Source organism: Biomphalaria glabrata, chromosome 1 (assembly GCF_947242115.1).
Source record: "Biomphalaria glabrata chromosome 1, xgBioGlab47.1, whole genome shotgun sequence".
Lineage (NCBI taxonomy): Eukaryota > Metazoa > Mollusca > Gastropoda > Planorbidae > Biomphalaria > Biomphalaria glabrata.
This window is the reverse complement of record NC_074711.1, coordinates 23826310-23898398: the sequence shown is the minus strand read 5'-3', so window position 1 is coordinate 23898398 and position 72089 is coordinate 23826310. Positions and strand designations below refer to the sequence as shown.

The window sequence follows — 72089 nt, the reverse complement described above, 5'->3', positions numbered from 1 at the left end:
AGAAAGAAGGTTGACAGATCTTGTGTAGTGCCCCAACGGTACAGCAGATCAAAGGATAGGTGCAAAGTGAATGCAAAGTTAGATGTGAACCTGGCCTAACTAGTTCCCCTTTCAGACCTTGTGGTCTATAGGGCAGATGATGTAAAGTTCATCTGTTTTTGTGGCCTACGGTTAACGAGGTTGTCATGTAGCCAGCACAACGACCAACCGCCTTTACTTTTCCCCAACTAATATCAGGTACCCATTGGAGCTGGGTGGACTCAGAGGCACCTAAGGATTCCGAAGTTGAAAATCCCAGTCTTCACCAGGATTCGAACTCGGGGCCCCCGTTCGGAAGCCAAGCTCTTTACCGCGCCTCTCCTGGCCTAACTGAAGTGTTATAATTTGATATTATTGTTTTGAAAAGGCTCAATCTCTTATTCGAATGCTCAAAAAAAAAAAAGAAAACATTTTCGCAATAAAAAATTTGCACGAAAATGATGTTTTCAAGATTACTATTCGTGTTAATTTAGGTCTAACTTATAATGCATACTAATTAGCTTTTTCTCTTTAAAAAAACTGCTTGCATAACTGATTTTAAAAATTAGATTTTTCGCTTTCAGAAAAAAAAAAGTAGCCGTTGCATCAGAACTTTGAATGGTCTAAAATATTGTGATGTCGGATTTTCAATATCTTTTCTAGTTTACGAGATCTAAACGGGACGGACAGACGGACAGACATTTCGCACAAAACTAATAGCGTCTTTTCCCCTTTCGGGGGCCGCTTAAAAGCAAATTACACACTCAAAATTCAGCCAAAGGGGTTTTGATACCCCCCCCCTTTAGTAGGGTTTGAAGCTAAAAAAATACCTCTTCAATATTAAAAAAAAGCAAATTACGCACTCAAGATGTTATGAGCGTAGCTAAATGGGTTTTGAGTTTAAACCCCCCTTCAGAGGGGTTTGATGCTAAAAAAATATCTCTTCAATATAAGAAAAGCAAATTACACATTAAAATTCTTTGAGCGTAGCCAAGCCAATTGGGGGTTTTGAGTTTAAACCCCTCTCGTACAGATGTTTTTTTTTAAAGTTTAAAACCCCTCCAGATGGTTTTGAGTTTAAAAATCCTTCTACAGAGCGTTTTGAGCTCCTAGCGCTCCCCCAGACCCCTTTGCTGGCAATAACGTGGAGTCTAAAATTGTTCCCCTAAATCCAGGAAGAACCTATTCTAGGGCACAATAAACGTCTTCCGAAAGAATGAAGGGTCAGAATGTAATAAAGATTATGTACACACACACACATACATACATATAAATATTTTTTTCGCGGGGGGGAGGGGGGGAGAGAAAAAAAATCCCCCCCCCGAAAAAAAATACTGGCTACGCCTATGTCTAGGAGTGTTCCTTAAGGTCTGCATGTCACTGTAAAGGGCGAGACCCCTGTTTTGTTCTAGTTCTTTCGTTTTCAAGACGTCTCGTTTTCTCCAAACCTGCTTGTTCTGATTGAGTTCCCTGCACTCGTAAAGTATGTGATCCGCCATTTAAGTGTCATCTTAGCAGTGTTGACTTTTTGAATGAATGTTTTCACGTATCTTAGGATTGTGAAATCGTGTTAATATATCTTGTTGCCTCCTGTCCATCCGCCACCACTCGTCTGAGATGCTTGGCAGTTTGAGAGACTTCCAGATTTCTTGGCCTGTGCTGCTTGGCAGTTTGAGATACTTCCAGATTTCTTGGTCTGAGCTGCTTGGCAGTTTGAGATACTTCCAGATTTCTTGGCCTGTGCTGCTTGGCAGTTTGAGATACTTCCAGATTTCTTGGTCTGAGCTGCTTGGCAGTTTGAGATACTTCCAGATTTAGACGTGTACTACTCAAGGATTCTTGTGAAGGCTCCTACAATTCTTCGAAAGCTTTAATGATTAAATACTTCTATCTAAAAGCATGAATCTCACTTTCTTTTTAAACAAATATTTAATATGCATATTTTAATTTTAAAAAGTGTTGTTGTTTTTTTTTTACTTTGTGGAGGGTAAGACATTGTCGTAAATCGGAGCTGTATTGACTTATGAGGGTAAGACATTGTCGTAAATCGGAGCTGTATTGACTTATGAGGGTAAGACATTGTCGTAAATCGGAGCTGTATTGACTTATTTCAAGCATGCCACAAGGGAACACATTAGCCAGCCGTAAAAATGCGAAAAATTATTGTTAGTTAACAAAAGTTTCTGACCCGTCGAAATTCCGATATATTTTTCTTTTGAGGCCCCTTTCTTGTGGATTTCACGGGGCTGTAGCTCCGCCTGCCTTCCTTTAAGTCAGCCCTGGCCAAACGAACGGCTCTTTCGTCTTCTGTGATTCCACAATGGATGAGTATCCACTGCATCTCTATAGGTCGCTGATGCCTTCTTTGAGGCTCTCAAGGCCCGCTAAAGTTCGTCATCACTGAACATTTAAATACAAACTATTGCAATGTTCTTCTTGTTATTATTGGATTGGAAGAATTATTTCCTGTAGTCTTTTTTTTTATATTGGTTATAACATTTACATATTCCTACTTACTGATTTAAAATGTGAACTCTTGACTTCCCTGCGATTTTCATGTGACAATTGGACTCTTATAATATTATGAATTATTAATAATTGAGATTAATAGTTGTATAGTGTAGTATGCTATATGTAGATTTTTTTTCATGCTTTATGATCGTTTTTTTGTTTGTTTAATTCTAGGTGTAGGACTCAATCATGGGAGATGTTTAAGTACAAAAATACAAATAAACAAAAAAGAACTTAATGAACGCAACTGACGGCTCGGGAAACAATGGGAATGAAAGATGAATTGTGGAGGCAAACAAGAAGTTAGTTCGTTCCAAAAGAAACAACAATAATATAAGAGCAGTTATTACCCCTTAAAAAAAAAAGCTGAGAGTCGAACTGTTATCTTAGAGTTATCTATAAATAGATACAATTTTAGAACCTAAGAAAAACCTTCAATTGTTCAACAGACAAGGATATATCAGAGTTCGAATCAGAGATTTGTGACACCCCCCTCCCCCCCCCCCCCCCCCAAAAAAAAAAAGTTAAGTCATTTAAGACATTGCAATTTATCATCGAGTAGTAAAGGGCAGCAATCAAGGCTCCATCGCTACTAATTCTTAGCTATTTATATATGTGGAACTCACGACAAATTTTTAACAGGGATCGTTGTTTAGATTTCGATTTTTAAGAGTCAGCCTACATTATCTGAGCAATGGAAACACAATTAAATAGAAACAAAAGAAAAGAATATGAAGAAATATGAGGGCGATATAAGGTAATAGAAAAACATCGAACAATGAAATAGAAAGGTTGATTAAAAATAATTCACTGTGAAATCAAATAATTAGATCTATTTTTTTTTTTAGAGCAAAGGTTATCCATGATCACGCGCTTGTGTGTCTAGCACTTTCTAGCATTGAAAAATAAAAGAATTTGCTCCTATCATGACTAGATCTAGGGTGCCACTGGTGATCCAATGAAGCGTGTGCTTTGTAAAACTGGCATTTTGATTGAAGGAAGCAAAAAAAAAAAGGGGGGGGGGACATAAAGTTCGTTGTTGGGTGAGCTTTCTATTGAAGAATGCCAAAAACTGTAGGCGATGTCATTGTAAGGCTGGCTTTTCATCTGAATAATAATAATAAAGACTCAGGTCAAAGCAACCAGAAATGTGTTATTTGGAATTCAAGGGCCTAACAAGTGTGCGGTTTGTTTGTGTCTGTGTAGGTTTGTATCTTTGTAGCTGTTTAGGTTTGTATCTTTGTGTCTGTGTAGGTTTGTATCTTTGTGTCTGTGTAGGTTTGTATCTTTGTGTCTGTGTAGGTTTGTATCTTTGAGTCTGTGTAGGTTTGTATCTTTGTGTCTGTGTAGGTTTGTATCTGTAGGTTTGTATCTTTGTGTCTGTGTAGGTTTGTATCTTTGTGTCTGTGTAGGTTCAGCTGTTCCATTAGAAGATACGAGGACCACAATGTATGTCCATGAGGGAGAGAAAGAGACTTTCTTTTAATAATGTTCTGTGTAGTTTCTGTTTGTGGGTGTCAGTGCCGGATTCAAGGGAGGGCAGGCGGGGCTACAGCCCATAGGGACTCCACAAGAAAGGGGACTCCACAAGAAAGGGGACTCCACAAGAAAGGGGACTCCACAAGAAAGGGGACTCCACTAAAGAGATATAAATATTTTCAAATTTCGACGTGTCCGAAACTTTCAAGTTTTTGTTTGTTTGTTTTTTGCTTACAATATTGTTTACGCATTCTTTTCGCTATCACTTGAAATCTCACGTCTGCTGGCAACACTGTTTTGGTTAAGAAGTGAATGAATCCACGACATTGGCGGTAGTATTATTTGTATTAGTCCGACGCTCTATCCACTAACCAGGCATAGGCCTACTACCATGTGTCATTTTTTACTAGTACTTTAAACCAAGCTCCAACCTTTGACATCCTCCCCCGCTTTTTGATTAGGAAGAAATTTTGAGTCAATAGAAGAAATTGAAACAGCAAATTTCTGGGAAAAAAATGTCAACAAAATGTATGTATACATGTATGGTGTAGGCATTGAATATATGAGCCAAGTTCTTTTATCAATACATATTAACAAACGATCCATTTCAAACCCGAGAAAATGAAAGATTTTGTAAAGGCTGTACGCAGAGACACCAAGTACTTCTCGGGTTCAAGCTATCAATACAGTTCATTTCATATTGATTCTTTTAATCTCTCTAGAAAAAAAATTGGATATAGGTCTGGATCATGGTCTGGATCTATATTGTTTGTTGCTTTAGTTTTCATAGGTAGTCAATATCTGAACCTGTGCATTGATGGAATGAGTGTGTGCGCGCGTGTGTGAGAGAGAGTGGCTGTGTGTGAGACAGAAAGAAAGAAATGAAAAAAAAAAGAAGTTTTAATATGATCCTGAAGAAGTTTGTACAGTGTTAGATTACATTCAATATGTTGATCTCCCCAGGAATTGAAGGCTGTGCCAATATCGCTTGCATTGTTACGTATCTGTTGAGACAAGGCTGTGTACAGTTTCTTTTATTCTCACGAAGATGCTAAACAAACATTGCTCTGGGGCGCATGGGAATAAATGACTGGAGATAAATGTGGACTACTAGTGACAGAAACAACTCTATTGAGTTATGAAACTGAGCTCTTTATGACGTTAGAACTAAGTTAGAATAAAACAAAAATGTCTGCCTAATCAGACCCCACAAAATAGCGCAGACAAAATAGCGTTGACAAAAAAGCGCAAGACAAAATAGCGCGGACTTCTCTATGATGTGTATACAAGTGCCGGATTTATGTAAGTGAACCTCCTGGGCAGCATATTTGTTGAGATCTCTATCTTCTTGAAGTTTAATAGATCTAGAAGTATGCCATATTTGAAGAGAAAGAGAGTACATACAATTTTATCTCATTCTCCTAAACATAACGATTTTAAAATGTGGTAACCCTATTCAAGGGTTAGGTATGAGGATGTGTGTTACACATGTGTGTCATAGTCTAATTAGAAATTTTTAGTATCTGCGGAATCTCTCTTTGATCAAACCAGGGTAAACTTAGGTGTGTCAGGATTAGTTAAGCTGGCGATAACTTATCTCGCCAAATGTTTGTTTAATCTCACTTGTTCCACCTGCTGCCGATGTAAATACTGCGAAGATCTAGAAGATGAACCTTGGACAGGTGTTCTAGGGAATTTGTATGACTATTAGGAGGACAACTCTATTGGTCGTCAGAGACGAAACCACAGAGTGACTCCAAGATTTCCGCTAGCACTATGGAATGTTAGAGATCGAGTACAGGACAATCTACCACGAACAAAATAATTCAGTGGAGGGATGGCGCCATGCATTGCAACTGTCTATTGACGGTCATCACCCAAATGTGTACAAGTTAATCTGTCACTTCCTCAGAGAACAGGAGAACGCTGAGAACACGATTCTGAGCTACAATACTGGAGAACGAAGTAAAGCTGCAAGCAAGACAAAGTACAGCTCCAACTTAACAGAAGTCTTGCAGCTATATTGTCAATGTACGGAAACAAGTCAGTTTTGGAATTTCCACGTGACATTTCCTACAATTAAACTTTGTGAAAGTTTGTGTGTGTGTATATATATAAATCTGACAAGTTGGCTATCTTTGCCTGTTTTCAAAGTACACTTTTGGAATATAAATCAATGATATATTTTGAAATTATTCATTTTATCTTATTTTAATTTTTGCTTACTGTTTGCATATTTATGTTTTAAGATATCTAAAGTATTTCTAAATTGTTTCCTGCGAAACGAATGAAAAACAACGATAACATTAAAACAAAAAAATATTGTCTCTATTCATTTTAACAGAGTGAAACGAACAAATTTTACTATTTTCCCACTAAATAGTTTTTTTTTTTAATGTAATCAAGCATTGCGCTTGGCGGAAATGAAAAATCAACAACCTCGTGTCATGGAGCCCCACTGCTGTGAAGGTATATAGAACGAAACTGAGAATGTCTCCATGGGATGTTCGGCCATCAGCCTCGTTCTCTAGTCCAGAATGACAGAGCATCAGTGCCCTCGCGAAAACAAAAAACCAAGTGAGACAAAGTTGCATTTGAATCACCTCTGACAGAAAGACTGACTTCATTCAGGTCATTATATAAATAGTATCACAAAAACATTTTACAAGAAATGCATTAATTCGATCTTTGTAATATAAAAAAAAACATTCTTTGGAAATACAAAGGTAGAGATTCTTTTTTTTTCTTTATTTCTTTGATGTATATACAAAAATGTTTCAAGCACTTCCAAACCTCTGCAGATTTTTTTTTCTGTCTTTACTCATGAAACCAGGTTGAATATGATGAGAACCATAAGGTTGTGCAATGCTTGTATCCCTGTCATGGCGAGTCCAGGCAGTAGAAACTGCATATCGCTGCATGGGTCTAGCGCTCGTCCAATCGAGTTTGTCCACTTCCAATGTTTGGACAAGAACGAGACTCAAATGATTTTTTCCCCGCTCTCCCCCTCGTATATACGCTCATCGGTGGTAGAACCTCCTCCCCCCCTTCTCAACACTCATCTCTTTAAAAGAAGGGTTTGGTTCAGCAGGGCAAATCAAATCGACTCGGGCTGAAGACTTCGTCCAGGCTTGTGTTCCATTAGGGCCTGGATCCATCCAAAGACCCCCCCTCCCTCCTCTCCAGCGGTCCAAGTTTGTTTGACCAAGGCCGCAGGCGTCCGAAAAAGATTGGAAAGAAAAGGGAAGCGAATGAAAAAAAAAAGAAATTAGAATTTCAAAGTACAATGGAAAAAGGCTCATACATGACGCAAAAGAGCAACAGATAAGATAAGCATAGGTAAGCTAACAGATAAGATACGCATAGGTAGGCTAACAGATAAGATAAGCATATGTAGGCTAACAGATAAGATAAACATAGGTAGGTTAACAGATAAGATAAGCATAGGTAGGCTAACAGATAAGATAAGCATAGGTAGGCTAACAGATAAGATAAGCATAGGTAGGCTAACAGATAAGATAAGCATAGGTAGGCTAACAGATCAGATAAGCATAGGTAGGCTAACAGATCAGATAAGCATAGGTAGGCTAACAATTAAGATAAGCATAGGTAGGCTAACAGATAAGATAAGCATAGGTAGGCTAACAGATAAGATAAGTATAGGTAGGCTAACAGATAACAAAAACATCACAGATATAGGCTATAACTTCTAGTAATTGCAAATATCAAGGAGCAAAGTATGTGTGATTGTCTCATGCAGAAAGAAAAAAGTTTTTGTTTTATAAACTTGAATTAAACTAAATGATTCAAATGTGAGCTTGCGCTCCCAGAGCTTGTTTAATATGCAATTTTAGCTATTTTTTAAATGTATTTTTGTTGTATAGGTTAGAGCTATTTTTATATATTTTATTTTTATAGGTTAGTGTCAGATTTTATAATTGTACTTCCGCATATTTATATAGGTTAGTGCGGGATAGTATAAAAGTGATGTACTACATGCTGTCTTAAAACAGTTGAGTGTACATTTGACCAGTGGTCAGTACCATATCTGTCTGTGTGACAGCTGAAGATCTTTGTGGTCTGTCGTCTAATTATATTTTTATTCCGGTATCTGGGACGGCCTGCTATTATTACTGCTGTGTTACTGATGAATATTACTGCTTTTAGCTGCTGCAATTACTCTGCTGAAATAGCTGCTGCTTATAACTGCTGTTGTAGATCTATTCTAATTCTAGGGAATCTAGTGTTATTTTCTAATTTTGTTTCTGCTATAAACAGCTATTGATAGATCTAATATTGTTATTGTTGCTGTAGATCTAGACTAGTGTATTTTGTTTCTTTATTATAGCCTTAGTAAACTTAGTTATAGGCTTAGTGGCTTAGATATAGTCTGTTTCTTGCTTTAGCTAGTTAGTAATTAGTTTAGTCTAGTTAGTAAGGTACTAAGACTAAGGTGTTCTTGTTTTGGTTATAGTTATGGGTTGGTTGTAGTAGTAGATATTGTAGACTAGACTAGTTTATTGTAGTTTGTTTGTCGATCTAGGTCCAGGGTAGTAGTTGTAGTGATTTAGTTAGATAGTTGGTTTGGTTAGTTTGTTAGTGTTTGTAGTGGTGTAGATTTAGAGGGTTTTAGTTAGTTGCTGAGTTCAGTTGTAGTGTTAGTGTATATATTATATTTTATTATTGATTTATTTTTGTATGTAAATAAAGTTTCTTTTTGTTTTATTTATCGTAAACTAAAGTTTGTTATCTTGTTTTCACTTAGTTAAGTTAGTATAGTTAGTATGTCTGGTTACTTAGGCGACTCTAGCCCCTTGGTCGAAGACTGAGGTGTCACAGATTGAGCCCACCCAGTAGCGCAAACATCTGCCTACTGTTGGTAAATTTTAATGTTGAGCAGCAGAGAATAGGTCTCTCCCACTCTCGCCTGCCTGACCTGCTCACACAAACATAGACTTGTATAAATCAACAAACTAAATAAAATCATCATTTGTCTATAAAAACATACAATCATTAAAATACCAAATCAAATCCGAGACATTGTTTTTGATTCAGATACAAACTAGAGATAATATCCTGTTTTAATTAATTTTTTTTTTACAATCTATCATTATCGAATTTTTAGTTTTTATCTTTTACAATCATTTTCGACTGTACTTAGGTCATTAAGTCTAAGATTAAACAAACAAGTTAATAGCCTTTTGTAGATTGAAATATCTTTTGTGAAAATGGTAATTAAGAAAATCTTCATTACCAAATCCATCACAAAGTTTACATTACAATAGATTATAATACTCATACTCATAATACCTTTACATTAACATCTAATTATTGTATTTGACTCTAGCTATCTGTATATGGGAGCAGATTTCGGTGCTGCCTTTTCAAAAGTATTACTTTTTAAAAAGTGAATTGAGTCAGTATTTGAATTCAGCCAAGCGGATGGAAGGCCGACATGTTAGCCACTGAGCTATACAAATCGTAGGTTTATAGTCTAGTGGTAGTTTGAGATTTTTTTTTATAATCAGTGGCTCAATATTTTATTCTTATAGGCAGTCTTTCCTAAACTGTTTTACGAGGAACCCTTCCGCGAGGCCTGAACAGTTGTTCCACGAACTATTGGAAGAATTAACTAGTAAGCCACCACGTGATATAACCTCTCTAAAAAATAAGCAAAGTGTTCCGCTAAATACTCAGAATAAGCGAAGTGTTCCGTTAAGAAAAAAGTTTGGGAACCCCTGACATAGAGCATAAGCTTTTATGCATACTTTTGTGACGATGAGTAGAATTGGTAAAAAATCGATTTCAAACTCCAAACATATTAGCAAGGTACAAATGTACCAGAAAGATACATATATGAGCGTCGTAAAAAAGACTCAACTACATGTCTTAAAACCACATCAATCTCAATGTTTAAAATGAAAGAAATCGCCGAAAGAAAATTTTCAGAGTAATGACTATATGAAAAGCTAAATACTAAAAGACACCATTCGAGTACTTTTTCTAAGTAAGTTACAAGTTTCAAATTTCCGATTCGTTTTTTGCTCGGTAAGCTCACTAACGCGCACACACATACACACACAAACACGCTTACGTTTATATTATATATATAAAAATCGTATAAATTTTCACCCACACTCTTACATCCCTTACACACCCATACACACACACACACACACACTTTTAGACCTATGATATTTTTGGCTGGCAGAAAGGAAGAAAGGGAAATACTGAACAAACACCAGGTCTCCCTCTTTCTGAAGCCGTCAAAAGTTCTCAGTTTAAAATTCTGTTTGTCGATCTTCACATTTCTTGTACACGTCTTCTGAAGACATTGGACTAAAGAAAAAAAAAAGAAACAACTGTATGCCCTAGTGGAGATATATATAACTTTTTTTTTTACAATTTTTTTTTATTCTGTGCCATGTCTTTATGAAGTTGTAAGTTTCGATTAACCCCATGGACATTGCCCTCTGCCTCCTGGTTCTTCATTTCTAGAAGGTCATGTCCACCCTGTTGAAGCCCATGTTGAAAGTGTCTATTTTAGACATCACAAACTGAAGACATTCGAGCCGGAGCAGTCGATTATTTTAGGAAATAAAAGGGCCTTTGAGTGGCGCTTCAATGGGCTAGGGGGAAATTTGTGTCCGGTAAGATATAGGATAAAGTGCTTGGAGAATGAGGAGGGGGTAGAGGTTGGGAGGGGGGGGGTGATGCGAGTTTGGGCCAGTCTCAGTAGGGGAGGTAACATTGTCCAGCCTCAGTAGTCCAATATGGAGGATTGTTTAGTTTTGGTGAAAAGGGGGAGGGGTGGAGAAGCTGTTGTTCAATTTCACTACAAATTGCATTCCAACAGTCTCGGTAAGTCGACGGTAAGTGGTCTTTCGTATAGCAAATGTAGAACTTAAGAAGCAGAACAGCACAATTGATGTCGAAATATTTGTTTCCGTGTCGTTATAAAAGTTTTAATAAAAAGTGAATTTGTTTAAAGACATTTTATAATTATTATTTTATAATTTAAAAAAAAATATGAATTGATATCAAATTAGAGCGTGGAAACTTTTGTGCCTTGTTTTTAGACTAAGTTTGAATGGAGTTAAATTTGGACCATACATTCTGAACACAGTAGGCCTAATCGCTTCAATGTGTCCATTTTGATTTTTTAAGATCTGGTTTTTTTATGCAGTCAAATAAATACAGAAACAGGAACAAAAAGTGTATGAGGAACTAGGGTTGAGGGGGCGATGACCTAAATGAATTAAAATGAAAAGAGACTGAGAGAGATTTTGAAATACAAACTAAACTAGGTCGAAGACGCCATGTTAAATCATGTTAAATGATCTCTGTTGCCAACTAAATAATACGCTAAATATTTTGTCCTAGATGCGAAAGTGCGAGAATTTTATCGAACACCTTTTAAAATCCATAGATTATCAGCTAATGTTCTCTAAACCAGAAACACCAAAATAGCTTGCTATTTAGGCCTATAGTTTTCCCCCTTCGATACCTCTTCTAGACAGCTTCTATGTGCTGAGCTGTAAGCTCTTCTGTAGTCTGTGCCAAGGAAAATAAGCATGCTGTTCCATTCCATACAGGGTTCCCAATGACTATCAATGATGGAGGTGAAAGCTGACACTTTCCGAGAAATGTTCCCAAGGCTTTGAGTCTCTAAATGCCTCTGACAGTCAAAATGCAGCGCCTGGCCATCACGTGTGATTTTCTCATAAATCCGTAGGAACCTGTTCTTACAAACTGGTAGGAGAATTTAAGGGATGAAAGGCGGAACACGGGTGCATCAAAACCAGTTTGCTTCGTGCAAATGGAGCACTTCAGCTTTCATAATGTAGCGGAAGGAAAACTCTGACTCCAATAAAACCTCCACCTTCGATATAAAATCTCCAACATGATAGTATCTACGTATTAAGAAGTGTATTGCAAGCTGCATCAAAAAAAAAAAAAAAAACGGACAAAAATCTAACGTCTTAAATAGTTGTTTTTTTAGGATAGATTGATCTATGTCTGATATCTTACTTTGTAAAAATCTGAGAGGCTTCACTGTTTTCAGAAATAGACAACGATCTAAACAAACAAAAAGTGTGTGTGTAAGGAGGTGGCTATTGACCCTCTTGTTGTTTTTGTTTTATTTCTTTAGAATAAAAATTCATTATTTAATCTACTACAGATTAAATTGGACAATAAAATCTGAACTTTCCTTAGAGACCAGTATGTCATCTTGGTAACAAAAAATTTGAATGGCCTCTAGCTTCGCTACTAAGTATCACATCGGTTGGATGGCTGCCTGGTCGTGCGGTTTGCGTGCTGGACTGTCTTTCAGATTTATCGATGGTCCAGGGTTCAAACCCTGCCCGCTCCCATCCCCCGTCGTCCTGCGGGAGGTTTGGACTAGGAAGTAATTATCTTCAACTCTGAAGGAACATCCGAAACATGTAAAACATTTTACAAAACAAACAAACATTTTCACTTTTTCATTGTTAAGACTTAGAACTGCAAAGTGTTATTATCTAGCCCTATGTAAGATCGACAAACAAAAGTGAATATTCGAATTCAACTATTGGATCCCCCCCCCACACACACACACTAATTATTGGAATTTTTTTTTATTTACTTCGATGTTTGTTTCCTAGAGGTCTCCGCTTCATTTTTTTTAAAGGGCGGAGGTAAAGGAGGGGAGCATGTTTCCATAGAAACAGGTGGGGTTGGGTTTGGGAGGGGTCGATCGGTTGATGTAAAGTAAAGTATGCAATTCCTTTAAGTAAGTGTCTGCACGTTTGAGATTTTGCTCTCTATTTAGGTATAGACATATATTTATTTACTAAATTAACCTTGGTAAAGTTTTTTTATGAATTTATTTTTTTTATTTTCCTGAACATTTCCAGACAGTAATAAAACATATCAGAAGTTTTTTGGTTAAACGTCTACAGTGCGGTATTGGTTGCCCCTGACGACCACTAAAGTAAACCTTTACAGTTGACACAGCGAACGCAAACAGCTCTCACTCAACCAAATAAAAATCATTAAATTATTGCAACATCTCCTGATGTTCTAGAATACTGACTTCCTGAACACCCTGCCTCCTTTCTCTTGGAACAGAAAGTACAAGATTGTTACAATATAGTCCAACATTTGAAAGCGTTTTTGATGTTTCATGAATGTAATATTCAGCAAAAGTGCAACAGGTCTGTCGTGTGTACTTTACTTAGCTATGTAGATATATGCAAGCGTGATATGAATAATTTTGACATCAATATCAAGCATTATCAACAGCTGTGGAAAAAAAAGTGTCTAAAGAATATATATATACTTTACATTCGGTATTTATGAACACTAAAAAAAAAAAATAGCGTGAGTTGGATAATTGCTCAACTGTTAACACATTTAGAGGCAGTAAAAAAATGGATCAAATGTAGGTTGGGTTTAGCATCAGCACTACGTTACGTCTTTGAAAGCCTCTTTCACATAGATGTATAGACTATTGTGTAAACATGAGAGAAAAAAACAACTAGTTGAAACAAAGAGAGTATGATTATTGTGTATTGGTTACTTAGCCTATACGAATTTTCCATTTAACCCCTTTAGGGATTATTAGCAGACCCCTGCTATCAGTTTTATCACATCGTGTTATAGGCTTAATCCCTTCTCGCTGAGTTCGGCAGATCATTCGACGTCACTGTTAGTTCAATGTATTTATATTTCTTTTTTTTTTTTTAATTATAACGGTCAAACTAGAGTTTTCCCAGTGTGGCCAATGAGCTAGTAATTATTTTCCCAACGATATACAGTAACTGTCACATATCTAGGAAATTTTCTAGAGCCGTTTTCCACCCAGATTGTTTTTCCCATCCAAAAGTTTCCACGAAGTTACGAGTTCTATAGAGGTTTTGGTAAACAATCAGCTTCCGTTCTTCTGTTCGAGATCTAAAGTCATAAACTTATGCTCTAAGTTACTTACTCATCAATGTTTTCTATAAAGACACCGTTTCTTTATCGCTAGATTAATATTCCTTTCCTAAGCGTATTTTGAGTTAGTCTATAATTAGAATAACGACTAAAACTTGAGTCCACCAAGAATAACTGGTCTGACATTAATTAGTTGTTGTGGGTTGTTCATGACAATGTAATGCTAATTGTTGTGTGACACTTGACCTTACTGCAGTTATAATTAATAATCTTTTTTTTTTTACTTTGTATTCCTCCCTAACACCATCTAAGTTAATCTTTGAATCTTTCAGTAATAGTAATTTCAGCCAAAATGGCATAGTTCCATAATATTTTTACCAAGACTCCATGTACTGGCATAGTTCAATAATAGTTTTACCAACACTCCATGTCTTGACTGCCAAGCTTCACTTCAAAGAATGGTGAAAACTAATTAGTGATGCCGACCTACTTAACAACCCCACTCTGTGTTACTTTTACAACATGTCAAGTACAGATTTGGGTGACATGACAGTATCACACTCTGTGTTACTTTTACAACATGTCAAGTACAGATTTGGGTGACATGACAGTATCAATAGCGAGCATATTCATGTTTCTCATACAACGTCAATATTGAGGCCTGATATATATTATCGAGGATGAATTGTTATTAATCTAGGGTTGACGCTTTAGTATAGACTTTATTATTTGGTATCATTAGTTTGGTCCTCGGCAGGCGTTCTCCACGGACGAAATAGAAGTACCACTGTCCCTAGTAGAATTCAGCAAACATTGCCCAATAAGAATATATGGGAATAAATGGAGGTTTGATTTTGATCGACATTAGTGAGGTTAAGACCCTATTGCGACACGTGGACTGAACATTTATAGTCTCCTTAGCGAGTGCAGTCTTTTGAGTGTTCTGGCGACTATAAACAAAAGTATGCCTCATATAATATAATAAATAAAAAAAATCATACTCAGTTTATGGCCTCAACCGGGCCCCTCGTAAAAAGAGGAATTTATAGCAGAAAAATAGTTTCATGAACAAGGGCAGTAACTCGCCCACACATTAATTCCCACTATGGTGAAGGAGGTAAGCGATAAATGATGCAAGATAGGTGGCATTGTCGTCAGCAGTTTTAGGTAGGACAGGCTACTCCAGTAGGACAGGCGACTCCAGTAGGACAGGCTACTCCAGTAGGACCTACTCCAGTAGGACAGGCGACTCCAGTAGGACAGGCTACTCCAGTAGGACAGGCTACTCCAGTAGGACAGGCGACTCCAGTAGGACAGGCTACTCCAGTAGGACAGGCGACTCCAGTAGGACAGGCGACTCCAGTAGGACAGACTGAAAAGACGACTTTTTGTAGTGAGCTAGGTTTTGTCCAGAATTTTTTTAATTATTAGTCTACTACATTTATTTCATTTTACCTCAAGCTGAATTTGTTTCTATTGTAATAAAAGTTTATTCAAGTGATTTCAAGTTTTATAAATTAAGATATAATACACTTACATTGGTTTAGTTGTCTACCGGCAGTTTGGTGCTACAAGTCAAAGCCGGTAACTACATGCCTGCTATTTGGTGAAAGTAAGAGGGAAGTTGAGTGGGCCTACAGTAAAAGACATTTTTTTTCTACACTATATATGGGGTTGACATGATCCTTAGAGACACCTCTGTTCTTAATTTGTTTGTTTAATGAGTCTCAGTTGTCTTTGTAATTCCTTTATAAATGAATATTATTAGATTCTTAGATCCAAGTAAAAAACATCAGCTATCTAAGTTTGAACTTTACATGCAATCCTGGCACCGGTAGACCTACAGCACTTTTTCAATATATTTTTACATTTTAATTTTAAATAATAGGCTATCATCAAATATAACACTTATGTATTAATTTCACATAATTATCTATGCACTATCGTAAAAAATAAAACAGAAACAGAGGATCACAATCACAAAATAAGTTCACACATTTTAAAACTATCTAAAAAAAAAATGTTACTGTCATAAGAGTCGATACTTAGCCTTAAATAATTTATGTAAACTGGACATCCTGGGTAATAACTTTTTTTTTGGGAGGGCTACTGTAGATGTCAAAAGAAGTTCACACTTTCTTAGTGTATTGAACAACTTATGAAATAGTATTGATGGTAGGCCTACTTGGGCTACCCAAAAACATTGCCAAAAGTAGCTAGTATCGTATCCTAAGAGTTATTGGTATTTAGCAATGTTTCACTTGAAGAAATGATCTAAACGAGTGGACAAAGTCTTTAGAAAATTATATCGTCTAGGTTGAACTTAAGTTTTTAGGTATCATCTCATAGCCTCATAGAACTAAGTAATCCTATAAGGAAACTTGCCAGAGACAATCAAAGATATTTTAAAGACTTTAATTTGCAACTAAAAATGAGATGTCACATTCATTTGATAAAACTTCCTGTTTCTGATGCAGCGTCAAAGGAAGATGGTCAGTGTTCAATGATTGAAAGACAAAAACAAGTGGGGATTGTAAAGAAACAAGATCTAGATCATATTTCATGCATTAAAACATCAAGCAACTTTTCTTCACAAAAATTTAATAAATCTTTTCATGAATATAAATCTATCACCAAGCATAAGGAGAAAGTATTAAATTATTACAATAAACATATAATGAAAGCATTCTAGACATCAAAATGTAAGCAGGTTTAAATACTTTCCCAAAATTAAATGTACAAGATTTTAGCGGCTCACTGAAAAATAACCAAAATTGCTCCATCAATATTGCAATTAGAGACCAATTAATGCAACTAGACAAACCATTCAGTTACAATGACTTCAAGGTATTATACTATTTCTGTATCTAATAGAAAATAAACAATTAATATTAATGTATCTCATTAAACAATGCCAGTTCAATCTTAAACATATAGAGATAAAAAACTAAGTATTACAATATTACAGCCAATACAACAAACTATATAGTTCACAGCTCGACCTATATAACCATGTTACATAATGCAAGCTTTCTTATCTTCAGACTCAGTGATATCTTTTTATTATTATAATAACTAATACAATAATACACCACTATTGCTTTGTTGACTAGAATAATGACTAATGTAGATAGTACAATTTAAAACTATTCATTTTTTTTAAATCAGATGCCATGCATAGGATACAAAAAAAAAGGAGTTGGGGGGAGGGGGGGGGGGACTATACATTTTTAAGTAACTTATTTGTACAATATTACAGTACAATTAAATCTAAGTTAAGAGATACCAAAAAAAAAAGTGAAATACAAAATCAATTTCTAGAACAGAGGATTGGACACAGAAAATTTTATAGATTGACATTACAGCATGATATAACTAAATCAATCAATAAATAAAAATTCTTCATTTTTACATTAGTTTTGCTTGTAGCTAGATTGATTTGTAGATTTTGAAATATAGTGTATGGTATTTAAAACTTTTTTTATTGAACAACAACAGTTTAGCTTTTAAATGTATATGTATAAAGACAAATGTTACTGAATTAACCAATGAGCCAAAACTGAGGTAGTAGCCATATCTTTTTGTAGGGAAACAAATCAAACAAACAAACAAATATTCATACATATCAACTATCAATTTATTTAGGGCATATTAGACAAACTAAATAAGGCAAATGCATAATAAACTACATTAAAAGAAACTAGATTCTAGAACAAGGAGAAATAGAAGATAAAACCTTTTAGGTATGGAAACTTAATTCAACTACTATTGATTCATTGATCCATTTTGAAACAAAATTACACTATTTACTTTTACAATTGGATGGACAACCAAGAAAAAAAAAATAAATAGTATGTCAAAATTACAGCACATAAAAACATTATTTTAAAATAACCATAAAAAGAACATATGCATGAAGTTATAATTAACTTGTACATGTTACTACTACATACGAAAATTATAATAATAGTCATCAATTTTTTAAATCTTTTATAGTGCTTTCTGTGACTAGTTCATTTAGTAAGAGTGGATTCTGTAAACAAATTGCATTTAATTTTGTACCCTAAATCAGGGTAAGCATATCTCATGGAAAACCCATAAATGATCACCAAATAACATAAATAGTAAATCATCAAACATAGAATGACTAATTACAATAGCAATAGACTCAGTTGAGGTAGTTGAAACAAAAATACAGGTTCATCATCTCACTGAGAGCTTGTGAGGGAAAATGGTGAAAGATAAAAGAGTCATACTATTAGTATTCCATTATGCTAACAAATAGAAAATATTGAGTTAAAAAGAAACTTAGCATAATACTGATTTCCTTAAATAGACTAATTTTTTTATTTGTCTATATTTTACTTAATTTTAATAGATTAAATTATATTTTTTAAATTTCTGACTTAAATGTATAAACTATTTTCTGTAGAGAAACTTTCTGTAGAGATAGTACTATTAGTACCTTTTTAGCATATACAATTATATAGTTGAAACTATTTAAATATTTGGAAATAAAGTTAAATCACGAAAAACATTATAAGAAGGAAAAAAATAACAAGAGCACTGTAAACAGCTGCAATACAATATTTCTTAATTAGTTGATTGATGCAGTTACTCAAATTGGAATGTAACAATTCAATCTAAAATAAAGTTAAAATTAATTCTCTAGACCTAAAATTTCTGGTAGTGAATTCAAATTTCGTCATAATAATCTATATGAGCACCATTCTCAAATGTGTTTTTCTGTAGGATGGAAACAAGTTTTAGAGCAGATGAATCACATTCTACCAAAGATTTCTTTCGTACTTGTTCTGCGGAAAAAAAATTTGTATGAGTTCAGATAAAATGATCTATAAGAATAATTGACTAACAAAAATGCTTTTAAAAAAATCTTGGGTCTACAAAGTAATTACAAAGGAGAAATATAAGTTATTATTGTAAAAATCCTAAAAAAAAAAATTGACTAAATATTTTATTAAATAAATATTTTGGTCCAACTACATTGCTTTACAAAAGAGTTTCATAAACTTTTTTGGCAATGTAAAACTTTCTACATTCAGAAAATGAAGTGTTAGTGATACACTTATTTTTTAAGTTTAATAATCACCTAGTACCGGTACCAGGTGATCAAGCCTGCTTAGTTGAATAATCATGAAAGTTCATTTTAGAAATTTTTTTTAACAATGAAAAAGAGCTATTGGAAAATGACTATCAATCGGAAGAGTTACTTTTACGTTCTATTAGTTTTAAATATCATTGTACATAGCAATTTTAATAAAAAGTATCTTAAGTGGTCACTCCAGTTTAGAAAAAAGGTTGTTCACGTTGAGTCATTTTACATTGCAGGGTCTTTAGCATGAAACTATTGGTTCATTATTACTTTGGAAGAAAGTCTTTGCAGCACAGCTTCTCAAATAATAAGGTTCAGATGTTTAACATTGTTCTTGTATGAAATCTAGAAATATTTAAACAGAACATTTTGCATTATGCGCGGGATAAGTTAAAGCCTTAGTGTGAAACGTCTTAGTTTCATCTACAACAAATGTTGCAAACATCTTCAGGTTATACGGTAAAGCTTGGATTTTGAAACTAATAAAATGCTGCACTCTTCCAAAAATTTAACTTGAAGACATTATCTTAGCATTCTGATGAAGGGTTTTCTTGAATCAATCGTCAAACATAAATGACAAAGCAGTCAATTCTAAATATACATGTGAAATGTATTTTAAAGTTTGGATTTACACAGCATAATTGGGCTATGCTAATTATACTAAGCTTTCTAAACTGGGATGGTCAAGTAGAAAAGAATACTTGACCATACTTGACTGATTAAATTTATAATGGACATCAATTTACTATATCATTTCAAATGCCAGGAAAACCAGTGACTTAGCAGAATTTAGGTCATTGGTTAATATGCATGACTAAATGCATTATGCGTAGGACGTAATCATCTTCTTTTTTGAAGTAACGTCTGTATTATATAAGACAAGATAAATGGAGATTATCAATTTACAAGGTGTCAATGAATTGTGATGAGGGTACAAAGAGTACACAAATATAAAGGGTTTCTCAGCTTTGGGTATAGAAATGAAACCAGTCTTCCCAGCATCTTTACCCTCCTCAGAGAACACCAACTGCTTGGCTATGTCCTCAGGATGGAAGATAAATGTAGCCCATTACAATTATTAACACTACAAATTGCGTTATGTTGCAAATGTTTATTTAGGCCTATAGATTCATTATAACTTGCTCATGTTTAGAAAAATGTTTCAGTCTAGTGCTGTAAGCCATTTGACATAAGCAGAAAGATGCATACATATTTATATTTTAATTTTATTTTGAAAGGACTATCGTTTTGTGGAATTTCTTAATTTCAGGTATTATTCATTGAAGAGTTTAATAAATTAAAGAATAATTGTCTGCTAACGAACATCCAGTTTTGATGACACTACAAACTTCTAAAAGAAACAAAGAATATTTTATCAATTTTGAGGTTCTAAAAGTTGCACATTTATCTTCGTTTTTGAAGCCAAGCCTTTTTATAGGTTGCCTAAAGGAGGTATTGTATTTTTTTTTAAATATTTTTTATGCTTTTCTTGTTTTTTTAAAAATGTTAGAAAAATTAACTTAGAGCTGTGAACACTAATAAACTAATTACATGTTGGGACAGCTTTGATATTTTGTAGGAAACCATAATACAAGCATAACGTGTCACACAGCTTACGTTTAGCCAGACAAGAAAAAAACATCATAAGTTATTAGTTAATGTTGTAGATGTAGGCTAATGTGAGACAATAAAATCAAATATAATATTTTACATTTAATTTTAAAGAATTCATTCACATGTAATAGTAAATTACTAAATTTTTTTTGTAGAACACCTATAAAGTTTAGGAACCCCAGCTTCACAACATTTTTTAACAAAATATTGCCCATCATAATAACAAAGGTTATGTTTATAAACTATGATCTTAAATTTTTTTTTTTTTTTGATAAGCAAAGAGCAACACATAATATTTTCATAACACATAAATTATGAATATTTATTTAATCATGTATTTCTAAAGCTGTATAAAATACAGATGTTCCTTTCAGCCTGTACCAAATAAAAAGGGTTAAGCATACCTTCAAACCAGTTTCTCAGTTCCATATCTTTAGTATTTTGACAAGCAATGTTAGTCATGTCTGTAACAAGAGGTCCAGGGGCATAGTTCAATGTTCTAATGTTTTCCTCCTCTTCTGAAATGACTTTGATCATCATGTCACGAGCTGATTTAGCTGAAGTAAAATAATTGGTGGTGGTTATTTACTATTGAATTATTAATAATTGACTTACTCGCTGGATATGTCACTCAGAAATGATGTGAAATGTCAATTTCCAAAACCTTCAAATATCAATCTTCTTGATTAGCTTGGAGAAACAAAAACTCATTGTAATCTATATAAAGTGTGGAGGATGTTTATAAAAGGCTTTGGCGTTTATGTTCTACTCCAAAATAGAAAGTTAAAAGTTCCCCTTTCAGACCTTGCAATCTATAGGGCAGGTGATGATAAGGTCCTATGTTTCTTTGGCCAAAGGTTAATGAGCAGGGCGCCCCTTAAAAATCCAGAAATTCGAAATCCCAGTCTTTTCCAAGATTCGAACCTAAGACCCCAAATTCAGAAGCCAAGCACTTAAGCCCTAACCCCCCTCTCCCCCGATCAGTTAACTTAAACAAATGCAATATTATTACATTGAATCATTGTACTTGGAGAAGCTATCTCTAGACCCCCTCCTTTTAAACCCCTGCATTTTTGAGAAAGCCAGGTTGTATTCCTGGCATCAAAACTATCCATCAAACATTAAGCAACTTCAATTCTGGTTGGTGGTCTATGCTATTTCACACAAATTAAAATATATTTATTAAGGGTAGGCAGAAATTAAGAGAGTAAGGCCAATTTCAAAAAATGTTATGAATATATTATAAATATTAAAAGTTATTTTTTACCCATGCAATACAACGCCCAACTCTTCATCGGCTGAACTGCTGATAATGATGAAATATTGACAATGATTTTAGATTTTATTGAAGGTGAATTAAACAGCTGCATAAACTTTGATGTTAGAGCAACACATCCTGCCAAGTTTGTATTGAAAAAGTTTGATATGGTACATACATCATCAAGATTTCTAACAAAATCTAGAGGCTCCAGAGTTCCTGAGTTATTAATAAGAATGGCTTGTTGAAATTCTGTTACGTCTGCTTCTGCATTTTTTAAGCAATCTTCTAGAATGTTGTCATACAGATTCTGATCACAGCTTCCTTGGTCAAATATACCAGTGACAGTCCTGATCCCATCTTTCAAAAGGATCAATTCTGAAATGCTATCAAGCAATATCTGGTTTCTTGAAAGAAGTATAAACAAAGAACCTTTGGGTAATTTATTTGCGAATTGTTGAGCAATACTTCTACCTAGACCTCTTGTAGGACCCGTAATAACACACACACTAACTTTGTCTAAAAGTGGTTCTGACATGATTTTCTTGAACTTGATCCTCTAGCGTGGTCGTCTTATAAGTTTACTAATTGCTGAGATCTACTAGATATAAATATTTATAGATCTAGATCTTGTCTAGGTGTAGTGCTTTCTAGTGTAGTCCTTAAATGAAAATGATAGAAAAAAAGAAAATTGAAGATAATAACATTTTTAAATACAAATAACTATGATGTGTTGTTAGCACACTTAGAGTGTTCGTCAAGTTACAAGGCAGGGAATGAAGAATTACTTTAGTTCAACAATTCTCATAGATAGATTAAAACATTAGGTAATTCTTGCTATTAAGCGTGATCTATGCAGGAAATAGAATTTTTATGATATACTGTATGACTTCGCGTCACGCAAGGATCGTAAAGTAATTCTGTACGTAGTAAAGGATGAATAAAATGCAAAGACGAATGTATTTTCTAATATAAACTCTTAATTTTCATGTATAATCTGTATCCCTAAACAAACTTGGCCCCGGGAAATCCGTTTCGCATAGAGCCCTACAATAGTTGAGTCCGGCCCTGCTTTATAGTGACAGGTGAATACAGAATAGATTACTTGTTCTCCCCCCCCTTTCTTCACCACTATGTGAGGTAGAAATAAAAAAAGGAGATATCTTTCTTGGTCACAACGGTCCGGCCCTGCTATTTAGTGACGGGTGAATACTACTTGTTCTCCCCACCCCATCTTTTATTTTTCCTGGCGTAACTAGTTCGTCCGACTTGCAGAAATAAAAGAGTGATCTTTTCTTTACTTCTTGCTTGCGTGTCCAAACTCTTGAGCCATGAAGAGAATTATATATATAGATTAAATCTAATTGTCTATTCTAGATCTATAAGTTCATCTATAAGATGATTATCATTACAAGTATTTAGATTGAACAATCATTTAAATCAGGGTTGGGCAAATTACGTCCCGTGGGCCACATGCAGCCTGCTGATACCTACAGAAATTAGGTATGCCATAAGATTAAATATATAAAAAATACTAATATATTTAAATTAAATAATTTTAATTATCTTCTCATGACTTATGATGAAGAGGCTAAAGAAACATTGTCTTTAATTGGCATTCTAAAAAGTCTAAAGCAAATGAAGATTATGCTTATTGACAATATTTTGAAACATTCAGTCAAAGACACAAACTCAGGCCAGTATTCTACTGTGTAGAAAGCGTTATGTATGTTGGCTTGGAACAAGATGGCAAGTGTAACAACTGATGGAGCCCGTGCTTGACTGAGTAAAACAGTTTTTGTTTTTTTTAATAAATTGAAGAACAATATCCCAACTGTACACTCTACACGGGAAAGTATGCACAAAGCTGCATTGAATAACAAATATGTTTATTGACCCAATTATCACAGTGATCAAACTTATCAGAGCTAGAGGTCTTAACCATACATAGGCAGTTCCGAGAAGTACTTGAAGATGTGAAAACATATCATTCCGATGTTCGGTACCACAGTTTTCTCAGACAAGCAAGCAAAAATTTTTTTAATCACTTTCCTTTGCTGAAAGTGAAAGGTGAAACTATTTATCGTAAAATGGCAGAAAAGTAGAAAACTTGTGAAATTTGAAAGCAAATTTTAAGAAGTCAAGAACTTGAAACCAGTTTTCAATACCCTCTGTTCACGATCTAGTACAGCAGCTGATTCAACTCCAGAGGAAATACCTCCAAGCAAATTATGACCTGAAAGAAAAGTTCCAGTTAGTTCTTCCGCTGGAGTTTTATGGGTACCAGAAGCTGTATTTCCACACTTAAAAAAAACCCCTGATGCTTAACTTTTTAAATTATTTGGGTCTGCATACATCTCTGTGAACAAGCATAATTTTTCTTTTGTTTGAAAATAAACAAGTCTAAGAACAGGTCGATGCTTACTGGCTGTAATTTGACAGCAGATCTATATATAATATAGATCTAATAATCATATATAGAATATACTTAATTTTATAGAATAACTAAGACAGATATTACCCGCTGCCCGCGGGTCTTAACTTGTGTATTGCTGATGTAGTGACTGATATAGTGCAGTAGAAACAATTAAAGAAAATAATAATGTTATTTAAGTAAAGCAAATGCATGACTAAAAAAATATTATGTATAGTACCATATGGAGCTAAAAATAGCTAATTGACCTGAATTCACGCGATATTAAGAATAGAGTTGCACTCATGTAAACATGCTTTAGAAAAACAAATTTGAATGTTAATTTGATTAAAATATGAATGAATGGACTATAATTATATAATGTTCATATGTGTTAAAGTATAAAACTATGTTAGCGAAGAGAAGTTCTATCATTTTAAGAGTTGTATTATAGAGTTTTAGACCTAGGAATAGAGAACTGTGTAACCTTTTGAGTAGGCTTAATGTCAAATGAAAGAATGTACGTCAGGACTTCTAAATTCGCAGATATAAGGAAGGAATTTATGTAAAAATGCTTTTGAAACACAAATTTTGAGACTTAATTTTATTAAATAATGAAATCAATCTTTATAGACTATATAAAATATATATATATATATATAATTTTGTATTTTCATGTGTCAAAGTAAAAGACTATCTGCGCAAAGTGTAGTTCTTAAAATTAGAGCTAGATCCTTTCAATCTTTTCATGTAACCATGGTAAACATAGCCTAGATCGATGAAGTTATAATGCTTTCATAGAGTTGGTCAACTTTTTTTTTGTTGAGGGTCTTAAGTTAGTTTTAGGGCTACAATTAGATCTACAATACATAGCATACACAGTAATTTCGCATACACTACGGCACGGCCTAAGTTAGTATCCAAGGATTTTAATTTGTGTCGAGTTTTATCAAGATTCTTAGATTCAGTCTAAGATTGGTCAAATGGTTTTTATTTCTATTCAGCACAACAGCATATACATGTAGATTCTACATACATAAGCCTTACTAATTACTTTCTACTCTATAATTATAGTATAGAAGATAGATCTAGAAAATTAGATTATTCTAGATCTATAGGCAGGCCTATATAATATATTGAGTATAACTGAATAATTCCAACACTTGACACTAGTAGTGACTAACATTACAGTCTGTAACTGTAATATAAATATTCTAAATATGAGTATGTATACTATTATTATGAGTGCAATCTAACATACAATAATTCACAATAGTAATAGATAATAGATAGATTGAGATTCTAGATCTACACATCTTATCATCGACTTGACAATAATGATTATGTCTTACATCTAGAGACTCTAGATGTAGATCTAGATTAGATCATTATATTACTAGATCTATATATTTAGAGACTATATTATCAAATCTAGTGTCTATGCAAGTTGACAACTTTGAAACTTGGTCAGTGGTGGCAGATGTTTATATTTTGTATTTTGAAAACAGACCAGGAAAACGCCAATTGAAAAATATCTAGGCCACATCTAGATACTTTCATAATACTATGAATGGATGAGAAAATGTGAACAGCTTATTTGGCAAACCTGAACTGAATAAGTGAGTCAAATAGCAGGCTCATATACATTTCATTGTTGCCAAGTATAAAAAAAATATATATACAAAAAATTGAGCTCTTAACAATATCTCAATGTGTGGCAGTTGTTCTTCGTATAAAATCTCCTACTTTATTACAACTTCGTTGCCCATTTGTTTTTACAGAGCTTAAATCTATATCAACCCACACTGTGTTTGTCTGTCTGGTAAAAAATTTGTACACGTTATTGCTCCTACACCCAATCTCTGATCAAACTGAAATTTCGCACAATAATTTCTTTTACCCGAGAACACAAGAATCAATATTTAAAAACAACCTATTTAGTTCACTATTGGTAATTATTTTTATTGTTATCTCGAACAAGGCAAAGAAATTGTACTTGACTGAAGTGATGGTATAGGCCTAAGTTGAATTAATCCATTTTATATAGGTCGCCGTAAAGCCAAGAGTTTGAATTCACCCTTTTAAAAAAAAAAAAAACGCTTTTAAAGGCCATATTACTGTAATATTCACCCAGATATTTCTTTCTTTCTCCCCACGCCCTTTACTCAACTGGTCCAGATAAGTGATAGGATCAAAGCTAATAAGAAAGCAAGAAGCATGAAATATTGCAAAACAAAATTAAAAACAATTGGTAAAAATATTTCTAATTGCAGATTTATTGTTGTTGGTCTACATCTAACACGAATTTTAATACATGACTGATCCAAATTAATTATAACACTTCATATAAGCTTTGTTAATTTTTATAAAAGTACTTTTATGTTTTTCTTGTTTAATATTTAATGTCATACAGTGAACGTCTAATAATGGTTGAATTATTTTGTGCTACAAACAAAAGATAAGAAAAGTTGATTCTGCAGTGCACTTATATACTGTACCGGTACCTTAAAATTAAATTACAATCGAAATGTAGATCTAGGCTAGGCAACACGTCTATATATAATCTTCTGTCTTCCCAATTCTTTTTGGATTCTAGTGTTCAGATGACTATATAATAGACCAATATATGAGATAAATTGTGCAGTGGTTTCCAAATCAGGGAGCTCTCCATATAGTTTTCTTTCAATAGGAGTGTATCGGGGCCATTGTGTCTTGTTCAGGACTCTTGATAAAGAACATATATTTAATCAATTTATATATATAAAAAAAGAATCAAATTGATTTTTTTTTACTATTATTATAAGTACCAGTAATAATAAAAAGGCTTGTTTTAGAGTCCTAAGAATGAGGAATGCAGTATTTCCCGTGGCTACGCAGCCCCAGCTGTGACCAACATATTTTGACACATCAAGAGCAAGCATAACCATTGTCCACTGGCGGTCGATTAAGATTTTCTTTTTGGTCTCAAATATGTAATAATTATAAGTATAAAATGCAATTTAAGGCCTATGCTTGTTAAATAACACAACATTCTTAGTCTGCTAAATGAGGATATTTGCAATGGCCAGAAGCATAAAAAAATATCCATAAAAAATAGACTTGATGTATTTGTACGGGTAGCAAATGTTTTATTTTTAATTATGATAACTAATATTACTTTTTTTTTCATTCAGTTTTGAGACATTTTTAAACATTATATATTAGTCAATATATTTAAATATATAGATTTTGATTTAATGGTGTGTAGCATTAAGTATAACAAAATGGAAACAACAGGAGTAGCACCATTAAAAGGAGAAGATAACACATAATGTTAATGAAACTAAAGCTAACATACTAAATAAATACTTTGCATCAGCATTCTCAGAAACACCTCCCATTGAGTGGAAAAAGGGCTTGCTAATAAAACTACTAAAGAGTACAGCTCAATCGCAATGTGAGAAATGGCGTGGCATCCTTTTGTTGTCAGTACCAAGCAAGATTTTCAGAAGAATCTTGCTTAACAGAATAAAGGGAGCATATGATGAGCACCTAAGGGAAGAACAGGCCGGATCAGAAAAAAGGAAATCTTGTGAGGACCAAAAGCAACACTCAGAATAATTTTAGAACAATGTGTCAAATGGCAAGCTCCTCTTATGCAACATGTCAACTTTGAAAAGGCATTTGATAGTATTGACAGAGAATCTATCTGGACACTAATTAGACATTACATGATCCCAAATAAAGTAATACAATAATTAAAAATCTTTATGATGGTTTCACCTCTCAAGTACTCCTCATTGGTCAGAGGAATTTCCCACAACAGGAGTCAAACAAGGATTGCTTTCACCACTCCTGTTCTATATTAGATTGGGACACAAAAGAAGCCTACCCAGTACTCTAATTCAGGAAAAGGAATTCAATGAACTTTCACACAAAAGCTGGAAGATCTGGAAGTTGCTGATGACATAGCCTTATTTTACACAAACTACAGGATATGCAAGAAAGGTCACAGCTTTAAGTGAAGTAGGAAAAAAGAGTAGGCCTCAAAATAAACCACCAAAAAAAAAACAACAAAAGTACTTAAAGTAAACAACAAACAACAGAGATAGACAGGCCTTAGAGTGGAACCCCCAGGGCACAAAATGTAGAGGAAGACCAAAAAGAATGTGGTGACGCAGTGTACTAGATAAAACCAAGAGGACAGGAAAAAACTGGGTAGCCTTTAAAAAAACTAGCAAGAGACAGCAGATTGGCATGTTTTTACTGAGGCCCTACGTTCCATGAGGAACGCAAAGGAAAGATGACGATCAGCATTCTCACCCCTAGGAGACAAAGACATTATTTAATTTGAACCAAGCAGACAACATAGGATAGGAGACTTAGAAGTACTGGTACTGTACAAGAAAAAAGGATCCAAAAACTATTAGCAAACATTAAACCGTATAAAACAGGACCTGATGGTATTCCGGCTAGAGATTACTCAAAGAACTAAGCAATGAGCTATCACCAGTGTTAAAAATAAGCGGGGCAGAGTACCAAAGGACTGGAAAGAAGCTAATGTCACTACCCTATTTAAAAAAGGAGAAAATCTGACCCAGGAAACTACAGACGTATCATGTACATATCTAGTATAATTTATGTAATGTATTAAATGTTTATGATAATAACATCATCCATATGTGCCTTACAAACTTTTATTGCACTGATCAGGTACAGGTGCAGTGACACTACAAACAAGAACTGTATTTGCTTTTGAACTTTCAAAACTTAACTTCCATCCAATCCATCATAGCATTGAAACTGGCCGATTGATTACCTGGACCTGTTTTGAATCTGCTCTAAATGACCATGTGTAACTTCTTTTTCTTTCTCACATTTTTGGTTAGATTAAGCATAATTTTGGTTCTCAGCCAATTACATTACATCTATATATATAGTAGTATTCATTTAGGTATATATTTTAGGATTCAGATTCTTTCCGAATAAATTGTTGGTTAGATTAAGTGGTGGTCCATTTAATCAAATTAGTTTGAACTGGTACTTCTAATGATTGATATATTTTACAAATACTGGTAGTACAATAGCATAACAGAAATGTTTGATAGCTTTCAATACGTTTCTTAAAAGTAGTATTACCCCAGGAGCATTTTTATGCCAAAATGTTTAAATTGAACTGAAGTACATTAGATTTTGATACATCTAATTAATTGGGTGACAGCCTAACAATGAGATACTTGTATGCCCCTCTGATTGGCATCACAATTGTTCCGAGTTCAAACCCTGCCCACTGACAATATAAAATATTTGTGGCTACTTCCACTTAGTAGACTTCAAAATTATATTAAATTAAATTAACTAAAGAAAATTACAGACCACATTGAAGTGTTTTTTTTCTATTGACAGTTTCATTTTTAGTATAGATCAACATTCTAATATGACCAATCTGTATCATATATATAATATTTAAACATAGTCTTTTTTAAGTCAGAATTTAGTTACAGTACACTTGTGGTCATGACACTAGTTAATTTGCTTACCATAGGTTAGGTACCTATATATGCTCATGGACCACTGCATCTAAAGGAAACTTTTTTACTATTATTGTTTTGACAATCTAATATTTCTTAAAGCCATCAAGATGAAAAAAATGATTTGATTGATAATATTTTCTCATTTGTCTAAACCAGTGATGCCCAAAAAACGGCCCACCGAAAGGTCGGCACTAAGTGTAGAAAATCTTCTCACCAAAAGAATAATAAATTGAAAAACATATCTACCTTTGATAGGGGATTCACTTTTTATCTGATTAATTGGTACCATGACCTTTAACATTTGTACTTTTGAGACATGGGACTCAGAATGAAGAATCTACCAGGAAATGTGAATGGATCTTTATCTTTTTGTGGAACATGATGATAAGCCAATATGTTTGTTTTATTAAAGAAAATGTAGATAGTTGAAAAGCAACATAAAAACCGAATTATGAAACAAATATGGCGGTATTCTTGGTTTCAGCCGCAAATAAAAGCTTGTTAAACTATGCTTAGAGATTGAAGGATCTATGAAAATATTTACCAAAAAGAGACCAGAAAATGAGTCGGTGGTAATGCTGGCTACAATGTTGCTCACATGTGAAGTAAAGAAATGAAGCCATTTTCCCACGCGTAAAAAAAAGAAGATAATCTTTAAATATTCAATTAATTAATGTAAGTACTAGATCCCCATGGGTTTCTAATAAAATAATTTTGAGTCAATTTTATTTCATTTTTGTACCTTTTCTTGATGTGGCCCGCGACACTAGTGCTAGAAATTAAAATGGCCCACAAGCTGAAATTAGGTTGGGCATCACTGGTCTAAGCCATTAAAATTGAAGAAAGTACTGAGTTTATAAAAATTGTTAATTTGTATGAAGAAAATTAGTGCTCTTTACAATCTGTCCTATCCATAAAGCAAAATACACTTTTTTCATTTCTTCTCTCTAAGAAATAAGCAGTTTCTCTTAATAATTGAAGAAGTAAACATGTGAAAGATGCATGAAACAATGAATTTAGTAAATTTAAACATTAATTAAACATGATTGCATTAAAGCCAATCAAATAAACTGGAGTGATGTTAAGTTGTATTTATTTATCACTTATATTGTAAAAATTCAGTGGTGTCCAGCATGTTTCCATGTGTTCTATTGTGTACATTACAATTCTTAATCTGTGCAGTAATCAAGTCAAGCGTCAGAATCTGTGGCATTCACCATCTAGCTGGTTGAGTTCCTTCACTGAAATAACAATAAAGGCTTTTACATAAATTTTCAAAAACCTAAAATTGATATCATTGCTAATGTATTAATATAAGGCTATGTATTTCTAATGTACTGGTACCGCTACTTTTAAAAACTGAGACTCATGAATAAAATAATTTGGTCCTATAATTGATATACTTGATCTTTGAACTTATTATCCAAAAGTCTTTGGATGTTGCTGCCATTATTCAGTCACCTGTTGAGAAGACATAATTATGATCATTTGAAAAATACTAACAATGAATACATCAGATCAGCAATACTATGTGCATGTTTCATGGTACAAACACTATAACAAATTATTGTAAGCATTCACTAAAGATACAGCCATCTTGAAGACTCCTCAGATAATACCTATAAAACCTAGCTGGGAAATATGTAAAGATTGGAGGAGTTAAAAACCAAAAAAAAACCCTAGTTAAATGAAACATTACCGTATCTGTACAAAAGACATACTTCAATTATACTCAATAATATGTTAAGTTAATGAAGAATTAAATGTAACTATGAATAAATCTTACTATGGTATTATATAATCTCAAGGATTAATTTACAAAGAAATAAATATTGTCATTTTTATATTCAATTTTATTGTTTTTATATTACAAGTAGCATCCAACTTGCAGCGCATTTAGAGGAAAGCTTTTAAGTTTCTCAAAAATTGCTCCATTTGGGCATACAATGACAACACTACAGTGTTCAGGCACCTCTTATTGTTTGACAGTTGCACTGGGTAAGCAGCTATCCCATATGGTAGATAGATGCCAAAGAAAAGATTTTTGATGAGCTTAGAGGACTACAGTAACAGAGGAACCTGACATGCTTAAAAGACTAGGGCATGCATTAATTGACAGGAGCAATAGACAGAAATTAAAAAAATCAATGTCTGGCAAAGAATGTTAAACTTTATTTTCCTACTCAGACAATAATATTAAGTAACACTTTTAAGAAAACCTTAGTGAATGGTTTAATTATGAATCATTTAATTGGCTTATTCAAAATTGAAAAAAAAAAAAGTTATTATCTTTCAAAATTACGCTAAATAAAATTAATACAGAACTTACAAGTTTACAGGCCACTTAAAATTTAGTGTAAAAATAAATTCCTTCTTCTTCAGCAGTTACTGAAACAAAATTGTAAGATATTATAAATATAAATTAAAGTAGAGTATAGAAAGAAAAATATAAAATATTAAAAAATGAAGTGCAAAATGAAAAAAAAAATTATAATTGTGAATATAAACTGTTTCTATGATTGCACACATATATAAATGATTTCATAGTCTTACCTCTGTCATTAGTCTAGAGTCTGGTCATGTAACAGGAGTCTTTAATGGGCAGAAGTGGGGACCAATTCATGTCAACACTTCAGTCTTCAGTGTTAGTCGCTTTAGATGCCTTTTGTCATTTATGTGTTCAGTTTTATGGTACCATTAGTACAATATACAGGTACCATTAGTAAAGTGTACGGGTACCATTAGTATAATCTACATTTTTAGATGTTACATACATGCTATAAAGCAAATAGAAATTATTTATGATTGAGGGAGAAGAAAGTAACATTCATAATTAATCATCAAAATTTTGAACTAAGTTAAATTTTGTGCCTCTATATTTACATTTGTGCATTGAGTTATGTGAAAGAGTCAAAGTTATCTTGTTGCTTCCCACAAATATTAATAAATTTAACAATGTACGGTATTCAAATAAAATAGCAGTGCAGCGAAAATATATAAAAACTGAAGGGTCCTCGTAATATTGATTATTTTACAACATTTGAGTGTTAATTAAAATTTTGGCTAAACTGTTGTGTGATATCAAATTGGAGTCACCAAAAGCTTTTTAAGTTTTTATGTTAGTTTTGTGCATTTTTAATGGAGAGAAAAAAAAAAACTAGATTTAATTCAATTTTTTTATTACAACTAAAAACAATGTGAAATATAATTTTACAATTCAACTAAAAATAAAAATTTGTCAAATACAACAAAACATTCAGCAATGTTCCAAAGATTATTTCATTGGAAATTCTTTATATTTAAAAAAAAAAAACTTTCTACAGTTTAACAAAATTAAGATCTGCGATAAATTAATCTGACAGGATTACGTTCATATTTTGTTCTTAAAAATTCACAAACTGAAAAAACATCAAATGATGAAATCTAAACAAACAAAAAACAACAAAAACACCAAGTGCAAGTAATGATAGTATGGAGCACACATTTTGAATGATAAGAGACAACAGATATTTATTTTAGGAGTCTTTTAAGAATCAATCTGCTGTCGGTGACAAAAAGTCTTTCCAAAAAGTGAATGACTGAACAGCCAGTAAATACTTATGTCTTTATGGCTGTCAAGTTGCAGGTCTTTGTAAAAAACGTCCTCTTTGGTCGGTTCATAATGTCCTGTTAAAAATTTGTCTCTTGTCACCTGTGTGTTGAAGGAAAGAGTAAACTGATGTGATCATGATTCAAGTCTATTTGTTGGCAAATACTAGAATATGGAATAGATTATAGTCTTTACTGACTCATTTGATTCAGAGAAATGTTTATTATTGAAAATACAAGTCACAAGGCGAAAATTTGTACTACTAGGAAAACTGGTCAAAATCTAAATGATGTCACAGAATATTCTAATTGAATGTAAACTTTATAGAAGTGAGCTTTTTTTTCCTTCAAATTCTGAAGTCTAAAGCTAAGCTATAAACTATGTTTGATTCTAATCTAAAATTGTTTTTTAAATGGTTAGGAATTTTTGAAATACGTTCTATTTAAATTCTAAATATTTTATATAAAATAATATTTGAATTTTTTAAAAAGTATAAAAGTATATAATAAGAGAAAGGCATCGAGATCTATTTTCTGTTAATTTTAAGATTATTTCAAAGCTTTTGGGGAAAAAAAAATTGTTGGTAAGCTAAAAGCATTCTATCTATCAAAAAGCTAATACAATTATATTTATGCAATACAATGGAGAAAACTTTGTCATCTTGGGAAAAAAACAAACAAATAAATTATTGAAACTAGTGTTAAGTATTTCATTTGTAAATTGAATACATAGTTAAATTTAGTGAAGGTACTTGGCTTTTGTTTAAACACTTAGAAAATATCTTACTCTTCAGTTACTAGTAATCATGCCTTTTATATTCTACCACTATGGTCATTACGTAGCAGTAAAAAAAAAAAATGTAAAACAACCCCTCCCCTCACAATTTTATTAGTAGTAACTAAGTTTAATCAATTTTATACTGGTAGTTAAAAATGTCAAAAGAAAAATACCTCCACGTACCAGAACAGCAAAAAAGAATAAATAAAACCAAGAAAAAAAAGAATACCCCTGATAGCAAAAGAGAATATTTGAATTACCTTAAAGTCTCTGTTTCTTTGAAGGACCTTCATCTCCTTGCATACCTCCATGGACAGGATGAGTTTTGGGAGGCTCAGCTTCAAGTACTTTAAGTTTCTGACCAGCAAGAGTTTGGCCATGAAGTGTTTCAATAGCTTTCATGGCACAATCTTTAGAAGCAAACTTTGCATACCCATAGTTTCGACCTAAAGTGAAAGATTTAAAAAAAAAAAAAATTTGAGCAAAACTATATTTCCTAAAATAAATAATAAAAAAAAAAAAGAAATATTAAACTGATTATCCATAAATAATATTGATAATATTTACCAGATAATAAATAGACATCAATCAGGTTCCCAAATCGACAAAACGCATCCTTCAAAACTCTTTCTGACACTCCTGATGGCTGACAAACAATAAATAACCTTTGAGCTAGGTTTTTGCCATCTTCTGCAACTGTGGGTTGTGGAGGAGGAAGAGGGATATTGCAGTAAGGTACCCGTTCTTTGCGACCATCACCAACAGAGCCAACGCCAGCAGCAGCAAAACTAAACAGATTGTGGGGATTAATGCCAGCCTTTTCTAATATCATTGCAGCCTGCACAAATAAAGAAAACTATGATCACCAAGCAATTATTAAAAAGTATGTAAATGAAACTGTTTTAAATATATATTATAATATGATTACAATCAATAATATAGATTATATTACTTTTTGTCGGATATCTATTGCTTCCATGGGGCTTGCACCAGGAGCAGGAAATGATCCAAACTGACTGTTGAAAAACAAAAAAAAAGTTGTATTAGGAAATGAAAACTTCCAAATAGAGAAAAAAAACATAAATTATTCTGTTAACCCTGAAATTTGTAAACAATATGGAAATAAGAGAGTAACATAAGATTCAACTAGATACTCAAACTTTCTGATTTCTTTCCGTCTATAGTTAATACTAAAATTTAAAAAAAAAAAAGAAAAAAAAAAAGAAAAAAAAAAGAAAAATGGTGACAGATAAGTAATAGCTAAAATATCATTTAAATTATATTATTATTTTAAGATAATGACTATTGACAAAAAAATCACTATATAATACAACATACTTTCCGAAGTGTGAAAAGTTATTGTTATCTACATTCATGGGAAACTCTTGTCTCACGTTTTCATCAGCCATCTGCACATGTATAGGACTTCCCAGAGGATATTCAAACCCATTTAATTTATCTCTTGCATAGGCTGCACATTGTGGACTGCTATATCTAGCATAAGCCACGCCTACATTTAAAAAAAAAAAGAGGGAAGTATTGCTTAGAAAAATATATCATAATTAATTATTAAAATCTAAACATAGAAGACACACACAAAATTAATAAATCACCTGTTGTCTCATTAAGGTCACAATATTCCATACCAGGAATGATATTGAAGAGTTTGCTTAAATACCCTTGGGTCAAACCAATGGGAGCTTGGATGATTAAACGAGAACCTGTGTTGGTGGCTGGATATTCTGAGAGGATTTCCATAGGCCCAGTACCTAAATGAAAATCTGATAGAAAACACACTGTTTACAAATGTAATAGGAAAATGTAAACGATTAATTCACATAATCATATATTCCCAAATGTAAATAGCACATGACACAGAATCGAAGCTGCAAAGCAATGTGTAATGCTATTATTGCTCTCCTAAATAAATTCCCGTCTTCACATGCATGCAAGGTTTATTTACAAGAAGTACCCACTTAGTCATCAAGGCATCTTTAATGATGAATAGTATTCCTAATTTAGTGAGTTGATTATTGTACATGTTCTCTGGCAGATATCCCTGTGCTCCACAGTCTCATTTTTTTAGTTGTGCTGCAAAGTACTGTCTTCTCAATACATGGACCAACAGTTTAGAATTAACTCTCCATTGAGCTTAGACTACAAGCATTATTAGTTGAAACAAAACATTAAGACGTACATGTTCAAAGCCTTTTCAGATGAGTTTGTCTTTTAAGCTGTCTTATGTCTTTAATATTTTCAAAGCAGCTTGAGCCTACACTGTTTTTGCTATAGATGCTATATAAATCAAATTATCAGACTAATTTTTAAATAATTATAACTAATTTTAATTAATAATAATGCTTACTCCTTGATGGAAATGCTTGAACTTCAGTGTTAAAAAACCCAGGAGGGTGAAGCTCATCTTCATACATTCTTTTCTGACCTAATGGATACACAAAGTCTACATATTAAAGCAAAATATCAGAATCTGTCAACATAAATTATAGAATCTATAAAACACTTTAGAACTGAACCAGGTGCTAATTTTATATCAGATAATTAACAACTCCGTAAGTCGAAATATTGCTTCAAATGCTCCAACAGTAAGTTTTCCAAGCCTGGCTCAGACCTAATATATTTAAGGCAAGAAAACATGCTAATACTTCTGCATATTTTACTGTAAAAAAACTACAAGGAAAAAAAAAAGCTACCAATTATTTTTGAATTTTTAAAAATATAGGCTGTTTAATATAGATCATGTTCAATTTTTTAAATTTATTTCCACAGGAAAGAACAAAATCCCTTTAAAAATCTTGAGCTTAGAAATACAAGTGCTCTTAAAAAATATTATTTTGATGTATAAAGTTACCCAGAATAACTAACAATTCAAATGGATTTCAGTATTGGTATTTAAAAAAAATGTTTATATATTTAATTCATATATATAAAATTGAATGCTTACCAGCACCAGAGTGGTGTGTAAATCCATGGTTTTCTATTTCATCTCTCTCATCTCTTGAACGCTGGGGCTCTGCAAACTTTGGTCGGAATGCTATCAAAAAGCAATAAACATTGTTTATTTAAATAAGTAATTAGTATGTGCTAACCATGTTATAGATAGATTTTTTAAATATTTTTTTAAAATAATAGACCTAATATGTTTATAGCAGGACAACAACTGTTTATATTTTAGAAGAATTTTTTTTTTCTATCACAACTTCTCTAAGTCATTTTCTTCCTTTCTGTTATTAATAAACAACAGAAATTGTTGTGCCTACACTCAAAGCAAAACTTTCAATTTTTTACCGTATACTGAGTATACGGTACCTGTCATTTATTATATAAGGTAACAGTACTTGATAGAAATTCAATAAACCATCCCCTTTTCTTTATCTATTTCAAATGTAATAATAAAACTAATAGCAACATCAAAGTTGAATGCATAGAAAGTATTTTGAGTGTTTCTCCAGTACTGGTATCAAAAAGTGTCATAGTAATCTAAAAATTAAAGTTGATTTTTGGCTTCATTTTAAGTGTATTCCTTCAGCAATTGTTCTTTAAGAATCTATAAATAGAAAATCAAAAATGAAATGGAATATGTAAATTTCCATATCAGTGCTGGTTTAAGAGGTAGTACCCACTTTTGCTTTTCAGGTGCATCACTGGGACATCATTGATGATTATAGTACACCTAAATGTTAGTTTTCTTTTTTTAGCATAATTTGAATGTCTTAATTGTATTAAGCAGCATAGTTATAGAACTGAAGCTTTTGTTCACTTAAGTAATTTTTCGGCTCAGTTTAAAAAACTAAATAAATGAGTGTTTCTCCTGTACTGGTGACCAAAAGGTGTTAGTTCAATAGAAAGCCTATAACTCAAAAAATTCTTATTAAAATGTCAGTTGTCGTTGTATTTAGAAATAGTTAAAGTATAAATTGTGGTATTTTGTCCTTGAAAGGTTTAGAGTGTAATTTTTAAATTGTAGAAATGTGTTAAATAGTACACAAAATGTGCCTTTTGATGTAACACAAACACCTGGGTAGGGTTGAAGTAATATTCTGCTAATACCAAGGATTTTTTAACAGACATTTTTGCTGAAATGGGTCGATCATATTATCTTTTTGAATTATCTATATTTTGTTATATATTATATTTATTTTAATGCTACTTAGATGTTGTCATAAAAAATGTGTCACATGTGCAACTAAACTTGTTTAAACCTCAATCAATTGTTAACTAAGTAAAAGCTGTCTGCTCCCTGTTTCTGTTACTAAAAGCATCAATAATTTACACAGTGTAGTTTTCTTTAAAACTAAAAATTTATATAACTTAAGTAAAAAAAAGGGCGTGTCCCAGATGAAGCACATTAAAAAGGCCATTTTTTTATGCAAAGTAATTAATGCTTAAAGTAGTAGTACCATTTTTTTAGGGGGGGGGGGGGGGCCTACATAATGGTTAATAGGAGATAATAATAGACATGGTGTCCCACATTTTTTCGTTGTAGCACCTGAAACACTGTAGTAGAAAAAATATTGAGTTGTACCAGAAAATCTGAGATCTAGATATAAGTCATTTTCTCACCAAAGTTTTGAAATACAATATGAATAAAGCTTATTAATCTCAAGTTTGATTTAAAATACTTAGAATACATTTTCTTAATCTAATTGATGTATGTCTAATTGCTTTATCATTGTTTGTAGTGCTTAACGGGACACTGAACTGAACAAGCCTTGATCTAGATTATTATAGATCTAGGTCTAGTATAAATTTAAATCTACTTCTCTACATTTAAATTTATATATAAATCAAGTTCTAAATCTTATTCTTGGTGCACAAAGTTGCAACCTTAAGTCTATGATTAGGTCCTGTTCTAAGGCAATTAAATGTCTACTAGATTTTAAAGGATTTCTGAATACACACAAAGACCTTTATATTTTTGATTAAAGAAAACTATTATGTCAATCACTAATAAAAGAATAATTGATAATGTATTTACACACAATAAAAAGTTATATTTCAACATGTATATAAAAAAAAAAGCTTTATATTTAAAATCGGTGTCCCTATATGACGCCTCCAACATCTTGAGCTATAATAGTCATGTTATAATATAACCTTTGTATTTGATTATAATGCAAATCTAGGATGAATTCTATTATCTTACAATAACTTATATCAAAAACTTTTACCAGTAGTATTATAGATATAGGCTTTTTATTGAACTAACACCTTTTGGTCACCAGAACAGGAGAAACACTCATTTAGGCCCCTTTTTACTACTTACAACTGTCGCAGTTTTCATAAGCCATAGCTGCATGTAAAGGTTTAAAGTAGCGAACATAGCCAAAGCCTTTGCTCTCTCCAGTATTTCGATCTTTCAAGACTGTCACAGACTCAACATCGCCATATTTCTAGAGAAAAAAACAATGACAATTGAATGTCATGAAAATTATTCTTTTTAAAATTAGAAACAAAAATATAAATAGAAAAAAAAAACTTACTGAAAATTCTTCTCGAAGAGTTTGCTCAGAGAAATGCTTAGGAATAATAACAAACAAGCGCACAAGTCTTTCATCTTCTCTTGGATCACGAGTAGAACCGTCACGTTTGCTATTTGCAACAACAACCTGTTTTACAAAAACAAATTTACAGGATGATAAAATTAAAAATTAGATGGACTTTTATTATGTGATTATTGGTGATATTTTAAAGGCAATGATTATAAAAGCCTTTCTTAAATTTATTAACAACAACAAAAAATTGTTTTTTTCTTTTTACTTTTAAGCCTTTATTGGTTCCTGGCAATGCCCTGCCATTCATCTCCTCCATGGCTTGCATAGCTTCAGAAGTCTTTGAAAACTTGATGTACACAATCCCTGAAAAAAAAAAAAAAAAATGATAAGAGCTCTAGGAAAACAAATTCGAGGCTTAATGCAATTTTTTTTTTTTTTTTTTGTAAAGCTTTTAAATGTTACTTAATGTCAGGTTACAAATTTATTTCTGATACCTTATTCAATACCATAGGTAAAGAATGTAAATGATTTTTATATTCATAAAAAAAAAATTATTTTAGAAAATTCAATATAATATAATATAATAAAATTGCCCTAAAACCCACTGATCCAATCAAATCAATAAATCAGTGCAAAAGCAATATCCATGATTATCTATTACTAGTCTACAGTGCCACTGACTGTTCACAAAGTTAAACATTTGTGTTGCATTTATTTTTTTCTAAATATTTACTGGAATGAAACTCCATATACTACATGTGTTTGACTTTATTAAAAATTATTATATGTACCAAGATAACTTTAATTCTATCACATTAAATCTAATACAGGGTTTAATATTTAACTTTATCTAGGCTAAGTTGGCCGTATGACATGCTGAGTGGATATGTATACATAGTGAACAGTACTGGGCCTAGAACTGATCCTTGGGGTACTCAGTACTTCAAGAGTAAGCTTGTTGATTCTGTCCCGTTAACAACGACACTTTGGGTGTGTTCAGTCAGGTAGGATCCAAGCCACTTTAGGACGATTCCTGCTAAACCAAAAAGGCAGAGAATCTGGCAATCATAATTTCATGGTCTAGTGTATCAAAGGCTGCAGACAAGTCCAGCATGGAAAGATTTGATATATGGCCTATGTCGGATTAGTGAAGTAAGTCGTTTAGTACCCTGACCACTGCTGTCTCTGTGCTACGGCACTTCCTATATATGCAGATTGAAATTCTTCCAAGAGACAGTACTGTTCAAGATGAGAAAGAATTTGCGCTAACAAGATGCGCTCCAGAAGCTTTGACAGGAAGGGAAGATTTGATACAGGGCAATAATTTTTTTTAGACATTCCGGGTCAAGACTGGATTTTTTTAATAAGGGCCTGACAAGTGCATGCTTAAATTGCCGTGGTACAATGCCTAAAGTCAGTGAAGAGTTCACAATGTTAGTAATTGTGGGTACAAGTTCATCTAAACATTCAAGGAGCAAGTAGGTTGGAATGGGATCAAGGTCACATGACTTATTTGGCATCTTTAAAATAGTTCTTTTGACATAATCTTCAGATACACAATACAATACAATAAAATTCTAAAGGTCATAGAGTTTATTTGAAAACAAAATGGTGGTGGAAAAGTGGTTAGGGCAAACAATGGCAAAAAAAAATAATTTTTTACAAACTAAGATGAAACTGTCCAGGTGACTAAAGTAAATATCCTCATTTCAAAGAGGCTTCTATTAAAAAAATACACATATATAAAAAAAAAACATTATATATTACATTATATTTAAAGGTAGATGGAATGTTCAATACAAACACAGATAATAATATCTAGAATGAATCATTACTTAGTTTTAAAATTAAAATGGCTTGCCACTTTAAAATTTGATATTTCTCATTCAAGATATATTTCTATCATCATCATCATCAAACTCCATATCAGTGAAGGCTTGAGAGGCTCAAATCCTCTCTTGCAAAAGCCCTGGACAGAAACCCTGGTGTCTTGCGTAGTGCATAAATGTCACCATACAGGTCGAGAATTTTTGGTTTTCCAGACCTGTCGAGACGGAGATCAGCAAGTCTGGGGCAGTCAAACAGAATATGAGGCACGGTTTCCTCTTCTTCAGCGGGGGCACCATGAATCGAAATTTGGCCATAGCTGTAAGAAATATGAGCCAACAGGACAATGGCCTGCCCTGCACTGTGCTATAATAGCTTGCTCAGGCCTGGACAGTCTCCACCATGGGAAGTGCGGTCAGGGCGCCTCATGCGCTCCCAGACTCCACAGGCTTTTGGGACTTGTCCGAGCACTCTTTTTCTGTTTTTTGAATATATTTATATAGAGATAGAGATCTGTGAGCTTTAGTTTTCTACATGTATCTTTTTAACACACCTAACACACCTACAGTGCAAGTCAAAGATGCAATGAGAGTGAACATGCTGGCTAGTTTCGAAAAACCCTGCATGATACTTTCAAGCTATCTCTTTTACATGAGAAACTTATTTTATCCAAAATCAATCTAACAAACTGATGAATATAAACTTTACATGTGATAGTGATTTTTCTACCTCAACTTAAAATATTTCTGTAAATAATGTTTCATACTGACTTAAAAGACTCCTAATTCTCAAAAATTACAATTAAAAAGTTATTTAAAATTCAAAGCACCTTAAAATATATCCAAATCTGCAATGAATGAAAAAAATATATTGAACCTTAGCATACTTTAAAAACTAAATTATGAACTTATCAACAAAATGTGCACTTGGCATCAAAAGAAATATTTTTATAAATCAAAACTTATTGAAATTTTGAAGTACATGATCATATTTTTCAAATCTAAGCTGCATGATTTTTCTTTTTTTTTTTCTAAGCCTAAGTTGAGGGATGGGGGAAGCAAATATAGGCTACAGCTCTTCCAAGACGTTTGTTTTTAATAAATTTAAATATATTGCCACCATTGTCCCACATATTTGTTTTGCTAGATTGCTGCAAAGGTCTCTTTTGTAATCAATATTTACATAGCAGTGTTATCAGTAACATGGGTGGTGAAGGATAAGGAAGTGGAAAATATAAAAAGTGTGTCGAATACTACAAAATAATTCAATTGCTAAAGAATAATGTTTGCCAGACAGGAATGCTTGCAAGAGAAAAGCTAAGGTGAGATAAGATTTCACCAATCCCTTATCAAACAAAGTCAAAAACACAAGGCAACCTTGATTTCAATCAAATGATGAATTATTATGTTATTTATTAAATGATATTTCTAGAGAGCACTGTCAGTATGGAATCTTGTATGTATTTATAAAATCTTATCTTACTCAACATATATATTTTAAGAGCAGTCACTCATCCTCACATTGTTGTGGACAAAAAAAGTTTAACCTGTTATCATTTACTTTTGGTTTACAACAACAAAGATTTTCATGATGAAAATAACTAATGACTAATTTGTCTGATTTAATTTTAATAATTTGATCTAATAACGTTGAAATGGGATTTATTATGTCAATCCTGATAGAGCTAAGATGATTGTAATTTTTAACGATTAAAAAGTTTATGGTGTACTGGTAATCAAATTCAGCAGGGCAAAAATTATGCGTTTGGGGAGGGTTAGCGTTATAAAGTGTGCCAAAAAGCCAAATGGATGTAATAGAAACAAAAATTAAAGATTTTTAAGGGACAGGGGGAGGGCAAAAAGGGTGAGGAAGAGAAAAGTAATATATATATATATATATATGGCGGAAAACAGATTGAGCTTTCAACATTCTACTTTTAGGACCATTTTTTTGACTAATTTCAAATTAGCTATTATTGACATATTATATATCAATTTTATTGCCCAAGAATAGAGGAATTCAAAAAAAATAAAATCAGAAGCAACAGACAATTATTTAACTTGAAAAAATGAGGTCAAACACACTTACCCCTAATAATGAAAAATTCATCACTCACAGAAGATATGTCTAAAAATCCATGAATTTCACAAATTCACAGTATTATTAACAGAAAAATGTGTCACAAAGTAAAATATTTTTATAGAACATTTGAAAAAAACAATAAAAACTAGTTTCTTAAAACATTTATGCCTATTAATTAGCCTCCCCAGACCCCACCCCCTCCGTAAAAAAAAATGGTTGCAAATGATACTTTATAATCATCCTGAAAAACAAAACCAGTATCAGTTTTGACATATTATATATCAGTTTTAATGCCCAAGAACAGAGGAATCCAAATATGGTTCATTCATTATCATCAGACAAGTATTAGACCATAAAAAATGAGATCAAACACACTTACCCCTAATAATGAAAAATCCATCATTCACAGAGGGTATGTCCAATATTCCATGAATTTTACAAATTCACAATATTATTAGCAGAAAACTATGTCACAAAGTAAAGTATATTTATAGACCATTTGAAAAAACAAACAAACAATTTTTAAAAATTTTTATAACTAATAAATTAGCCCTCCCCCCTCGCCCCACCCTACCATAAAAAGTCTTTTTTTTTTCTTATATCTTCATGTTTTAACAAACTAATATATATATATCAATTTTAGATAAAGTTTATAGATGTATAATTTTAGACTAGAAAAGATCTTATATTAAATGAAATATTATCAAGATTTAGATCTCTTCTAGTTCTTGATCAATTTTTAGATCTAGGTCTAGACTCTAGACTACTATACTCTGACTCTAGTCTAGGCTTATAGATATTAGTCCTAATAATAGGTTTTGCATAGTACATGATGTATTCTGTTTACTATCTCATATGATCTCAATTTTTGTATTTGTTGTAATTGTTGCTGAGAAAAGAAATAAAAACAACTTTTATTTGGTTTATAGATTCTATGTGTTTGTTGTTATTTTTAACTATGTCCATAAACCATAAGTAGATCTATATTTAGTCTCTATCCTACACAGCTAATAGTTTTTAAAAATTATTTAATCTTTCTAGATCTAGTAATCTATTAGATTTATGCCTAGATTTAGATCTTTAAAATCTTTAAAAGGAAAAAAAAGTGTTTTTGCAGATATATCTACATTCTAGCTCTATCATCTAGATCTATTAATCTAGAACTACCAAGTATCCTACCTACTTGAATCTCTTCTCTATAGTATAATTGACTAGATCTAGATTTTTTCCACTTTAAGTAGTTTAAGATGTAGATCTAGAATTCTAGATTTAGAGATCTAATTAAGCCCTAAGTTTATAAGCTCCTATGAATTATATTTAGATATAAAATCTTAGATTTAATCTACATTTAGACTTAGACAAGATTCTAGATCTACACGTGTACATCGCAGTTACTAGATCTAGAAATGACTAGATTTAGAATAAATTAGATCTCATATTTTTTCAATGTTAAAATCTAGTTTTAAGTCTATGAATAATATTTAGACGTAGAGATATATTTAGACTTAGGCTAGGGTCTTGATCCAAGCGTGTGGCCCGTGTACATCGCTACTTGACTATCTACTTAAATCTACTAGAAATGACTTGATTTAGATATAAATCATCTAAGAATTTTTCCACGTTAAAATCTACTGATATAGTCCTAATTCTATAAGTTACTATGAATTATATTTAGACATAGAATCTATTATGAAATCTTAGATTTAATCTACATTTAGACTTAGATCTAGCTAGTCTAGATGCTAGATCCACGCGTCTGTGCATCGCCACTTGACTATCTACTAGAAATGACTAGATTTAGCTCTAAATCATCTCAGATTTCCTAAATCTATAAGTTATTATGAATTATATTATTATATTTAGACACAGATATATACAATTTTATATCTACATTTAGTGAATTTAGTCTAGAGAGTGTACATCGCTACTTCACTATCTACTACTTAGTCTTAGCTACGACTAGTACTACTACTAGAACTAGAAGTGACTATATTTAGATCTCTAGACCTTTTCACGTTAAGATGTAGATCTAAGTCTATAACAAATTACTATGAATTATATTTAAACAAAGATCCAGATCTAAAATCTTTATCTTAGTCTACATCTAGTCTAGATCTGCGCATGTTTATTTCCATCGCACGCTGGCAGCGCAAAAAAAAGGACTCATTTCCCGAGTCATGATGTTATTTGAAATGAAAACAAACGACACTCGTAGTGAAATGTAAAATATTTACCTAAGCAGTTGATATTATTTAAAAAAATGGTCTGTTATAGTTTCAGTCTATGATAAGGCTTAATAGATGTTGTCGGTTCCACTTATTCCGCGAGAATGAATAAAAAATTAAGCACGATGAAAAAAATTGATGAGGTCAAACTGTCCCGACACACTTCCGATGGGCTTTAAAAAAAACATGTTTTTTTTTAAAACTTTATTTTTTTTATACACCAAAAAAATAAAAAATAAAACACTATGATTGCTGAAATAAAAATAAACGTGTTTTGAAACTAAAATTGGTACCATTTAAATGATATTTTTATAAAATTGTATGCATAGTTTCACGATGCACAAATTATGAAATGGCATCGAGGCTATTTTTTTTTTATTTTTAAGATAAACTAACAACTTAATTTCTTTTCTTTTTTCTCTATCATTTAGAACAATCATTTCTAAACAGTAAGCATGCATTATTTCATAGTAATGATATAGGTTTATATGTTTCTTACCTTTTCAAAGGGGAGCACATAAATCCAAAAGTAAATCCTGTGTGTCTTTTTTTGCATACTTCATGACATTCACAAATGCACAAATTTCTTATAAAAACGAATTTCAAAAAAATATTGCTAATGAAGCTTCCACAAACATAGGTCTACCCATCAGTAAAAGGAAATATACCACAGATGTTGTATATATGGAGAAAATGAACAATGAACTTCAAAAATGCATTTTCAATAGAAAATCTGTTTTCCGCCATATATATATATATAATAGAATTCAGAAGCGAGTGTGTTTGACAGTGCGTTTATAATATTATTAGAAAATATTTAAGAAAAAAAAGGAAGGGGGTCCATGGCAAAATAATATCTAGTTTGTTATAGCCTGGAAACCCATCAATGCCCAGGCCTAGCCAAAGAGTAATGTTAGTCGTCAAATGACGTCATCTAGATCTCTATATCAGTATGCCTTGATTAGTCTACAATGTTCGAGTAAGTAGATCTAGAGCTACATTCTAGAATGTAGACTAGGTCACTAGATTGTCACTAAATAGATCTAGGTATTCTTCTCAGACTTGTATCTCTCATTGCTATCAGTGATGATCAGTATCAATATATTTAAAAAAAAATGCCAGAGCTCTAGATCAAGTCTAGATATAAGATATAACTGACGTTAAAATGACGTTTCTTCAGACTATTGTATAGAGTATAGATCTAGTTTGCAAGATGAGAAGTGCCGAGCCCCCCAAAAAAAGAGCCTTGATTATAATGATTCTGAAACTAGATCTACTTGACTTGAATGACTTGAAAAAATAGAAAGGGAAAAGGTCTTCACACTCGTCTCTTGTTGCTATCATTATCAGTGATTTGAGTGATGATCAGTACTGACAGTATATCTAGAATAATCTAGAATCTAATCTATCAATTGTCTCAATTGACATTGTCAATACGTAAAAAAAAATAAAAATTGCCAGAGTCAGAGATCAAGGACAAGTCTAGGTCTAGAGTAGACAGTCTAGATTACTCTAGGCTTCTAGGTCTAGATCTATCTAAAAGTAAGTAAGTAAATCTAGATTCTAGAGTCTAGACTAACTACTAACTCAGTAACACTAGCTCACTAGAGTCGAGTGTAGTAACAGACGTTAACCGTTAAAAATGACGTTTCCCAGTACCAATCTTCAGACTTATACTACTTATAGGCCAGTGTATCTAGACTAATAGATCTATTTTGCATGATTATGGTGCTAAAGAATCTAGATGATATAAAATAATATAAATATAAAGATTGGTTATGTACACTTGTAAATTAAATTTTATGCCGATGCGATATTGAATTGTGAGTTAGTTCCCCTAGTTTTATCGACTGTTAGATCTACTTTACTCAAATTTACTGTTAGAATCTTCAATCTACCTCTGTCTTCGTTGGTTCTTTTGTCTTTAATAATCCAAATATCTTCAATAGTTCCGAATTTGTCAAATGCGTCTCTGAATTCTTGCTCTGTTGTTCCTTTCTGGCACAAAATAAACAATCTACTATTCGGTGGATCGTCAAGACCACGGCTATCTCTGCCATCACGGCCATCCCTGTTGTCACGGCCTGCCATTTTGTTCAAGAGTTGGCCCACAGATATTGGTCTTCCGGTAGCAGAAATTAACATTTTGTGGCACGATTACATCAATAAGTAGTCGACTGCGTAAAAAACAACAGAAAGCTATTGTGAATTTCTATTTGAAAAAGGTCTACTACGTTACTAGAATCTAGATTAAATTTAAGATACATATCCAAATCGAATTAGAAATAAAATTGAAACGCTAAAACATTTTTAAGAATGAAACATATTCAATGTTTCCTTAAGTCATATTTAGTTTAAAATAGGTGATAGAGCTACAAAAGATCTAAATTATAATGTAAGATAATCCATCGAACGTACGTATTACAACGTAGAAGCCAGCTACAATAGACAGTTGTTTATTGATCGAAGACTTACTAATAAAGTCATTATAGGTCTTGCGTTACGCGTATGGTAAACAATCCACGAATAGTAGGCTTATATTATAGTTCCTTTTCGTAGCATTTGCAACAAGAAAAACAAGAAACAGGATACAAATATATTTTATATAGCCTAAAATACAAGCCTATATAGCCTATTTATAGTGTTGTGTTTTATAAATCTAAACAGGACTGGTCTACTAGACCGATCACAAGTTCTGCTGACAGCTCGGGTAACGTGAACCCATGTGCACGTTCCACATATAGCTTATATATTAATTGCACCCACCCGCCACAAGTCGTACGTGTCGCACCACCAACCTTTTTTGAAGGATCATCCATATATAACGTCCGCATGACTGAAATGACATTTAAAAGACGCTTAAGCATCAATAGCCTAAACGTATGCGCAAATATTATATACGCAGGCCTTTGGTATTTTGGCGTATGCTTATAAATATCATGAATATATTTGTTTTAAATGTTTTGGTTGTCCTTCAAAATGAAAGATTATTACATCCTAGCCCAAACATATCGAAGACGGCGGGAGGATGGTGATGCGCAGGATTCTTTTAGCCGGGACCACCGAGACAGCAGTAAAGAGCGCAGACCACACGACCAGGTTTAGAGACGTTATGTAACACCTATAACTGCCAATTTCCACTTGCAACAATGGAATTACGTGCCATATGTAGGTCTAATAATAATGTTATACACAAGACTGATGATTCAAACTCCTGTTCCATTGTTTGGGTGAAGATATGAAAGAATTCCTTCTTTCGAAATAAAAGTTTTATACTCCAACTATATACTCCAACTATTTTTGTTTTTTGCTATGTATGGAAATTTCTTAATGGACATTCATTGTTGTTTCTCAAAACCACTTTTCTATCCACAAGTAAATAAATCATGTCTCGAGATCTTGACACGCGATACAGCTAACAAAATGTTTACTCTCTCTCGCTCTTTCCCTATCACTCACTCTCTTACACACACACAGAGAGAGAGAGAGAGAGAGACAAATAGAGAAAAGTATCTTTTGTGAAGAAAATAATATTTTAATTTAATAACTAACTTTATCAAGAGAGTTAAACTGACTTTAAGGGGCGATCAAAGGAGTGTATGGACCTTAGATAAAGGAATCATGGGTAGCCCTCTCTCGACTTTGCTGATGCGATCCAAGGGAACGCTTAAATTTGTACTACATTTGGCACCAGCTCAGTCGCAAAAGCTGCTGGAGGGATTACAAGTCGATACTTCCAACGCCTAAGAGGCTTCACTCCTGATTTTTCATCGAGGCTGCCTCTGATTCAAAGCCTTACCGCAAGGCAGCAGAGGTTTGAAGTCAGAGACCCCCTCTCCTTCATGAATCGCCTTACTAGGCTGACAAGCTACATCTGTCCGAATCTTCCGGTTTTGTTTCGCCATGAGGTATCTGCCCTGTTAATTAATAGAGCAGTTTCGCCGGGCTTAGTATGCCTATAAATCTAACCCACACGAGCAAGCCACTATCTACTATCTATCTACTATCTCTATAGTATCTATAGGTGTAACAGGCAAAGAAATTGGAATCTTAATTATTCTGTGAATCATAAAAGTAGAAAATAAAGTAAAAATATAAACTTCACTTTTCAGATCACGCAATCCATCAAGCCGCTTAATTTCTTTTATGTCAGGTACCCACTAGAGTTGGGTACACACAGGATAGGCCCTATAATTATCAAACTTAAAAAATGCACTTTTTATTGGGTTGAGAACTTGGCGAGCTAATAGTCTAGCCTATATCAGCCCTTATAACTAGGGCATACGTACTCAAAACACAATTCTATCCTATCTATAAATATAGGCCTAACCTCACACTATAATTAATAAGCACTTCTTGTTCGAAATGATAGGTCTAATTTTTTTTAAACTCACATAGTGTTTGTCGAAACAAAATCACCGTTTTCTTTAAAAACTTTTGGGGTTATTCATTGCCAGTAATTGGAAAAGGATGGTATGTGGATCTGTAATCGACTATTCAGGCATCGGGTATTGAATGTTTAAATAGCGACTTCGTGTAATAAATTCGCACAGCATAAAAGGTCAAGGGTCAGATTACCCAGCAACTAAAACGAGTTCGTATTCTTTTCTATCACATTCACAGTAATCACAGCTACACTGATTAGATTAACTAGAGTCTAGATGTAGATCTAAATCTAGATCTAGATTTTAGATCTATTAGTAGCCTATTAAAAATCTAAATCTTTTAATTAATTTAACTTGACCCTTCCTACTAGATTTAAATATTATTTTATAATCACATATCTAGATCTAGACTAGATAAAATATTAAAAGGCGGACCCTATTCCCAACCAGTTGTGAATAGGCTTCAACCCTATTCCCAACCGGATGGATGGGTCAAATAAGGTCAAAACCCTATTCACAGTCAACAGGGTCAAATTAGGTCAAAACCTTATTCCCAGTCGACTGTGTTTAGGTCAAATCCTATAGTTAAATGGTTTTTTTTTTTTTAAGTGATTGATTTAAAAGAAGATAATAGAATAGGTTTGATATTGATAAATCTTTACAATTTATTAAACTTAGATTAATTTTTCCCTAATGTAATTAAAGGAACAATGTATACTTTATAGGTTATTTTATTATATAATTGTTAGGTCATAGTGTTGTTAAATCTTTGAGCTGAATATTTGTAATAGCTATAAAATAAATAAAATATATTAATTCACTGTTTTTGTTTTCATTTCATTCTTGGTCACATTATCTCCAATTAAATATATTTTTTGACTTGGCTTTGACTTTAAGCACTCAATTCAACATATTTTTTATAGGCCTATATACTGCTTCTTGATATGTTTGACATGTGTTTTCAATGTTTTCTCTCCCATCTTCATTATAAAGTTTAGTGCACTGAGGATGGCTATAATAAAAAAGAGGAGGTATCAAAACAAGGCAGAGAAAAAAATATAATTGGGGTGAGGGTGGGTTTAAAGTTTGTTGCAAAGCAATAACATGTGTAGCTGTGAGGAGAAATGTAACCATATGTGTAAACACATAGTAAAATGCTAGGTATATTGTAAAGCTGAGAGTTTTTTCATTTATGTTGATTCTATTCAATGTAGGGTGGGGATATCAAACTTTATTGTTCTCACTAAGGTGAAATAAGGGAGGCAGGTGGGTAGGATATACCTACACAGGATGTTATAATCTAAGGCCAAGTTGTGGCGGAAGTAGTGGATATCTTTGAAAGATAGTACCACAATAAGAATCAATGGATCATGTTCTATACCTATGATCATTGTCCAACCAATCTTAGCACCATTTCAATAAATAAATATTTCTCTCTCATTTGATGTCAGTAATATACTTGTATGATTTCTAGGTTTGAAATATTATAAAATAGAAAACATACACATTACTTTGTTAATTTACATTTTTCTATGTCATTTATGTTGTTTTTTTTATATCAATAAATTATAATGCTTAAAATTTTCTCTTACAGCCCCTCCACCCACCACAAAAAAAAGACATGTTCAGTTATAGTAACCATCCCACAAGAAAAAAGGGTTGATATCATCATCTGTGGTTAAGCCTAATAATAGTAACATTCTGTAATGATGTAGAGAATTTAAGACACTTAAAAAGTGCATCCCTTAATTCTCCTACATGAATAGCACAACACAATCAACAAAGACTTTTTTTGTTTTTTTGGTCATATGTATGACATAATTTATTAAAGCAAGTAATAGAAGAAATTTTATGTTCGACTATCACTGCTAGAAATATATAACATATAATAATACATAACATTTTCAGTCAGTATATAAGTATACATGTAAACAATGTAATATGCATCAAAATGAATTGATAAATAAAACTGGTAAAATAATAGAAAAAATATCTACAAAATTACATTTAATTGTTACAGCTAAAAATATATTACACATATACTCAGCTAAACAATATCAAAGTCAATATTTAATATATAAACTTATGTAAGCAATTTAATATGTGTTTGATAAAAAAAGTGCATTATAACAAATATATGGTGAGTAAATAGCACATTATTGAATGGTAGTATTACTGATACAATAGTACATTTATATATTAAAGGTAGAATTATGTTACACTTTTAATGCTCAAGATAGGTCTTATGAAGTGAAAGTTAAATTAACAAATAGACTTAAATGTTAATATGTATTAAAACACTTCTAACATTTTAATTGCAAAATTTACAAATAAATGAATCTACAGAAATATTACTTGATAAACAGAACTCATGAAACCACCTATCACACACCATACAACCAATCCAGTTCATCAACTTCCCATCTATACAATTCTCTTTTGAAACCTCTTCCAGTCCACATTCAGCACATTCATCACCATTACGTTTGTTTTCTAAACATTCAACATGGTTATCAACAAAAACATTCACATCATTTGCACTGGAACATTTAACATTACCTACAACTTCTTTTTCAGTACTGCTAACAGTTTTAAGTTTTTTACTAACCGAGCTGTAAGGGAAACCTAGTCTTTTTTTCTTTGTGAAGTGTTGTTTATTATTAGGTCTTCCTTTAGTTTTTACTTTTTTCAACATTACATTACTAAATGTATCAGTTGTAACTTTAGATGAGTCAACAATATCACTACCAGACAGATTGTTTTCACTATTATGAACCACAAAGGGTTGAGCACGATTAATTGGAACAAACTCTTCACCAACACACTCACCATTCAAACTAACATTTGTTTCAGCCAAGGCCTGAGAAGTTGAGGCAATTGGAAGAAACTCTTCATCAACACACCCACCATTCAAACTAATATTTGTTTCAGCCAAGGCCTGAGAAGTTGAGGCAATTGGAAGAAACTCTGCATCAACACACCCACCATTCAAACTAATATTTGTTTCAGCCAAGGCCTCAGACACATTAGTAATAACAAATTCCTTATTGGCCCTGATATGATAAATAAATGTCTTTAACTGTTCAAGCTTTACTAAAAAATGTTGTTCCCCCATATTCTGATACAGACAGTTTAGTTCATTTGTCAGGTCCTTAACAATTTTAAATCGCCCTTCTGCTGTCTTTGCACTAATGGTTGGATAAATTACATTAGTTGAGATAGATGATATGTCCTCAAATTCTTCATCCCTAAATGATTTATTTTGGAAATGGCACCCATCAGGAAGAAAAACCATTTCTAAAGAAAGTTTATGTCTCAAAGAAAGAATATGTCTGCAAGGCAATAAAAATTTAGTGAAGAAAATACAATTGCAAGAATCCATGCTAACCACATATGAATTGGTATCATTAGAATTACAAGTATTAGAAATAGAAAAAAATGATGTGTCAGTATCATTTTGAACTATGTTGTAGTTACATCTTTTAAATAAAGAAATCTGATGGCCCACTAACTCTGCTCCAAATGGTGTTAATATATTCTTGTACAAAGTAAGCAAATGTGTGTCTGGTAGTGTAGAATAATGTTTAGTTATTTTGTGAATGTGGTGTTGTGCTGATTTTATTTTAGATAGATCTGAATCAAACAAAAGTAGCTTAGTTACACATACTGAGAGTGTTGTGTGGCTATCTAGGTGCTTTTTTATCCTTGAATGATAGGATTCTACATGATTTGTAGTTGTGATATGTAGAGATGCAACATCTGTATTTCTACATGCTGCCCACATGTCAGAAATTGACCACCAATTATTTTGAAAGTAGCTTTCAACACTGGGACATGCTGAAATGATGTCAACTTTTAACAACTCAAATGCTTCTTCACTCAATGTATAAGATTGTTCTTTAAATAGATCAAAAATTTTATTGGATAATTCCTTTGAGACATTTGTATTTAAATACTTTTTTACTGCTGTCATTGTGTGAAATGAACATAGGCGAATTAAAGATTGAGGAAAACATTGTTTGATAGCACCTATTTCACTAAAATCTTTATCTACAAAAAAAATTTGAGGCTCCACACACACATCATGTAATACACTCAAACATTCAGACAAAATTTCAACACTCTCATTCCTTACAAAAGCATGCAACACAGGTACACCATTACCATTGGCATCAATACACATAACATTCAACAATGGAAATAAATACTCATTGACTTTATAAGTGCAATCTATTATCAATATGGTTTTGTTGGCTTTAAGTGAACCTATCATTTCCTTGGTCATGTATGCCAAATACAAAAATTCATTTTCTGGTGTCACACCATACTTCACCATTCCACCACCAACCTTTATACTATTTAGAATTTTCTCTACTCCTTCACTGTCAGTGCAGGGGTCTTTCAGTTTTCTCCTGTAGTTTTCCACATCCTTTCCAAGAACACATTTGTTCTGTTTCTGCGAGATGATTTGTCGCAATTCTGACTGCGGTATTTTGGTGCCAACCATCAGATCCACGGTTTCATCAGGCTTTATTCTTCTATTTTCAGGATACACAAGTGCAGTCTGAAAATTATAAATTGTATATATATAGCTATTGGAAATTGATATTGACAGTTGAAAATTCATGAGAGATAATTGTTAGGAGTAAATATGCTTTTTAATAACTTACCAAATGATCTGTGGGGTGATTCTCATGTGACAATATTGCCTTTGTGATGACAAACTGGTAGCCAGTAACATCTGAATGCCTTATCACAGCACGTATCACTGCACCACAATCATGTTTCCATGACCTACAAAAAAAAATATAATAACAATATTATACATATTTATTTTTCATCACTCTACTTATTATTTTGATTTGAGAAAGGGGGGAGGGGTGTTTCAATAATACAATTGCACTGAATACTATTATAAAACTGGCTACTGTATCTTTAGTATCAACTATTGCATTGTAAATAAAAGTAAATTACCCCTTTCAGACTTTGGGATCTAATAAGGCAGATGTTGTATAGGGCATCTATTTCTATGGCCGATGGTTAACTAGGGTGGACAGCACTTCACTCAACACTTGGCCACTATACCCCAACTACACATCTTCTGTAATACCACAATATTTTTTCCATTGTTAAGAAATATTGAAATAAATACCTTTGATTTGGCCGGATGCCTTTACTCGATGTTGGTTTTGTGGCTCTCCCTTGTTTGCATACTAATTTTAGCCACTCATACTGTATGGATTCTTTTGCTGGATGTCCATTGATAAGCTAAAAAAATAATAAAATTTAGCACTTATAAATTGTGTGTAGGGAAAATTCATTCTCTTTTTTTAAGTGTAATTAAATTTAACAGCTGTAAACGGAAAAAAATATATAACATTCTAAACTTAACTTCTTTGTGTATAAAGAAATTAATAAAAGTTTCTTTTTAATAAATGGAGAAAGTTTAAAATAAATCTCTCTATATTTATTTCCAACTAGGACTACGTTATTTTCATTCAAAATTACAAGCTACTTTACATGTAATTATTATTTATTATTTTATCTATTATCTTATAATAATACAGAACAGACATTACTTTAAAAAAAGAAACAAAAACGTACTACACTAGTAACACTAACCAGCACAAAATAAAATAAATGAAAAGAAATAAAAAGCTAAGCTTAAATGAAATAAATAAGAATCTAACGATCTATTATAGTAGTATTACAGTCTATATTATACTATATTGAATTGTAAAAGTAAAATCAACAACATACCTTTTTAGAACCACTAGTAACAAACAAAACATGCTGTTCCTCTTCATGCTTCTTGATAAATTCCTTGAATTCAGTAAAATTTGTGAATGATTTTCCTTCCATGTTTTTTTTAAAATAAATGATAGTGAAAGTGACCAGAGGATAATTGATTACTATATAAAATGCCATGGTCACGTTTACGCTGGCCTTTTATATAGCAACACTTCCGGTCAACAGGGGGGATTGGCAGGAAGTCTATACTGGGGATAGACCGGAAGTCAACTGACTGTAAATAGGGTTTGACCTTATTTGACCCATCCATCCGGTTGGGAATAGGGTTGAAGCCTATTCCCAACTGGTTGGGGATAGGCACTTCGATATTAAAATTAAAAGAGCTCGTTTTCTATACTTATACTTATTATATTAAATATAGTCTAGTAATAATAGTATACTTATCCGTTCGTATACTATACTTAATACTACTATAATTACTAGTATTATCTTAGTATACTCTATAGTCAGACTAGTGACGGTAGTCAGAGTAGATCTAGTAAACTGTAATTATAGTCACATATAGTCTAGTCTAGTACTAGTAACGTAACTAGTACTGTAGGGCCTACCTACTCTCTAGAGTCTAGATTATCATGACTAGTCATGACGTTACTTTAGAATACTTTACTAGATCAATATTAGATCTAGACATAGTTATCATAGATTCTAATATTATTTATCATCATGACATCCATACTAGACCAAGGTAGATATCTAGATTCTAGAATATTCTAGATCTATAGGCCTATATATGTAATGTAGATCATTAGACTACAATATAGATTAATCTAGATGATTTTAGAGCAGTGGTATCACTAGGAGGGGTGTCACCCGGTGCGTCAGCTCAGGGTGTCACCCCCCGGCCCCCCTTAAATTTTTTTACAATTTTTTTGTTTGTTGCGCTGTTATACATATATATAGTTTATAATTACCTACATTATTTGATTGTTCAACAACTTTAAAATGAGTGTCTATGAAATTTTAAAATTCAGTTGTTTATTACAATTTATCTATAGTTTACTGGGTTTTTGTAGTCATGTGAAACTCTGCACGCATCCTTGATCTTTGGAATCGAAGACGTTGCCATTATCCTATTGTTCAATTTTACAACAATGCAACTATAAGTAGATTACATTTTTTTTTTCTGGATTTCCAACTTGAAAACTTATTAACTTGATCAAAGTTAATGTCTTTGACGATCTCCTTTTTAATAAAATTCCCCTTTGTGAAAATGTCGTATGTTACTCTGTCTCAAAAGTTCTTAATTTTGATTTTAAAAATCCTTTTTCACATGATGCCATAGATAAGCAGATGGTAAGAAATGGTTGAAGGCTTTGTTAAATGATTTAGAGATATGTTCTAAGGTCTTAGTCTTAGTGGCATGAATCATGCACTGTCATCTTAAATTTTTTTCAAGAATAACTTTTGTTATCTTTAGATCCCTTCTCAGTCATGGTATTTCTGATGGAATGTTGCCTTTTGAAAAATTATCATATGCGCCAATATTTCATTGATTGTTGAACTAAAAAATTTTTTCAGTTGGATTGCTCCATATTTATCTGCTACATCAATGATTGCTTCAAGTAAAAGTTGAAGCTCAGAGTTAAAAAAACGATCAATGCACATAATAATGAATCTCTTTTTCTCTTCATAAATAGTGAGTCCAGTATCTAGTATTACTAGATTGGCATTTTCTTCTTGTTTTAATTTTTATTTTCTTCTGAATCACAGTGCTTTTTTTCATTTAGAAGAACCTTTTTTATAATACTTAGAGCTAATGTGTTATGCTTTTGTTAAAGAAAAGGTTTAGTTAGTCACCACTTTGTCAATAGTTTAAAGATAGGCCTTGTGTATCTTCAACCTTTTAGTACAACTGAAGAAAACAGCACTCTTTTTTTCCTTGGCACAGTCTGCAAAAGAGCTCACAGCTCAGCAGCAATAAAGCTGGCAAGAAGAAGAAGAAGTACATCTCCCACCCCAAAAAAAAAAGAAAGAAAGATAGGTAAAATAAATGATATTAATATTCGCCTCTTGCAGGCAATAATTTCAGAACGAAAAAGTATTTCAATCGTATAAAAAAATGCTCAGCCAAAAGCTAATTTCTGAAAACGAATGTAGATTTTACAGGTCGAGTAAATGTTATACACTTCTATTAAATGCCTTTTTTGTTGGTTCTCCTCCATGGTTTCAGACATTGAATGTGCATTTTTATATCTTTAAACTTCAAAAATTAATTCAAGCTCAACCTTTTCTAGACATTTTAAGATACTAAGTTGATCTCATCAGCTTTTTTGTCTCCCTTAAAATCATAGAACTTCTGAATCTGATCAGTGTGTGCTATGTTAGGTGTGCTATGTCAGGTGTGTTGTCTAAAAAAATACAAAGGTGAGTACAGTCATTCTGACTCTAATATTATATCTTTTACGTTGTTTGCTAAAACATTTTTTAACTTTTTAACATTATAGATATGTATTTTCAGCTTTGGGTTTTATCTACATAAGTTTTTCATCATCTCATGGAAATTCTTTATTCAATAAAGACTCATTGATAATATAGTCGCAAATATAAAATATTTTGCTTTTATTGAAACAGTCCGTGCAATATATCTTTCTATTGTTTTTCTTCTTTACATCAATCACAGCAATGATTTGCTTGTCAATAGTATTTGTAGCCAGATGTTATTGTTCTTCATACGTCTTTTAATATTCCTATTTCAGGCTTTATTTCAACTACACATTAAATTGTCACAAATTTATATTTTATTTCTATACAATCAGTTAAAAATAGTCGACAACAAAAGAATACAGTTTTTTTGCTATTAAGTGACTAAATCGTCCCCATTAGGAAGTATCAGAACCATTCTTGGCACTAGTGAAGAAGAAAAATTCCCTAAAATATTTAAGTATATCCTTCGACTGACACATTGTAACATATCTTTCATCTTGGCTAGAGCTTCTTTTACAGAAAAATTAAATGACATTATCCTCAGAAATCATAATGGCCAATTATTTACTATGCAATTCTACAAAATTTACAGTGATTACATGTGAGATTTCAATAAAATTTAATGCCTGAAGAATGTCGTCGTTTGTTAAAAAGTGACTATTGGTTGGCAGCCTGATATTACAGTGCTAGTTACAAAGTCAATAGATTTGATTAAAGCTTTTTTTGTTTTTAATCGAAGCAGTGTTCCTACACATACATACAGCTGGTATACATCTGAAAGTAAGGTTTCACGTTTTCGTTGATATATTAAGTATGATATAGCATTTTAAATCTTTTGATAGAAATAAACAGTTAAAATATGTTTAGCTGAACTAAAAAAACAAAGTATGTAGATCTTTTTATTAATTGTGAATAGCATGTTCCAATAGTTAGCCACTGTCGTTTATTTTTTTAAATTTTCAGTTATTCACAAAGTGCATTTTTTTTACTTGGGTGTCACCCCCCTAATGGGTGTCACCCGGTGCGGACCACACCCCCCTAGTGACGCCACTGTTCTAGAGTACTCTTAACTCTAGTTATGATGACATTTAAGATTTAATTATTTTAAGGAATATTCCAATTTTCTATCTTTACAGAGTATGTGACATCACAATCACATGTTGTGAAAAAAAAAATTATAGATCTAGAGTTTTGAATTCTAGATAGATCTTGTTTTAGACAGTCAATTTTCTTTGACTTGGCTAAGTAGACCTATTATTTATTAGGTTGTAATTATACGTTAGATACTGTACTGAGTGTAAATATCTAAACTAAATTACAACCTTATAATAATACATAATACTGATCCTATGAAGTCTAGCCCCATCAACAGATCTAGATTTATATTATTTGTATTATTTTACATGTCACTTTTACTAATATTTATTCTTATTCATAAAAGACTAATCAATTAGAATGCCCCTACTTTATATTATTATATATGCTCTATCTTCCCTAGTATGCCAAAGCCCCTACCATATGAAATGGGTTGCCTGAATCAGCCAGGAAAACCAACAACTTAAGAGAGTTTAGTGTTCCCTTTCAGACCTTGCAATCAATAGGGCAGATGATGTAAATAGGTCATCTGTTTCTGTGGCCCACAGTTAACAAGGGTGTCTTGTGGCCAGCACAACTATCCCACCTACTAATGTCAGGTGGACTCAAATGCGTTCTTTAGGTCCTGAAATTAAAAATCCTAGTCTTCATCAGGATTCGAATCCAGGACCCCTGGTTTGGAAGCCAAGTGCTTATCACTCAGCCATCGCACCTCCAAATGAGTTTCCATCTCTAAATAACATGCACAACACATTGATTCATGTGGGATGAAATTATTTTCTTTGAAGGAACGTATTTAATTTATATGATAATTTTAAGTTAATTAAAATTATGATACATACATTTTACATTTCAGATTTTATATCAAAGTGCTTCATCAAATAAATAGAATTAAAATGGCAAGTTTTGCAGAACAGCTTAAAGCTATTCAACTGAAAAAAAATTCTGAACCAATCAAAGATTATTCTAGTCCAAAATTAGGAGGTTTCATGAAACAAGAAGAAATAGATGAATACCAAAATAATGTTCTAGATGTTAACATTGAGACTTGGTTTGAATTGATTAAAGAACACAGCTTTTCTAGCACATTTTTACATATATCAAGTGAAGAAGCAAAATTATTTGTTAAAATCTATGAGCGTCACTAGAACCAGAGGTAATCGCTTATACCAGTTGGCAAAACTATTTATCTAAAGAAGAACAGCATGTTATTTCCAATTTATCAGAAAGACTCCAAGACAAAATGGACCAATTTATTGAGCAAGAAGGTGGCTTTGTCTTTGTCAAATTATCTAGCCGTAGCCCAAAAGATGCACCTATGGTTCAGAGCCAGTTCAAAACTATCTATATGCAACATTTGATGAAAGCGAATCCTTCTGATCGCTTCAATGAAAACACTCAAATAAAGTGTTTACTGCAAGCAAATTTTGAATCTCTGCGAATGTCATCTTCACGAAGTTCTAGATGCTTGTTTAAGAAGTGAAAGAGTTTATCAAGATATGCTGTTAGCTCTGGCTGTACCAGAGCGGTTTAGAGAAAATTTTATAATTAGAAAATTTGTGAATTTTGATGTGGACATGGAGTTTAGAGGATTTGTTTACAACCAAAGACTAACTGCTTTGTCGCAATACAATTATTTGATTTTCTCAGAGAGACTAAAGAATGAGAGAAATTTCTACCTGAAACTCATTCAGAATTTTTTTCTGCAATTTATTGCTCCTAAACTAGAACATTTCGTTTCAAACTATATCATTGATTTTGGAGTTTGTGATAATGGTAAGTACACAACATAATGGTATAACACATACAATACATCAAGCTGTCTCTTCAATATGAAATCTTTTTGAAAGCGCAATTATTTAAATTATTAAAACATAGCTTGGCAAGGTTAACCTGATGACCATTTTGGTTGAGTGAATTAACAATGCTTGAATACTCTGCACTACTTTCAAAGTATAAAATGTAAAAGCATCAAAAAGATTTACTTTTTATTCACTAAAAAACATCATTTTCAAATGTATGTGATATATATATCTGATTATATTTAACCCACAGCTGCGATACATTGCATTTTGAAGAAGTTTTAATTTAATATCTAAATTAAATAACATTATAGTCATTTTTTATTATTTTACAGAGCTCATTATAAACAAAAATTGTATTGCTGTTCATACTTTTAAATATACCATGGATCCTGAAAAAAAACACACTATTAAAGTGTATTTGTTAGTTTGATTATTTGTAAAATGGTTACAATTATTTGTCTTACTATTTTACATGATGTGCCTTGTATGTCTCATGCATTTAGTGTTTATAATGACCAAGTAAAAAAAAAAAAATAAAATAAATCTACATTTTAAAAAATTAAAGGAAGTCTTCTACATTGTAAAAACTTGAAAGAAATTTTTTTTTTAAATATATATATATATATATATATATATACTAAATTTAGAAAGCCTTCAGGACAGAAGACACAAAAGTAAAGTAGCAATTATATATAAAACACTGAACCATAATCTTTAAATACAAAACAAAATTTAATAAAATACTCTGAAAGACACAAAGATAAAGGCACATTCCTCATCCCATATGCTAGGACAAATTTGTAAAAATACTTCTTCTTCCCTAGTGCTATTAGAGCATGGAATGGGTTGCCTGAGCTAGCCAGGAAAATCAGTGACTTGGTAGAATTTAAGTCATTGGTTAATATGCATGACGCGTAAAATAGAAACCCCTCAGAATCCTCCTTGGCTAATGAATAAACCCAAATTAAATTTATCCCTCCTTAATTTCAAAAAAGAAAATACAGACCCAAGCATACTACAAGTCCACTTTAGGGAACTGCAGGAGAGCTACGGAGATTGTGGCACCATCTACACAGACGGGTCCAAAATGGATGGAAAGGTCGCGTGTGCCTGCTCCTTTCGGAACAAAACAATCTCCCGTAGACTCCCCGATGGCTGCTCCATCTTTACGGCCGAATTGCATGCAATATCGCTTGCACTTATGGCCGTTAAAGCATCAGAAAGGAGAAAATTTATAATCTGCTCCGACTCCAAATCTGCATTGCAAGCTTTGGGGCGGATGAAGACTGACATCCCATTGGTAGATAAGAGCCTGAAGCTGTTGGACCAAATAACAGCCGACCATAGGGATGTCACTTTCATCTGGGTCCCCTCCCATGTTGGCATTGAGGGAAACGAAGCCGCAGACAGAGAAACAAAGAGAGCCCTAAATCATTTTGTGTCAGGAACCCAAATTCCCTACTCGGACCTGAGACAAAGTATTGCCTCTGCCACCTATCGAGAGTGGCAGAACCGATGGGAGGCTGAGACTCACAATAAACTCAGGCAGATTGTGGCGGATGTCAGGTGGCGGCCCACATCTAAGGGTCTGACAAGGCGTGGTAGCACGACCATGTCCAGACTTAGGATTGGCCACACCTACATCACGCACTCTTTTGTGCTGAAGAGAGACGAGCCCCCACTTTGTGACTCTCGCCTCACCGTGGAACATATCCTCGTTGACTGCCCCAGATACCAGGATGTCAGGGAGAAATATTTTAGAGCCACTAACTTAAAAACACTATTTGATAATGTCGACCCTGGGAAGGTACTGGGCGTTATCCGGGAAGATCCGAAGATCTGATTTTTGAACATTTTCTATTTACATTAGATTTTTACCAAATAATTACATTTTTACTACCTTTACTATTTTAACTGTGATTAGACCTTGATTTTAATTATATGACTGTATAGAATTTGGCCCTTGTTGTTTAGAGAGAGAGAGTAGTCCTTAAGGGACTGCAGGCACGAATTTGCCTAAACTGTGCCGATGTGCCCAAAATCAAATCAAATCAAATAGCTTAGAGCTGGGGGGGGGGGGGACTTCTTCAGTTATATTAAGTTAAAGATTTATTATTTCACTATCAATGTATACTAGTAGTTCTAAATTGCATATCATTTTAATCCTCTATCCGAAAATCCTATTTGCCCCAATATATCACAAAGCTAAGTCTAAAACTGGTCCTGCGCATGTGCACATTTTGAGGCTCTCGTGGAAACGGCCATTAGAGGAAGTGGCTAGGCTAAATGGGTAACAGCACAAGACTCCCGTGGGGATGCCCACGGGTAGACGAGAGTCCACCCATTGCACGGGCGGGGTTGTAATAAAGTCCCCACAAACCTGTCACCAATCCATGCGCTGTTCCTCAAAGGGACCGTTACATAAATGGCGGGTCCCGCACAGTTAGCTTGGTACATTGAAGGAAAATGGCAGAAGATCCCGGTGTATTCTCGGCCTTCGGCCGTGTCTAGCCCACGCGTTGGGGGCCAAATGCATCGGTCAACAGCAATGCTTTACATAGGCATTGTCTATGGTCTCTCCCAAACAGAACTGTGTGTTCACACAGGTTTTTTTTTTTTTTTTACTGTTTGGCGTCCAAGCAGGTTTTTTTTCAAACTTAGGGCTCGAAGAGCCTTCGGCTCAGCCCTTAAACATTAACAAGGTAAAACAGCTCACTGTGTCTAGGAAAAGAGTAGTGTCTATAGACGGACAACTTGAATGAATTCAAAATTAGGCAGCTAGAACGCTATTTCCTCCCTTATTGATTTCAAAATAATCAACAAATGTATACTGCCTTTTGACGAGATCTCAATACAATAAAAACATTGAATTAGGTACACATCGTTAGTCAAGAACTATCCAAATTGTATAGTAGGCCACTTCCTTAGGTCTAGAAGAGTTTCTTAAAATTTCAATTCAAAAGATAGCTCAAGATATCCTGAGTCCTACCGTTACAATATTGATGAAAAAGAACGAGCGGCCGTGAAACAATTTCTTTGTCTCTGGAAAGGGCTCACTAATAATTCATGCCGTTGTCAGCCGCAACCCGCTCCTTGTAATGTTAATTAAGTTATCTAATTAAAAAAAAAACTAGTCGACCGGCGTAGCATTCGCCGCTATTTTGCAGGGCCGGCCTTAGGCCACTGAAACCCATGCGACCGCAGTGGGCCCGCACTTTTCATAGGACCCGCGCTAATTCTAGGTGTATAAATGATTATATAAATTATACTACGCGCGAAAAGAAAAACGGCATTATCCCGTAATCTTGGAATCTGGTGAAAGAAGCTTCTCGCGTCTCAAACTAATGAAGAATTACTTGAGGTCAACAATTCTCGTAGATTCGTAGATAGATTAATTCTTATTGAGCCTATAATATTTAACATTTTTAAATTTGATAAAAGACTAGCTTTAGACACGGCCACGCAAACATGTCCTTCTTCTTTTCAATTTCATGCGAATCTGTTCGACAGTTGAGATCTCTTGATACATACATAAATGAATGAATGAATTAGTGAGTGATATTTTAGGAATATAATATAAATTTTACATTCAGACTTAGTCAAGTTAGTGCGAACCATCTTTTGCACAATTTGATAAATATTACAAATCGTCATAATTTTCCGTCACTCTGACATATGTCTTAATGAACTGGTAAAATACACAAAAGTACCTTCAACAACAGCGTCAACGTCATTGACAATTGATTTGTGCTTGTATAATTAGGCTTACGAAAAAAAAAATCTAAATACCGGAATTATAGTTGTGAACACATATCAATAAGAAATAGTACTATGTCCCTTTCAGGCAATAAACACTCGGATATCCGAATCTTGTCTTATCTACACATACCCCCTTTTTTGTTTTTTAGCGTCTGAAAATTATATTTTTCTTAGACTGAAATGTTATGAGGAATTTCTAGACAGAATCTTTAATTTCGACTACAGGAAGCCATCTTACAGAAATAAATAAGCCAACCAGTTTGTCGCCAAAGCCCACAACCTTATCCGGGATGGGGATTACTTATATAACAAATACAAAGTAAAACTGTTTTTACAAAATTAATATGAGAATTGTTATAATTGAATGACAAGCAAAGTCCTAACAAAATTAATATGAGAATTGTTACTATTGAATGACAAACAAAATCATAACAAAATTAATGAGAATCGTTACTATTGAATGACAAGCAAAATCATAACAAAATTAACATGAGAATTGTTACTATTGAATGACAAACAAAATCATAACAAAATTAACATGAGAATTGTTTATATATACTATTGAATGACAAACAAAATCATAACAAATGAGAATTGTTACTATTAAATGACAAACAATATCATTAGGGCGCCTTTGATTACAATTCTTAATTAACTTAGTAAAGTTTTATTATTGTTTAACATAAAATACTATTTGAAATGCACAATGTGATTGTGACCATATTAACACCTGAAACGTTAGTTTGCACCCCCATCCTTTTTTTTTTTCTGTAATGATTTAAAAGATAGTCCAATTTTACCGGAAACTGAAATCTGAACACAAATTTTCATTTCTCATTTTTCTCTCAAAACTGCGGTAATTTCTAGCAATGGTATTGAATATCTTTTGTATCCGTTTAGAAACTGTTCTAATGTGTTGTTTTGTTTTACAGGCTCACAGGTGTGGGTGATAGAGATAAACCCATTTTTGATAACAACTGACGCGGCTCTGTTTAGCTGGGAGCACGAGAGACATCTTTTGGAAAGTGCCGGTGAAGAAACTCTCTTTAGAGTGATAGAGAAACCTAGGCCTGGAGCCAAAGCGATGCTTCCTTTTGGAATGAAACAACTTATTAAAACTCTAGATCTAGAAGCGTCAATAGAAAAATCATGAGACAAACTTGATTTTCTTAACAACGAAAAAAAAAATACTTGAAAAAATAAGCTCTTCTAAGAAGAACTCTGCATTTACAACTTTATCTTTCAATAATGGAGAAGCTATTTCTCTTCAACGATATCAAACGAAATAAAATGATTCAAATGTTTTTTTTTAGGTTTCAACTTGATCCGAGAATGAGTGTGGGAGAAATAACGTGTTCAAACTTTTTAGTAGACAGTGAGTTGATATAAGCTTTGTAAAAAGTGGTTCCAAGCACGATGAGCACACTGCTTATCCTTTATAATATTCTATTGTTACATTCGTAGCTCATGTAAAGTCGGGTGCATTGTATAGAGTTAAAGTGTCGATCTGAAGTTCCCGGCTTTAAGCCCTGGTGGGTGACAATCTGCTAAATACCTGGGAACGGAAAATACTTAGAAAACTCTATGGTGCTTTATAAGATGAAACTGAGTGGAGGACACGCACTAAACCTGAGAGTCACCTATAGTGACGGAAAAAAAAAACAGACTTTGCAGGACAGGTTACCTTGAAAGAATATCATAGAACAGAGGAGCAAAGTTGTATACAGGCAAAAAACAAATGGCAGGCGACTCAAAGGCAGACCACGAATACGATGGATTGACGATGCAGCGGCAGTTCGGGCATGGAGGCTAAAAGCTCAAGAGATATCTCAATGGAAAGATGTGCTGAAGCAGACCAGAGCCCTTCAAGGGCTGTAACGCCACTGGGATGGATGGAGAGACATTAAGAGATGTAGTGAGTGTAAAAACCTTGGCTACTAGGCATCTAGCTTAAGCAGGTGCACGTGAAGGCATATCAAGAAAAAAAAAACACGGGGCCACAGGACACTATAAGTGTGCCAAAACCGTATCTTAAATTAATTTACATCCTATTAATCGTTTGTAATGAGTGAGTTAAATATTTCTTGAAATATAAGTTGACCCCTCTCCAGCAAAACTGTCAAACTACGTCATTAGTTGTTGTGCAGGCCTTACCCAACCTGTTTAAACCAGAACTACGTCATTAGTTGTTGTGCAGGCCTTACCCAACCTGTTTAAACCAGAACTAAGTCATTAGTTGTTGTGCAGGCCTTACACAACCTGTTTAAGCCAGAACTACGTCATTAGTTGTTGTGCAGGCCTTACACAACCTGTTTAAACCAGAACTACGTCATTAGTTGTTGTGCAAGCCTTACACAACCTGTTTAAACCAGAACTACGTCATCAGTTGTTGTGCAGGCCTTACACAACCTGTTTAAACCAGAACTACGTCATCAGTTGTTGTGCAGGCCTTACACAACCTGTTTAAACCAGAACTACGTCATTAGTTGTTGTGCAGGCCTTACACAACCTGTTTAAACCAGAACTACGTCATCAGTTGTTGTGCAGGCCTTACACAACCTGTTTAAACCAGAACTACGTCATTAGTTGTTGTGCAGGCCTTACACAACCTGTTTAAACCAGAACTACGTCATCAGTTGTTGTGCAGGCCTTACACAACCTGTTTAAACCAGAACTACGTCATTAGTTGTTGTGCAGGCCTTACACAACCTGTTTAAACCAGAACTACGTCATCAGTTGTTGTGCAGGCCTTACACAACCTGTTTAAACCAGAACTACGTCATTAGTTGTTGTGCAGGCCTTACACAACCTGTTTAAACCAGAACCACGTGATGAACACATATCTATCAGCAGAGTTTTGGATATGAAAGGGGACAAATAATCTCCAATCAGCTGCTTTGGTACCGATATTTAGAACATAATGATGAGTAGATATACATTCCCAAACTGTTCTATATAAATATGTATAATCCAACTTTTATATGATACCCGATACCTCATTGCAGTTTATGTATTGCCTCTCTTATAAATTGGCCTGTATGTATTCCTTCCACTACACGAGAACTCGACAAGTTAAGTGCTGATACATTTGTCCAGTCTGTTTTGGAAATTGTGATTTTCGAAACGTTTTTGTAAATAAAACAAAATCTTAATTTTTTTTATTTACCATTGGCAATTTTTTTTTTTGCCTTGATTGATACTTATACTGTATGCCTATTTATTTATTTGATTGATACTTATACTGTATGCCTATTTATTTATTTGATTGATACTTATACTGTATGCCTATTTATTTATTTATTTATATTTTATTAAAGTGACTTATAGAACTAAATGCTTATGTCTTTTTTTTTTCTTACACCTAAACTTAAACCATCAACTACAACCTGTTTTTAAAATGTCACTGTTCTTTAGAGTAATTGAGCTTTTATGCTTTCTCTTGCTTTAAAAGATGCCAACTAATATTCAGGTCTACTTATCTCTTCAAAGATGTTGGCACAGTTCAAGCACTAATCATACGAAACAGGCTACATTTTACACTCATGTCATTCCTTGCTCCATGTATCTGTAGAAGAGGAAATAAATGAACTTCAAAACTGTGTAGCAACAATTCGTGGGTCGGGAATTTGAGTTGTTTTCTAAAGTGAACGCCGTTGGCAAGATGTCGAGCTTTGGTTGGAACACATTTGCTTTTGACATTCCGGACTAGAATTGTGAATGAAGAAATTATTTCGAATTGAACTGAATCTGGACATGTAGGCCTACGAGGCTAATGACTAACAATGATACATTTGTGGAAATATTTTGTTATTAATTTAAACTTTCATGCTTATAGCTAGTGCTCAGTACGTTATGGTCCAATCACTTATTGGGGGGGGGGGGGTATGCTACCTTATCAAAAGCAATTTATAAAATAAAAATTGCTTGAATCTGAATTCGAACTGGTGCCTCCATGATGGAATGCCGACGTGTTTTGCCTCTGAGCTATTTAAATACTTACACAATTGAAGATTGTATTTGTTTCATTTTAGTTGAACATCAACGAAAGAATAGTTCTCTACATGATTGTCCCTGGTCGCCCAATTAGTGCATTTTCAATGTAAAACAAAACTAATTACGTCTAATGGATTAGATAACAGGGTCTTGTAAATTTACTTCGGGACCAACTTTTTAATATATAGGGTATAGATATTTATTTATTTATAGAGTGTTGTTTAAAAAAGATATACATATATATTAAGTGTTTAAAAAGTTTATGTACACTCACACCGTATGTCAGTTTAAAAATGAGTGTGTATATGTGTAAATATAGGACTTAACAGTTTTTTATTCATTAATTAAGTCTACATTTCGTGCAGACAAAGTTACAGCTAACATATTTATAAAACATCTTTGGCAGTGACTGCTCAGGATGCCCAGCTGTACATTCACGCTCAACCAATCAGCATAGTTCTAATAGTATTGTCAAGCTTCAGTAGTTGGTATATTGTAACCACAAAGCTTCCTTGTTTGGGAATAGTTTTTTTTTTTTCGTAACTCTACATTATCCAAACCCGGAAGACCTGCTTTAAGCATTGTAGCGGCTGAGGTTTTAATTTTTTTTCAATGACAGGTATAATCAGGGCCGGCCTTAGGGCACTGCAGCCTATGAGGCGCAGTAGGCCTCGCACTTTCATAGGCCCCGCGCAAATTATAGGTGTAAATTATTAAATTAAACCATTATAACTTATAAATGGGCTAATAACAGGGTTACCATGGCCTCCCGATTTTCCAGGGACTTCTGGAAATCTGAGATTTTTAAAATCTCCTGAAAAATAGACGACATTGTCATTTTTTGAGGTGCCAAACTGCCAATTGTACGCGATTCATGTCATAAAAATTAATTGCAAAGATGAATATATTTTCTAATCCAAAATCTTAATTTTGACCATATCCCTACCTACACTGGGCCCCGCGCAATCCGTTTCGCATAGGGTCCCGCAGTTGTTAGTGCCGGCCCTGGGTACAATTCTTAGTTTCTGTACAGGTCCTCAAAGTTTGCTTGCAAACTACTGACATACATTTTTTAAAGAGAATCTAAGCCTTTCTGTTGACCCATCTTGTGATTATCAAACCTTTCCCTGCCCATGGTGCCTTCATTTAACTAAGGAATGCTAGTTTTAAAATAAACGTAAATCTGATAAAATAGCTACAACAAAACGATTGAAAGTGAGAAAGCGCTTATACTTCAATCAGGACCGGATCTAGGTTTGTGAAGGCCCCAACACTTTTTTTGAAAGCTTTAATAAAAATCCACTAATTAATAAAAAAAAAATACTAATATCTAAAAGCATGCCATATTAATAAAGAAAGTACGATAGTTTTCAGTTGAGTGAACACACATTAGAAGAGGTTGTTTTAAAAACCTAGGGTCAAACAAAAAAAAACCCAGTGATAAATCTGGAAGAGAAAAATCAGCTTCCCAGTAAAATTAAAACTAATTTTCGCCAGTGGTCTCATTATGGTTGTGAAAGTTGGACACTGAACGCTGTGGCTGAAAGAATTCCAACTTTTGAGATGCTACAGAAAAATAATGGGTATCAGGTACCAGGAAAAGAAGACAAAAGTTTGTATGTTAACACTCTGGCTGGCTAAAAGGAAAAACTCAACACTGTGAAGAGAGAAACTCTGAGCTGCTTTGGTCATATTGTAAGACACTGTCAAAGTCATCCTTCAAGGTACAGTGGAGGGAGCACCAAGAAAGTGGACGTCCAAAGACAAACTGGCTGGACAACGTAAAAGACTGGACTGGCCTCTCTCTTGATATCCTGCTAAGAACAAGCAGCTGACAGGGAAAGTGGAGGGATTTGGTTACGCGAACTGTCACAGCCCTCCTACGACGAAATGTCAAGGGACAGATGAGATGAGTTTTCATTACCTGATTTCAATACTCAATAATAATAATAGACCAAATTAGGTACTCGTATAGCAATATCAATACAGTCCATATTAAAGTTAAAATGATAGTGCAAGCGGATATCTTTACTTAGTGTAAGTCTAAATTACATGTATGCTATTTAGATCTAAAAGATTCTCAACAGTTTCATAAGGCTAACAATGTGCATGCATTTTTGCTTCAATTTATGCACAAATAAAAAAAAAAAACAGCGTAGGCATAGATTAGTATTAATGTTGCTTTCAATTGTATTTTACTGTGGGTAATGACCTTATAGTCTTATAGCAATGTAATCTATAAACTAGAAATCCTATCGTTAAATATTTATTAAAGTTATTATTATAAAGATTAAAATGTCTCCAGATAAGAATTACATCACTATGGTCTCATTACTAAGGTCAATAGATATAGACTGTATTCGGCATATCATAGTCAAGCTCACTACCCATAACTTCAACATCTTTCTTGGCGTCAGGCATCTCGAACATGCTAATTTCATGTCACACAAAAGCATCCACTAGTACAGGGGTCGGCAACCTTTTGAGTCGAAAGAGCCAAAAATTACAATTTACCAAATTTTAAAGTTTTTAAAGAGCCACACATTTTTTCTTGCCAACTATAAATAGTACTCACACAATTAATTACTTAATTAAAAACAAACGAACATATTAATTCATATATACGTGTTTTTCACACCAAAGTAGATAATATATATATGGTTTCATTACTTAATTTTTTTTCTTTCAGTAACAACTATAGGAGTTACAACACTAACTTGTACTTCAATAACAAACAATTGAGAAAATTCAATGGAAGCGTTTGAGTTGCAAGGTTTTAGAAAGTTTGGATACATTAGGCTCATACCTTGTTTTTAGTTTCAAACACGACTCTAAATTTTCAATTGTTTGTTGACTTCTTACTTTACTTTTATTTATGTACGAATATAACACTTGCTGGCACGAATATGTCGATCCGAAGATAGTAAGTACTTCAAATGCCAACTTCACCTCACTCTGGCATTCTGG

At 33.1% G+C, this 72089-nt stretch overlaps 4 protein-coding genes across 11 annotated transcripts; 1 reads left to right on the top strand and 3 right to left on the bottom strand.

The window, feature by feature from the left end:
* Positions 1 to 16510: 16510 nt before the first annotated feature.
* Positions 16511 to 25838, bottom strand: LOC106078333 (sepiapterin reductase-like). Of its 4 annotated transcripts, none has more exons than XM_056029099.1 (4): positions 25780 to 25838; positions 21921 to 22572; positions 21058 to 21210; positions 16511 to 18740 (listed from the first exon to the last, which is right to left on the bottom strand). In XM_056029099.1, the coding sequence occupies exons 2-4, from the start codon at positions 22447 to 22449 to the stop codon at positions 18622 to 18624; spliced, it is 801 nt and encodes a 266-aa protein (XP_055885074.1). In that variant the 5' UTR covers positions 22450 to 22572; positions 25780 to 25838; the 3' UTR covers positions 16511 to 18621. The 4 variants fall into 4 exon arrangements, with proteins under 4 accessions (XP_055885074.1, XP_013094640.2, XP_055885088.1 ...); XM_013239186.2 differs by having other exon boundaries at positions 25677 to 25809; XM_056029113.1 differs by lacking the exon at positions 25780 to 25838 and adding an exon at positions 24080 to 25358.
* A 5075-nt stretch (positions 25839 to 30913) lies between these two features.
* LOC106078330 (RNA-binding protein 45-like) lies at positions 30914 to 48552 on the bottom strand. Of its 5 annotated transcripts, none has more exons than XR_001219831.2 (15): positions 48326 to 48552; positions 47749 to 48027; positions 39982 to 40079; positions 39705 to 39830; positions 39488 to 39614; positions 37166 to 37255; positions 36569 to 36646; positions 35817 to 35984; positions 35542 to 35713; positions 35156 to 35219; positions 34771 to 35041; positions 34464 to 34649; positions 32167 to 32225; positions 31182 to 31298; positions 30914 to 31078 (listed from the first exon to the last, which is right to left on the bottom strand). XR_001219831.2 is itself a non-coding variant. In XM_056029071.1 (13 exons), the coding sequence occupies exons 2-12, from the start codon at positions 47993 to 47995 to the stop codon at positions 34465 to 34467; spliced, it is 1626 nt and encodes a 541-aa protein (XP_055885046.1). In that variant the 5' UTR covers positions 47996 to 48027; positions 48269 to 48551; the 3' UTR covers positions 33000 to 33528; position 34464. The 5 variants fall into 5 exon arrangements, 2 of the variants coding, with proteins under 2 accessions (XP_055885046.1, XP_013094637.1); XR_001219829.2 differs by having other exon boundaries at positions 31241 to 31298; XR_008777895.1 differs by having other exon boundaries at positions 30914 to 31298.
* Positions 48553 to 52034: 3482 nt separating this feature from the next.
* On the bottom strand, positions 52035 to 56336 carry LOC129926257 (uncharacterized). Its single transcript, XM_056029045.1, has 4 exons — positions 55996 to 56336; positions 55388 to 55503; positions 54906 to 55029; positions 52035 to 54799 (listed from the first exon to the last, which is right to left on the bottom strand). Exons 1-4 carry the CDS (start codon positions 56161 to 56163, stop codon positions 52547 to 52549), a joined length of 2661 nt encoding a protein of 886 aa, XP_055885020.1. The 5' UTR covers positions 56164 to 56336; the 3' UTR covers positions 52035 to 52546.
* Positions 56337 to 56490: 154 nt separating this feature from the next.
* LOC106078331 (uncharacterized) lies at positions 56491 to 68463 on the top strand. The gene is given in 6 exon segments (XM_013239184.2): positions 56491 to 56731; positions 58338 to 58410; positions 60422 to 60699; positions 60702 to 61017; positions 61019 to 61341; positions 66062 to 68463. Coding segments are annotated over 6 exon segments (1233 nt in total). The 5' UTR covers positions 56491 to 56709; the 3' UTR covers positions 66283 to 68463.
* The last annotated feature ends 3626 nt before the right edge of the window (positions 68464 to 72089 follow it).

Excerpts from the sequence above, each read along its gene's own strand:
- LOC129926257 (XM_056029045.1), bottom strand. The coding sequence starts at position 56,163 with ATGGCATTTTATATAGTAATCAATTATCCTCTGGTCACTTTCACTATC. Across the intron at positions 55,504-55,995 it reads TTACTAGTGGTTCTAAAAAG|CTTATCAATGGACATCCAGC; the intron begins GTATGTTGTTGA and ends TTATTTTTTTAG. Across the intron at positions 54,800-54,905 it reads ATCACCCCACAGATCATTTG|ACTGCACTTGTGTATCCTGA; the intron begins GTAAGTTATTAA and ends TATAATTTTCAG.
- LOC106078333 (XM_056029099.1), bottom strand. The coding sequence starts at position 22,449 with ATGTCAGAACCACTTTTAGACAAAGTTAGTGTGTGTGTTATTACGGGT. Across the intron at positions 21,211-21,920 it reads TTGGGCGTTGTATTGCATGG|CTAAATCAGCTCGTGACATG; the intron begins GTAAAAAATAAC and ends ATTTTACTTCAG. Across the intron at positions 18,741-21,057 it reads ACTGAGAAACTGGTTTGAAG|AACAAGTACGAAAGAAATCT; the intron begins GTATGCTTAACC and ends TTTTTTCCGCAG.
- LOC106078330 (XM_056029071.1), bottom strand. The coding sequence starts at position 47,995 with ATGTTAATTTCTGCTACCGGAAGACCAATATCTGTGGGCCAACTCTTG. Across the intron at positions 35,220-35,541 it reads AACTTTTCACACTTCGGAAA|TCAGTTTGGATCATTTCCTG; the intron begins GTATGTTGTATT and ends GTTTTTCAACAG. Across the intron at positions 35,042-35,155 it reads CAATAGATATCCGACAAAAA|GCTGCAATGATATTAGAAAA; the intron begins GTAATATAATCT and ends TTATTTGTGCAG.